This window comes from Gymnoscopelus microlampas (assembly GCF_963454915.1).
Source record: "Gymnoscopelus microlampas genome assembly, chromosome: 9".
NCBI lineage: Eukaryota > Metazoa > Chordata > Actinopteri > Myctophiformes > Myctophidae > Gymnoscopelus > Gymnoscopelus microlampas.
In genome coordinates, this window is record NC_139946.1 from 19,140,611 (window position 1) to 19,201,558 (window position 60,948).

At 40.9% G+C, this 60,948-nt stretch overlaps 5 protein-coding genes across 5 annotated transcripts; 2 read left to right on the forward strand and 3 right to left on the reverse strand.

Moving 5' to 3' along the window:
- Positions 1 to 1,460: 1,460 nt before the first annotated feature.
- LOC311051432 (prostaglandin E2 receptor EP4 subtype-like) lies at positions 1,461 to 5,338 on the forward strand (the record flags this gene model as incomplete). Its single annotated transcript, XM_084065997.1, has 3 exons — positions 1,461 to 1,780; positions 2,361 to 2,775; positions 4,991 to 5,338. 3 exons carry the CDS (start codon positions 1,461 to 1,463, stop codon positions 5,336 to 5,338), a joined length of 1,083 nt encoding a protein of 360 aa, XP_083922123.1.
- A 7,721-nt stretch (positions 5,339 to 13,059) lies between these two features.
- slc35e1 (solute carrier family 35 member E1) lies at positions 13,060 to 31,503 on the reverse strand. Its single transcript, XM_084066658.1, has 6 exons — positions 31,062 to 31,503; positions 27,549 to 27,619; positions 23,809 to 23,946; positions 21,321 to 21,446; positions 19,417 to 19,662; positions 13,060 to 19,091 (listed from the first exon to the last, which is right to left on the reverse strand). The coding sequence occupies exons 1-6, from the start codon at positions 31,393 to 31,395 to the stop codon at positions 18,873 to 18,875; spliced, it is 1,134 nt and encodes a 377-aa protein (XP_083922784.1). The 5' UTR covers positions 31,396 to 31,503; the 3' UTR covers positions 13,060 to 18,872.
- A 1,287-nt stretch (positions 31,504 to 32,790) lies between these two features.
- Positions 32,791 to 39,815, reverse strand: LOC311052079 (mediator of RNA polymerase II transcription subunit 26). The gene is made up of 3 exons (XM_084066884.1): positions 39,494 to 39,815; positions 36,548 to 36,622; positions 32,791 to 36,171 (listed from the first exon to the last, which is right to left on the reverse strand). The coding sequence occupies exons 1-3, from the start codon at positions 39,554 to 39,556 to the stop codon at positions 34,453 to 34,455; spliced, it is 1,857 nt and encodes a 618-aa protein (XP_083923010.1). The 5' UTR covers positions 39,557 to 39,815; the 3' UTR covers positions 32,791 to 34,452.
- Positions 39,816 to 41,967: 2,152 nt separating this feature from the next.
- Positions 41,968 to 46,558, reverse strand: smim7 (small integral membrane protein 7). The gene is made up of 5 exons (XM_084066691.1): positions 46,476 to 46,558; positions 45,856 to 45,897; positions 45,563 to 45,621; positions 43,936 to 44,026; positions 41,968 to 43,460 (listed from the first exon to the last, which is right to left on the reverse strand). Exons 1-5 carry the CDS (start codon positions 46,499 to 46,501, stop codon positions 43,445 to 43,447), a joined length of 234 nt encoding a protein of 77 aa, XP_083922817.1. The 5' UTR covers positions 46,502 to 46,558; the 3' UTR covers positions 41,968 to 43,444.
- A 1,407-nt stretch (positions 46,559 to 47,965) lies between these two features.
- Positions 47,966 to 60,195, forward strand: tmem38a (transmembrane protein 38A). Its single transcript, XM_084066293.1, has 6 exons — positions 47,966 to 48,292; positions 52,901 to 53,057; positions 55,587 to 55,771; positions 56,638 to 56,725; positions 58,080 to 58,197; positions 58,629 to 60,195. Exons 1-6 carry the CDS (start codon positions 48,169 to 48,171, stop codon positions 58,818 to 58,820), a joined length of 864 nt encoding a protein of 287 aa, XP_083922419.1. The 5' UTR covers positions 47,966 to 48,168; the 3' UTR covers positions 58,821 to 60,195.
- Positions 60,196 to 60,948: the final 753 nt, after the last annotated feature.

Here is a 60,948-nt window from a genome sequence, read left to right on the forward strand (position 1 = left end):
TATATGATGACTTTAGTTACTAGTTATTTAGTAGATTTTGATTATAATTTCAAAACATACATTAACCACTTCAGCCCTATATATGCGATGTGACGCATTGAGCGTGTAGATCTGCTATTTAAAGGTTCTTTTTTTTACATTCTTAAAAACATTCTTAAAACATTCTTAATAACTTTTACTATTGGTACTTTAAGTATATTTTAATGGCAATACTTTTGTACTTTTACTCAAGAAATTTTTAAAACAGAACTTCTGGCTCCTCCTTGAGCTTATGTTCAATGCAGAGCTGTAGGCCTACATACTTAAAAAACAAAAACAACAAAAAACACAAAAAGGTTATCATGACAAGCTATTGGACTTGAACTCCATATTCAACATTTGCTATAATATCCCCCCCCCCCCCCCCCCCCCTCCAACATCATGAACTACTAAACAGTGTGCTTAAGTGTTGATACTGAATTCTGAATAACACAGGCTGGAGGGGTGCATGCAGTACAGAATACATTATTTTAGTGAATCATTTTAAATCCTAAATGGGGTTCATATGAATTCCTTATTCTGGGATGAAATCAGCAGGCTTTTCCCGGCAGGCGCGTCTCTCCGGAAATGTAATGCAGAAAAACTCAACTTAATGTTGTTGACCTCCCTGACAGCCAGAACACTCTGCCGTGACGCCAGAGACGTTAAGAGGAAACCCGTCTCCTCTATCTCACACACCATCCATCCTCCTCCAGCAGCCAGGGTTGCCAAGCCCACTTATTATAAGCAAATTTGGGCTTCTTTTTCTGTAAGGTTAGCCTACTTGTAAATATTGGTAGTTGCGGCCTTGCGGGTTGCGTTATATATATTTTTAGATTGTTTCTAAAGTGTAGTTGCTTATTTTGGGCTTGTAATGTTGTTTAAACCAGTGGTTCTCAAACATTTTCATGTCAAGGACCCCCAAATTAATATCATTAACCCCCCTATCTGAAAATATTTTATATGGCAGGTACGGTGAGGGACCCCATACAACTACAAGATTTGTGTTGTTAAAATGTTTCGAAAATATTCCACATTTCTCACATCTATTTTCAAAGGGCTCATGTAGCCTGGTCGCTTCTTTTGGGCTTGTTTTGGTTGCTCGTTTCTCTCGCAAGACCTGGCAACACTGCCTCCAGCCCCCTGTCTGACTGAGAGAGGGTGTCTGTATATCAGAGCAGCTCAGAGCTGTGCGTAATGCTGGACGCGTCTGGGAGCTTGGAGACGCCATAAGACCGTTTAGACTACATAAAATGTCTTTATTATTATGTCTCCTATAGCGGATCCAAAGAGGGATGCATTCTGAAATCAGCATCTAACCAAAGGGACCAAAACCAGGGATTTACAAACAATCTAACCGGGGGACATATAGATCTACGATGGAAAATGACACTAATTTTACGCACGGGTCTAGCATCAACGAAACGCAGGTCCAGAGGTCGATGGCCGTGCCGATACTCATGTTCGCCGGCGGGGCCGTGGGGAACATCATCGCCATCGTGGTTCTGTCTCAGTCTGTATCCAGACAGGGACGCAAATCCTCGGCGTTCTACAGCATGGTGTGCGGCCTGGCCGTCACGGACCTGCTGGGCACGTGTCTGGCCAGTCCGCTCACCATCGTTAAAGACGCGCTGCAGAACCCTCACCTGTGCGCCTTCCAGTCCTTCTTGCTGCTGTTCTTCGGCGTGGCGGGTCTGAGCATCATGTGCGCCATGTCCGCTGAGCGCTACATGGCCATCTGCTGCCCCTACACCTACCAGAGGTAGCCTACTTCAGAATCAGAATCAGAAAGACTTATACTGTCACACCTTAAAAAAATACTTTGCTGTAAAAGAAGGGTGACATTCATTTGCCAGGGCTCCTCAGACTTGCAGTTCATTCAAAAACACGTAAACCCTGCAGCATCGGTATTGTGAGGAAAGCTTTGGCTGAAAATAGCAGATCGACAAGCTCACAATGTGATGCATTGTAGCATTGTGAGCTTGTCGATCGGCTATTTTCAGCGAAAGCTTTCCCCACAATAACAGAAAACAGAAATACACTAGTATTGAGCCCTGAGGGACTCCGGTTACCCACATGGGGTTTAAGTGGTTAATACAAAAAAACGAATGCAACTACATATATATATAAAAAACATCAGCACATAATAAAAAGCTAAATAAATGAAATAAAAGGTAGGCTACTTTAATTTTTAAAATAAAAGGCCTCTCTTTATATTATTCACTAAAACATCACCTTGGTGTTGCCTCAGAACGCTATTTATTCTAAAGTCTTATCGCTTGGTAAAAGAAAGTTATCTATGTACTTTGTGTTCATTTTTTTCTTTCTGTCTTGCCCACAAGGTGGGGCGTGGACCGCCGCTTCGCCCAGAAGGTCCTGTTCCTCATTTATATCTCCAACATCGCTTTCTGCGTCCTGCCCATGATGGGCATAGTGAGCAGCAAGCTGCAGCCGTCGCGGACGTGGTGCTTCATCCACGACTGGAAGCGCACGCCCGGCACTTCGTCGATGGCCTCGGTGGCCTATTCCTTCCTGTACGGGGGGGTCAGCCTCGTGCTGATCGTGGCCACCATAGTGTTGAACTTTTTCGTGTGCGGGACGTTGCTGATCATGCGGCAGAGGACCGTGCAGAGGCCGGTGACCAGGGCCAGCGTGAGGCAGAGATGGAGAGCGCTGTCCTCCGCCGCCGAGACGCAGATGATCGCGGTGCTGGTCATGACGTCAGCGGTGGTGCTGACCTGCTCCGCGCCGTTAGTGGTAGGTTGAAAAAACAGAACAGCCTATATCGGAAACCTTTTTGACATGAAGTGCCATGTTTTTATTTTCTTGATAGTCAGTGTGCCAATGTGCCATAGCCTATCAACGTTAAGTTTAATTGTGACACCACGTCACAATAAAACTATTTCAAACAGATTTTGATTTGTCCATATACATTTATTATTTTTTCTTCTTTTTAAATATTTTCTTTCATCATTAGCCTCATAAAAATAACCCATATATCTCCCAGACTCCCTCCCAGTCAGAGTTCGGAGTTTGAATGAATGTATAATTATGTGCATACAGATGTGAGGGGACTTGAATTTATTTTTACAAATGTTTTATTTTAAAAGAAAAATCCTCTCACACACTTGTGTGTGCCAGTGATCACCCTATCCTGTGCCAATGTTGTTGCCCTACATAACTAATGGCCTAAGTCATTTTTTAAAATGTTTCAGGAAAAATAAAAAACTGATCCAAAACAAAACTATATGATATTTCTTAATCATTTCACCCAAAATGTTTATAACAAATTATGACTACTTAAATAGAAATAACACTGTCTGTCAGTTATGTAACATAAGAGATTTAAATAGGTTTACATAGGATTAAATCTGACTTAGGCCAAAACAAAGCAAAACAAATACAAAATATAATACAAAATGGCCTAAATCAGTAAATAATTTGGCTTAAGTCACAAAACCATGTGATTTAAGCCAAAAAAAGGCCTATTTTTTGGCCTAAGTCACAAAAAGGGGAGGGAACAGCATGATCCTTTTCAATTAGGATATGGGCGATTTTACTAGAGGTGGCCAATGTCATGAGGAGCTGACTTAGGCAAAAATATAATTTTCCTCAAAAAATGACTTAGGCCATTAGTTTAGCAAGGTGACGATATCCAAGATAGGGACGCCTTGTTTAAAGTGGTTGGTTAACTCTGCCCCCCGACTAACTAATAGTAGTCATAGACCTTTATTGATCCCGCAGAGGAAATTCACTTGCAATAGCGGTTGGGCGAGATAAGAAAAAAATATGGTAGAAAACTAAAAAAGCAATGTCTGTGATGTATGGAGAGAGACATTGCTGTTGAGTTTTTTCAAATGTAATTTTCTGTCAAGGACCTCCACATTGATGTATAGGCTGTCTATTAGATTTTCAAGATTCACATTTTTCTAAAACAGCCTACCGGTATCTACAAGCTACAAGATGTGAGCTTGTAGATCGAGTTGTTAAATTGCTCGTTTTGCTGGGGACCACCTGGGATCAATGACCCCTGGGGTGTCTCTGGACCCCACTTTGAGAACCACCAAGCGATACAGACAATAAGCTCCATTGTATAGAGAGGACAGCAACAGGGATGGATAACAGATGAGTGCCCAGGCGCCTCTGACCTCCAGGGGTCACGTCTCTGCCCCAGCCAATGCGAGTGTGAGGCCTCTGCTTCTCTGGGTAAACTCATGATATTTTGTCCAGTACTCAGGGGCCCCTGACCGGGCCGGCCGAGGGCCAGACTCCTGGACTTCAGAGGCCCCTGTGCTCAGGGAACAATATGTTGGGAGTTTTGGGCTAGCTATGGTGGTGAAAGGCTGATACAGCAGGGTCATTTTGAGATATGGTACGGTTATATAAACGTTTAACTTGCAATCTCAGGTCTTGATGTCATGTCAGAATAGTTGTACCCAGATAGGGATCTATAGCATTTATTCACAAAATATTGAAAGAAGTATTTAATGGCCAAAGATGATAATGTTTTGGGTGGTATGAGTGAAAGTCTCCAAAATGCAAAATAGTTTGAGACAAGTATTTGTTGGATTTCTGGGTTGGTTTGAAATGCAGCACAATAACTATGTTTCCAGGATGTAATTTTGCCTATCCACATTTGGGTCAATGGCTGTTGGTTCTACTAGAGTAATACAGTCATTTTAGATAAAATAAATGGTGTAGTTATTTTCAGAAAGGTGAATTTCCTTTACCTAGCAACTTTAAGATCTTGCTGAGTGTTTTTCCACATAGTATTAACATGTATGGTGGTCTATGAAGTGCTTTGCCCTGATGGTCATATCACCGAAAGCCTGGCATTTGTTTATTAAAGAAACTTGCAATGATCCAAATGTGCAGATTGCAGAATCTCCTGCTCTTATAGTGAATGGTGTTTAAAATGTATGTAGTGATCTACTAAGTATACACTTTTTAATTGTTGCTATGTTGTTTCCAGGTGCGTGTCTTTGCCAACCAGCTTACACAAGTCAACGATTTTGGCGCAGATCTAGCTGCAATCAGGATCGCTTCGGTCAACCCCATCCTTGACCCTTGGATCTACATCCTGCTCAGAAGGACACTGTTTCGCAGAATACTCAGCGTGTGCAAAACCATCTGCCAGACACGCAAGAGAAAAGTGGTGTCCACGCCCCAGAGGCATCTACTCGGTCCTGAGTTCACCAAGGACACCAAGGACACTCATGTTTTCACACAGCTTTTGTGCAACGCAAACATTATCACTCAGCTTCCGGCAGCAGTCACATTTACGAGCGATGGTGACACAGAAAGTGCTCAACCGTCATAAACAACCACTACTACAGACCTTTGTAAACACAGAAGGACACTACTGAAATCATAGACATGAAGTCAATAACCTTGACTGGACTTGAACCGGACTTTATAGAACTTTACATTTCAGATGATAATGAACAGCACTAGTTGTACTGCATTTATAACCACTTATTCTACACCTTGATATGCTATGGGGAGCAGTAGCCTTCTCTAAAAAAATAAATAAGCTACCTTTATTTAAGTCTACTGTGGACATACAGTAGTAAGAGATCACACCAGGTTAGTGATGGATGCAGTATTTTTTTTAATGCACCAGTGCTGTTCTGCACCTGGACTGGTCCAAGTCAAACGTGGTTCAGTGTCTTGCTCAAGGACACTTCGTCACTAAGCCAGGTGGGGACGCGGATCAAACTAGCGGCCGCTCTACCTCCTCAACCACTGCTGCCCTGAGTAGGGCCAGTAAAGGCATACTAGCATTCCGAGAGTACTTTGGAGAACCCACTGGTTTTCCATTTCAATCCTGACATGGTACAGTCCTGTTTGTATGGGAGAAAATAGTGCAATATGTTCCTTAACAGCAAGCATCTATCGTACATACATGTACTGAACAAAAGGTTGTGCAAAACATACTTAACTGCCCCGGAACAGGTTTGGTATGGAACACTTGTGCAGTGGAAAGAGATACCTTGGCTTCCAACCAAAACCGAGATGGGTGGTGAATGAGCACCATCTACAGGCTGGTTCTGGCCTCACAGCAGCTCCACGCAATGTTCTTTGGAGGAAGTTGGCAATCAACTGCTGGAACATCATCAACAACAATCTTAGAGAGATGGTGATGCTCTTCCAACCCAAAACCAATACATTCATTTTAAATGAATGCATCTATTTTCTACTGGCAGGACCTATCTCTACCTTCTCTGATTCCAGGTCAGGTTGTCTAGAAATTAAAAGGCACTGAACTTAAATTAACCTACAGGTCATGGTAGACCAAAGGTTGGTCAACCAGTATGTCAGCCGTTTAAAGGCTTGATGAGCATAACATGTATGTTTTCCCTCACTACTCATGTTCACGGACAGGACTCACATTCCTAATAGATGTGTAATTTCGTCAAGGCATTTCTTTGTCCGTCATAAGCTAAAAGCAGCTCACTGAAATGGTATGGAGTGGAACACAATTGTTACATTTGAAATACTTCCTGTTCAAGTTGCCTTAAAACGCATTTAGACCTGAGGCCGATTCTACAAATGTCTTCTATGTTGCTATACCAGTGGTGCTCAAACCTTTTCATGTCAAGTACCCCCAAAATGATACGCATTTAGCTACAGAAGCAAAGATTCAAGTTAAAAATGTTCGCTTTGAAAATATACCTTGGCTATTCAAAAATAGCAGATCTACAAGTTCATAGTGCGGCACGAAGTGACGTGCTATGAGCTGGTATATCTGCTATTTTTGAATAGCCAAAGTATAAAATAACACTTTTTAGCTAAAATATAAAATGACACGGAAGCTTTCCCCGGTTAAAAAAGGACCATACCAGGTTCATGTAATTTTCCATTGACAACCTCAGCCAGTTTCAATAAACCTCAAACATTATTCCCAAAATGTCTTTAATTTTGACATAGTGCGTGTTTACGTTTTGTCCATATTCAATAAACATTACAGAACGTTAGCTGAAACTCACTGTATCGTTGAAAGCCCTCCTCAAGCTAATATTTGAGCTCAAAATGCAGCACTTGTAAGGAACTATTCTTCCAGGTGTATTAACGCATGTAGAACAGTCATTTTAGATCAAATAAAGTGCCGTGATTTTCAAAAAGGTACACCTATACCTAGGAACTTCAATCTTTCGCTGTAGAATGTTTTTCCAAACCTTTCCAACATGAATGGCAATGTATGTTTAAAAATATAGGCTACTAAAGCATCCACTGCATACAATAATGGACATGACATTTATTGAAGACAGGGGCCATCTCTGCTAATGGTTAGTCAAAATTAGACTGGTGTGGTCCTTTAAATCAAATTAGAGAATGTCAAATTGGAATAATGTTTAATTATATTTCAAACATGCGAGTGCCATGGGAGTCCAAAAAACATAGTATTCCTAGTGGCATTGGGAAAAGTTTGCAAGACTCAGAAGAAACAAACCAGAAATTTTAAATTCCCCTGTTTCTTAAGACTACACTGTCAGAAGCTAAACCACTATCTTGATATCTGCCAATAAATTATGTATTTTTCATACAGGTGTTTTCAGTTTGTACTTTTAAAAGGTAAAGATGACTCTTGTTGATTACATCTCTCGTCTGGTTGAACTTGGGTGGAGCTATACGGCATACTGACAAAATGTATGTCACAAAAACCTGTGGGCCAAAAAAAGAATGATAACAAGGTAAACTGGCCTGCCCTCAGCCATGTAAAGAGAGAGTGGCATCAACTGGAGACCAAAATGCTTGACTGTGTGATTTGTGTAGTCCTCAGTTAGTTCCAGTTCCATGTTAAATTGATCCAGAAGTGATAATATAAAATCGTATCTTTTAAAAGTGGATCACACATGGTCTGTTCTGTAACTCTGCTGCACTCCGTGTTTACTTGCTAGCTTTCCGGGAACTATTGAGAGGCTCCATGTTCCTCCATTGCTGTAAAGAAAACTTGTTCCATTGGGGTGAATGGAGTTGGTGGCACTGTCTCTTTACAATACATCACTGCAAACTAATCTAGTGTGAGGGAGCCGTCAAACCAACCTAGAGCAACCCACAGCCCTTAGTAGTGGTGTAAAGTAACCAAGCACATTTACTCAAGTACTGTACTGAAGTATAACTACATCTCAGAGTCATGTTAATTTGTGGGTTTAGATCAGGGGTCAGCAACCTTTTTGACATGAAGTGCAATGTTTTTATTTTCAAATCAACATTAAGTTTCATTATGACACCACATCAAAATCTAATATTTCCAACAGATTTTGATGATCCATATACATAAGCTTTATTCATTTTTTCTCCTTTTGAAATATTTTCTTTCACTTCAAATGTAATGATCATGACTCATTAGATCTCCAAGATTTCCTCCCGAGTCAGAGTTTAGAGTTTGTTTGAATGAATGCATGTAGAATTATGTGCAGGAAGTAATTTGCATATAGATGTGAAGGGACAGAATTTAACTGACTACATCTTCTAAAATGTTTTATTTTAAAAGAAAGTTCCTCTCTCTGACACTTATGCCAGTGTGCCCGTGATCACCCTCCCCTGTGTCAATGTTGGCAACCGTGCCGAAGGTTGCCTACCCCTGTAGTAGGGCAGTTTCGAGGCTCCGTGAGCACCCCAAAAACACATCTCTTAAACCTGTTTTTTTAGGACCCTAAAGGTGTCTAGTTATGATTTCTGCTTGTTGCCCGTGTCAACTAATGTCCCATGGGGTTTATTTTTAACCCTTTCTGACACCTACCCCCAACCCAAACCATAACATGGAGATAACAGAGAATACCATAACTCTTGAAGTAAACAACATACAGCAACAAATTAACACATTTTTCTATATCATTTTGACCCAAGGAATTCATTAAAGTGGTTTTTATTAAGATTCGAACACATATTGACTCTATTTCAGGGCAGAAACGGCCAAAAACTAGCAGAAAATGTTGAAATCATAATGATCACGTCTATATTTCTCTTTGTACTAAACGTTTACCGTGTATTATTTTTTACCATATGTTTTTTAGGACCTTTATGGTGTCTAGTTAAGATTCATTCTTGTTGCCTAGGTCAAATAATGTCCCATGGGGTTTATTTTAACCCTTTCTGACACCTATTCGGCTATTCCCAATCTGAACCATAGAATGGAGGTAACAGAAAATACCATAACTCTTGAAGTAAACAACATACAGAGACAAATGAACACATTTTTCTATATCATTTGGACCCAAGGAATGCATTAAAGTGGTTTCTATTAAGATTCAAGCACATCTTGACTCTATTTCAGGGCAGAAGTAGCCAAAAACAAGCAGAAAATGTTAAAATCACAATTATCACATCTATATTTCTCTTTGTACTAAACTTTTAAGGTGTATTCTTTTTTACCATGTGTTTTTTAGGACCTTTATGGTGTCTAGTTCATATTTATTCTTGTTGCCCTGGTCAAATAATGGCCCATGGGGTTCATTTTAACCCTTTCTGACACCTATTCCCAATCAAACCATAAAATGGAGATAACAGAAAATACCATAACTCTTGAAGTAAACATACAGAGACAAATGAACACATTTCTATATATAATTTTGACCCAAGGAATTCATTAAAGTGGTTATTATTAAGATTCAAGCAGGTCTTGACTCTATTTCAGGACAGAAACTGCAAAAAACTAACAGAAAATGTTCAAATCACATCTATATTAATCCTTGTATTAAATACTTAAGGTGTATTCTACTTTACCACATGTTTTTAGGACCCTTATGGTGTCTAGTTAAGATTTCTTCTAGTTGCCCAGGTCAACTAATGTCCCATGGGGTTCATTTGGTGACCATTTTAAATCGTCCACACGAGTGGCGTTTTCATATCTGAACCAGACAACGTACAAAGACAAATAAACCCACTTTTTCATAGAATGTTTACAACAGGAATCTAATGGAAAGGTCACTGACATGGTACAACCATTCTTTATTGGTGAAAAACACACAAATATCAAATTCTGGCTTATATCAAAACACAATTTCACTGATCAGTATCATCCATCTCATCATCAAACTCCACCTCATCCTCTTCCCTCTCCTCCTCCTCATCATCATCATCATCATCATCATCACTGATGACACCAGCAGCCAACAGGTCAATGAGAGATAGGGGCAGAATTGGCCCACAAGACCAGACAGGGTCCAAAATCCCTCCTTCTGTTTTCTGCCACCCCTGACCATCATCATAGGATTTAGGCCTCCAAAAGATTGGCTCAGCTGCTCGCTTGTAACAGGTCACTCTATAGTTCACCCACTGGATGTGGGGGATGAGTGTGTCCTGGCATGGGGGCAAGCGAGCTGGTCCGCGCCTCAGCCTCTACTGCGCCTTGATGGAATCAAGACCACTCTTGATTCCATCAAGGCGCATCAGAGGCTGAGGCGTGGACTTTCGGAGAAATTCATAGTGCAAGGTCAAGCCATCAGGAAACCCCAGGACTTTCTTTCTGGGCAATGCGGAAAATAAGCGACAGCTCTGCCAGTTGATGCTCAAGGTCTGGGGGAGTAAGGAGGCAGCATCCCGGCTGGCAAAATGTGAAACAGCTGCTCTCATCGTGGAAGGAACAGCTCATAAACGTGTGGCATTAGATTGAGAAGAGAGTTGATTGATCAATACCTATATAACTTTGGTGAGTTCTTGTGTTAGCAGATTTGCCAAGAATGATTGTTGATGTTGATGACGACATCAACCTGCTCATCTACCTTGACACTGGCACAGGCACGCACCGTCAGCTGGTACATGTCACGGAGCTAGCAACCTCTCTTGGGCAGCCATACTGTAGCACCCTGCTTGGGTACCATGTATTCAGTGATCAGGGCTGTACTAGTTCCTTCAAGGGCAAGGTGGCACCACTCAAAAAGCTCCAGAAGAACCCCAAATATCAAAAGGCTTTCAGGTTGGTGTATGATCATCCTAACAATATTTAATGATGATGATAAGAGGGAAGAGGTTGAGATGGATGATACCGATCAGTGACATTATGTTTTGATTCTTTAAGAAAGTTATATTATGCCTAAATATAAGCCAGAATTTGATATTTGTTTGTTTTTCACCAATAAAGAATGGTTGTACCATGTCAGTGACCTTTCCATTAGATTCCTGGTGTAAACATTCTATGAAAAAGTGGGTTTATTTGTCTTTGTACGTTGTCTGCTTCAGATATGAAAACGCCACTCCTGTGGACATCGATTTAAAATGGTCACCAAATGAACCCCATGGGACATTAGTTGACCTGGGCAACAAGCAGAAATCTTAACTAGACACCATAAGGGTCCAAAAAAACATGCGGTAAAGTAGAATACACCTTAAGTATTTAATACAAGGATTAATATAGATGTGATTTGAACATTTTCTGTTAGTTTTTTGCAGTTTCTGTCCTGAAATAGTCAAGACCTGCTTGAATTTTAATAATAGCCACTTTAATGAATTCCTTGGGTCAAAATTATATATAGAAATGTGTTCATTTGTCTATGTATGTTTACTTCAAGAGTTATGGTATTTTCTATTGTCTCCATTGTATGGTTCGGGTTGGGAATAGGTGTAACAAAGGGTTAAAATAAACCCCATGGGACCTTATTTGACCAGGGCAACAAGATTAAAACTTAACTAGACACATTTAGGGTCCGAAAAGACATATGGTAAAAAAAAATACACCTTAAAATGTAGTACAAAGAGAAATATAGATGTGATTTGAATGTTTTCTGCTTGTTTTTGGCTGTTTATGTCATGAAATAGAGTCAAGATGTGCTTGAATCTTTATAATAACCACTTAAATTAATTCCTTGGGTCAAAATGATATAGAAAAATTCGTTAATTTGTCGCTGTATGTTGTTTACTTCAAGAGTTATGGTATTTTCTGTTATCTCAATTTTATGGTTTGATTGGGAATAGGTGTCAGAAAGGGTTAAAATGAATCCCATGGGCCATTATTTGACCAGGGCAACAAGAATTAATCTTAACTAGACACCATAAAGGTCCTAAAAAACATATGGTAAAAAAGAATACACCTTAAAAGTTTAGTACAAAGAGAAATATAGATGTGATAATTGTGATTTGAACGTTTTCTGCTTGTTTTTTGCTGTTTTTGTCCTGAAATAGAGTCAATATGTGCTTGAATCTTTATAATAACCACTTTAATGAATTCCTTGGGTCAAAATGATATAGAAAAATGTGTTCATTTGTCGCTGTATGTTGTTTACTTCAAGAGTTATGGTATTCTCTGTTATCTTCATGTTATGGTTTGGGTTGGGGGTAGGTGTCAGAAAGGGTTAAAAATAAACCCCATGGGACATTAGCTGACACGGGCAACAAGCAGAAATCATAACTAGACACCTTTAGGGTCCTAAAAAAACAGGTTTAAGAGATGTGTTTTTGGGGTGCTCACGGAGCCTCGAAACTGCCCTACTACTGGTTTAGATTATCAGTACAACATACTTTAATCAAGAAAACCCTATTTCATACTGTGTCTATTTGAAAATCTACAAGGTCACAATGCATCACATCGCAATGATTGTAGCATCTGCTATTTTTAAAAGCTTTTGACAAGTGAAATGGTACATTCTGTATAATGAGTACTTTTAGTTTTGGTACTTATAGTTTGATGCAAATACTTTTGTACTTTTACTCAAGTAAAACTTTGAACACAGGACTTTTACTTAACATTATGGTACAGCCACTTTTACTCAAGTAAAAAAACAGAATACTTTGTACACCACTGGCCCTGAGAAGAGGTGTAAGCACTGAGCAGCCAACCGAAAACACCTGTATGAGTGTTCAGCGCCCCAATCGTCCTTATTCTGGGGGCAAACATTCTGCAAAAATAGCCGACCTCCCACTGTGACCTTGTAGACCGGCTATTTTCGGCAAAGAGATCTGGTGTAGAGGGAAATGCTAGCGAACTCAGTATAGAGCCCTGGGGGACCCCAGTTAACAAAGTTATATTGGGTTTAAGTGGCTAATGATAAACCTGACTGACCATCTAGTTGCAGCATCAAGACAACCACGTCATTACAATGGTCATAATTCCACAATGCATTTTATTTTTGTATGACATTTAAAAATAGCATTTACTAAACATAAAGCAGACAAGACTGTGCTTAGCTGCACCTCTATATACAACGTTTCTGTACCTTGACTGACGCCATAAATAAAAATCTATAAACATTGGTTCAGTAAAAAGTCATCATCCTTTTAACCACACACACGCACGCACACGTAAAGTAACTGAATTTGTACAACTTTTTACAAAGTAGTCCGTTTCCCCTCCCTCAACACTCATCATTTACTACATTCCAGTTAAAGAGCTGCACAGCAAAACAAGCCAGTGTCTCAAATCTTCAACAGACTCGAGAGTTTCTGACTTCAAAGAGTGTCAACCATTCCCTCGGCATACAGAGAAAAAAAAGAAGAAAAAAGCCTGATGGGGCTGTGTACACAGAAAGGTTTTTTTTTGAGCTGCCAGCATCTCATATGTCCAAAACGGTTATTTTTCAGGATTCAAATTCAAAAGCAGCAAATCCAAGCTCAAATTTCTAGCTTGTGGATCTGCTACACACTTTTGTGTGACATTGTAGTTTTCGTGCCAAGGACCCCCAAATGAATATGTTTTTGGCCGGACCGCCCCCCCCCCATCTGAAAATGTGTTGTGCCAGGGACCCCCCAGAAGGACCCCCTGGACCCCACTTTGAGAACCAATGCTGTAGTGCTCTGGACTTATATCCAAAGCGCTCCGTCGCTCAACAAAAAGTTATTTTGTGAACACTGCCCCTCTCATACTTCATCGTACAACATTGTCGTGTGCCGAATATAGCCGATCTACAAGCTAACATCGCGTCGCATCACGAAGCGTTGCGAGCTTGTAGATTGATGTTTGGCACGCGTAAATTGAGCACAATACCATGCTCAACATTTAATTAAAAACACCACAGGATTTCAGTCACTGTACTACTGCAATCAAAAGCCAGGCTTCCACCCTGTGGTTGTATATGGCGTAATAGAGGCCTTTCACAGAATGCTTAGAATGCCCATATTACCTTCCATGTTGGAAATAACAGTTGCAATGTGTTGATATGTGACATCAATAAAAATGCCTTGGCGAGTGATTACTGAATCTTGTAAATAAGTCACAGTGGAACTGTAATTTCACATTTTTCCAATGTTTTCTCTGCTCTACCATTAGCCTCATTATTAACCAGCTGAAGCCTAGTGTCCCTATTCTGGGGCAAAGACATTTGGTGTAGAGGGAAATACTAGAGGATCTAGTATAGAGCCCTGGGGGATCACGGTCAACCAAGTATATAGGGTTTAAATGAACTGGTTTACAGGCAGCCATGCTGGAAGAATAACTATACAGACATTATGTGCAAGGCCTCTATTAGTACGGCAGTCTCTGTTGCCAAAAAGAGCCTTAAAATCAGTTCTTTATGGCAAGCCACACTGTCGTGAGATGGAGTATAAATTAAAACAGAAACGGACACACCGATCAAACTAGCTTCTCGTCGCTCAACATCAGGCAAGACATGAAATCTATAGATTGACATGAATAAAAACGGAATCTAAAAGACATGAAAGGTGGCAATAAAAGGGCAGTGTACCAACAATCACACTTCTGTATACGTGACTTATTGCACTTACTGGAGCCCCTGTATAGGTCTTAACGTGCCTTCCCGATTAAGGCCTGGCCTCACTGTGAAAAACATAACAAAAAAACCCTGCATTGCAGAACCAATCCAAAGTTTTTAGGGTGGTCCTTCACATTGGGACGGTGATATGACTGGTTTTCAGAGAAGTGGGCATAGGATCGTTAGTGGCAGTTGTTCGCCGCTGTTCTAGCAACTACCTTACATTTAGAAGTCCTCAGATGTATCGGTAGGTGGAGACCTCCGATTGTCTCCGACCGAGGCTACATTCCTGCTGGAGACCTGTGATACTTGTCCTCCCCAGCCTATCTACATAGAAATACGACTGCTTTTAAAAAAAATAAAGGGGTTAGAAAGACTGCTCTGTAACTATCAGTACACAGGTTAAATTAAAAAAAGAACTGATGGCACCATGTGCCTTTGAGCAAGGAATTGAACCTCCAACTGTCCCCTGGATTTAAGTTAATCTAGAAAAGAGGGCCAGTTTAATGACTAAATGTAAACCAATATAAATAATTCCTGGGCTGGCTAAAGATCAAATGTAACCAACAAATATGTTCAGGGCCAGAATGGCTACTATATTACCATCGGGAAGGAAACTGAATTTGTACAGCGGTTACGTCTAGTACCAAAACACATTACTCAAATTCTCATACCTGTACTTGCAAAAGTGCTTCTTTAGTGTACACAACATGTGGTTGTGGTCTCTAGTTTGACTGGTAATAAAATGTGTCTCCTGGTCTGTTGAAGCACAGATCTGTGGATTAGCCTTTGCACACACAGCTTTACTTCCTTAACCACTGTGGTTTTCATTTCCTTATAACCATGGCAGTTAGTATATGATAACTGGCTATGTTGGAACACACCTACTGGCTACCGTTTGTTGTCAGGCAGAAACCTTGTATTTCCATATTTCATCTTTTCATGTTTGTTTGTTTTTCTCTCCCCCCTACTTCAGACTTTATCATTTTTGCCTATAAAGCCAGGCCCAAAATAAGGAGGCCAGGTTGAAAGTGGTTAAATGTGTCTGTGTTTTTTATGAATATTAACCAATGAAAAGTATAAACAAGAGCTTGTGACTAAATAATAACTATTGGATCGATCATAACAGTGTCGTTCCCCCGTTCCTCCCCCCCATTTCCTGAAAAGTTATGGTTTTGGACATACAAGGTTTCAACCACGACAGCGACGATATACTGGACAAATTTCAGTTAGTGGACATTTAGAAAGACTAATACGTTGAAGGTAACCAGTACCTATTTTTCTATGTCGGACATATCTTCTGAGTCGAAAAAATACAGAACGGTCCATTTGCAACCACCAACGCTGATCACAAGGGAAAGAAATGTGTATAAAAAAGTATAAATGATTCCGAATAGACAACAATGGCATATCATTCTGTTCAGAAGGTGAAATTGTGCGTAATTTCATTGCAGTGAGACATGTAGATACATATTATGCAGTAAGTTGGTACAAGCTACACTGCAATTAGGACATTGGATTTCCTAAACTAAATAATTATCCCATCAGTAAACAATTAAAAGTTAATTAAAATGTCAGCTCGTGGCAATGCATAGCCGATTTACTGAATGTGGTACTACTCAAATTATTAAAAAACCCATCTGCTTTCATGCATGTCTTGAAAGCAAACAAGTAGATAGCAACATTACAGAACTGTGACGTGTGTGTGTGTGTGTGTGTGTGTGTGTGTGTGTGTGTGTGTGTGTGTGTGTGTGTGTGTGTGTGTGTGTGTGTGTGTGTGCGCGCATTGATTTGAAATGTGCAAATGTATAACAGGTTCAGGGCTTCTCCAACGAATATGAATACAGCATTACGCATTAGTTTAAATCAGTGGTTCTCAAACCTTTTCATGTCAGGGACCCCCAAATTGATACATAATAGCCTGCGGACCCCCATATGAAAAGATAAGCTAAAGACCCCCAAAAGAGAACAATTTTAAGGTGTGGCTCTATAGCAGTGGTTCTCAACCTTTTTAATTTCAAGGACCCACAGTTTGATATGCATCAGACCACGGACCCCCCCATTTGATGCAATTCTTTTTTAAATCTCTGGGACTTATCTATCATTTGTCAGAGGACCCCTTGAAAACAACTGAAGGGCCCCCGACCCCACTTTGAGAACCAATGGTCTAAATCGCCTCACAAGTCAAATTATTCCGCACTCCCCACAATCTGTAGCTTCTCAATAGTCTATAGAACAGATAGCAGAAATATCAACGGATATTACCTTTAAACTATTAATTACTTTGGTGAATGCTCCAACTGATGACAATGGTCTATTATACCAATCTGTTGGCCATCATCACAAACATTTTAATAGTTCAACTAATTTCCTTTAATATAAAGGCTCCACAATTTAGGGACATTCTGATTATCTGCAACATGTGGATGGCTGAGATTAAGGGGATGAACTTGTTACTTAAACATATGAAGCCTAGTGCTCCAATTCTGGGGGGGGCAAAGATATTTAGTGTAGAGCGAAAACAAGAGGGGTCCTAGTATAGAGCCGTGGACGACTCCAGTCAACCAAGTATAACGTTTAAGTGGTTAGTTGTTTTTTGTTCAACTAGCCACATGTCCTTGGACAGGTCATAGACTGCATTAATGAGCGCATCTCGTCTCACTGTCAAGGTATCTAATGGTATCTCTATGAAGGTGCCGTTTCCCACGGCCTGGATAGGTTTCCAAAAAGTGTCTTCATTACCTTGCAGTTTGAAGACACTCAGTGAGAAGATGTCAGGCGACAGCAGCAACAATCAATCAATCATTATGAGGGGGAGTTTGCCCCATTCAAGTTATTCAATGCATGAGTCAGACTTCTCAGAGATGGGGGTTAGTGATAAAGGAGTAGACATTTTGAAGCTTAGCCCTCGGTAGACTTGTCACATTATCGGGGGACATTGTTCTACATCGACAGTTCACAAGGCTTAAATTCCTCCTCCAGACTTGTTTTAAGGTATGTTGTTTAACAAGATTTTCCCACATAAAAAGTAACAAAAGAAAACATAACACTTAAATGGGCTGGAAGCACATATTCTCAATGACAATGGTTTCAATCTAAGCCATTATCCAAAAGGATTTTTTTTTTATCCAAAGTGCCTGCTGATGACAAATCACTGAACTAAAATTCAAAATGTCCCTTAAATCATCGTTTATTAGAAATGGAACCGCTCTTGTGGTTAAAGGACCCTTTTCCCCACGCCAACAATACGCTCACAGTAATTCATTAACAGTCATTTTACTTCCCTCTGAAAGTAAACAACAAACTAAAATAAAAGAAATCTCAAATAATATTAAGGTATGGCTTGCTGTGGGGAAAAAAAAGGTAATTGATTTGCTTTCAGGTGGCCAGTGAGGACCATGTTGCATTTACACAACACTACTGTTGTCTAACACCTGGGCTGGGCAATATTTCAATGTTATATCAATATCGTGATTGTGATATGATATCATGTGGGATTTTGGATTTCGTAATAGTGTTGTCTTTTCCTGGTTTTAATCACTTAAGCCTTATTTTCTACTATTAAAATGTCAAAGATGTTTGAAAATAGCAGATCTACAAGCAATGCAAGGTATTTGGTCAGAAATCCTGATATTTTATTTTGTTCATTATCGCCCAGCCCAACTAACACCATAGACTACTGAAACCAGCGGTTACAGTGACTGTTTCTCCTCCACACGACCAGCCCTAACAGTATATCCATGGAAATAAATTAACAATGATATGCAGCTGTTGGAAAGCAACTTTAAGGAGGGGGAAGCGAGGGGGCGTGTGCGAGGGCACAGTGAAGTCAGGACACACTGGCTCCCTTTCATGATTGACACGTCTCACAGTAAGAAAATGTTAAATCTGCACACTAAAAAGACTCCCGTTTGCCAGTATTTATTAGAGCAACGTTCCCGCCAGGCTCTAAACATTCTTTTTTGGTGTGCAGATTTTATTTATTTCACTTACATGATGAACTACCGGCACCCTGCCTGGTAGGTATGGGACGTGCGTGTCTTCTGCACTTTTTGACACATCTCATTGCCCCGCAGCCCTTACCGACAAGCACTTGCCTTCAGTCTCTTCAGGCATGGTGAGGGAGAGGGGGGGTGGGGGGGCCTTAGAGGACCCCTCCCCCCCAGGATATACGTACAGTAAAGTCCATCAGAGAAGGCTGGGTGGGGGTTACACCACGTACTGGTGGTTCCCTGCTCCGTAGTTCATCGTGTAGGCCTGTCGGCTGTACTGGAAGTGGTCGGTGAGCACGGAGCTGCGGCTGTGCTGGAGGTCCAAGCCTCCGTTGGCCTGGATCTTGTCCAGGCTCAGGGCCGGGTTGTCGAAGGACGTCAGGTCCTGCTTGCTGGACGGGAGCAGCTTCTTCTCCTTGTTGGCGTCGTACTTGGCCTGTTGGCAAAGGACCCAGGTAAAGTTATACACACATCATTAATGTATAAACACACACAGGCTGGCTGCAGAGCAGGCAGCCCCGGCAGTTAAAGACACTATTGGAATAAATGAGGTGTTAGTTACACAACAGTGGAACATAGAATGTTCCACTCCATAAATTCCACAAATCTCTGTCTGTCTGTGTGTGCATCTGTGCCCAAATATGACGATGAAGATGATCATAAATATGCCAAAATGTGGATAACTCACATTATCAAATAGAAAATAGTAGATCTACGCTTGAACTATTGGGCCTATTGGGACCCATCAAACAGAGTCTTACCTTATTGTAGAGGAAGACGCCCACAATGGCGGTCATCATACCCATGATGTTGTAGGACGTGACAGGGTTCCTGAGCAACAGCAGGGAGCAGCTGATAACCATGATCCTCTTGGTGGCGTTGGCCACGGCATAGCTCAGAGGACTGACCAGGTTCAGCACGCTGAAGGCGATGACGTTCTGCGCAAAGTTACAGAAACCGCTGACCAGCAGCAGCAGGAAGGTGCCACCAAAATTGGAAACGTCCGACTGGGTGAGAAGAGACGGGACATGACAGCAGGGTCAAAGCATCAGCTAGGGCACTGAACTAGGGATGTTCCTAGCAGTTTTTTTCACTGGCGTGTACACGTCATTTTTGAAACAGTTTATTCGAATACACGAAAATGTATTAATTAATTAAATTATTACAATTAACACCCAGAAAATGGCCCAAACTGAGCACATTTTGATCTATAAGGTCAATTATCATTTGAAAAATATTATATATATTAAGAGTATATGAAAGCCATTTAAAATGTTTATACATTGGAATCTTACACACCTCCCAAATAATTAATGACATCATTCCAGTGTGCTGCGCAAAAGTAGGTCATATCAATTAGGCTGTCACTACAGCAAGTCAGAGCCGGTCTGAACGATGCTGACCAGCTCCCCATAAAGTTTAAACCATAACATGACATATAGAATGGATCTTCAGCCAAACAATTGTGATTGAAAATGTAGGCCTATGCTTTCTTCATGTCCTCAGTGAGGACTCCTCACCTCAAAGTACATGCTGTATTATTTTTTCAAATGACCGGATCACAGGCAGCGGGCTACTAGGTAACATGAACGATTCACATCCACCTGTTTACATTGGATGTGATTTCTCCATCGCGATGCTTTCCCATCAAACTAAGTAATCCAAACTCTGTTTTCAAACCGACAGTGTCTGTCTGTAGCTTCAGTAGGCTGTGTTACATTCACTCACTGCACCCAGCACCACAAACAGCTGTGTGACCACCAAGTTTAACCCCTTAATGAAGAGGCTAGAGTGTTTACTGTGAGATGAGAACTTTTCGGACAGACGCATCGCTAACCTCTCTCACTCACTCTCTCTTCTCTCTCTCTACGGCTTTGAGAGACGGAGAGCGACACAGAGACACAGTGAATGTAGGCTATAATATTTCAAGTTGTACAATAGGATTTTTGGGGGAATAACTGGCACAAGGAATTAATTATCAGACTTTGACCAGTGGGCGCTCGTTGTCTGACGTGGGTGCACGAGCCCTGGGTGATCAGCGCCTGCTTATTTTGCTTGTTAAAATCATCATTTTATTAAGAGATGACAGCAATATGGAAAAAAACATAAATATCTCAATAAAAAATATATTTAATAGAATAACCGAATATAATTTTGAAAACGGTTAGCAGGGGCAGACCCGTTTAACCAAATAACCGTGCACACCCCTACACTGAACCACTGTATTGATTACCGTCGTTCACACATGATCATGGATTTGACTTATTTACTTGAAGACTGTCTTCCTGGTCCAAGACTTCTCTCCTCTACACAGTCTCCCTGTCAGCTTTCCTACTATACGTCTGTCCTACACCGTCTCCCTCTCAGCTTTCCTACTGTCTGGCTCTCCAACACTGTCTCCCTCTCAGCTTTCCTACTGTCTGGCTCTCCAACAATGTCTCCCTCTCAGCTTTCCTACGGTCTCTCCACACGGTCTCTCTGTCAGCTTTCCTACTATGCGTCTGTCCTGCACTGTCTCCCTCTCAGCTTTCCTACGGTCTCTCCACACGGTCTCTCTGTCAGCTTTCCTACTATGCGTCTGTCCTGCACTGTCTCCCTCTCAGCTTTCCTACGGTCTCTCCACACTGTCTCCCTCTCAGCTTTCCTACTGTCCGAACAAACTCACCATGTCTCCTTGCACTAGGAAAGCAGACAGGTCCACCAGCACCCAGGTTGGAACCATAAAGATGACGGCATTAAATCCCAGAACGTTGAGGAGCCTCAGATGATGAATCCTTGTGTCTTTCAACACCTGAAACACAGCAGGGGACAGCTGTTTGTTATAGTGACCATTTAACTGTAAAAAGGATCAATAATGGTCAATTTGTTATGTTATTTTTTACCAACACTATGCACATATACATATACACAGTATGTGTGTGTATCTAAATGTGAATATGAATTGTTATTTCTAATAAGAAATGCACCTGCATTTCGTTTGTGCAAATGGAGCACAGACTGTAGTTAAAGATAAGAAGAAAAACATGGTTACAAAGTTCTTTATGTAATCAGAAAATGAAATCCGTAAAAGCTTAGCAGTAAGAGCTATACAATTGATATAAATACACCTTACAAACAATAAATTCCATAAACCATAAGCTCAGCAAGGACAGACATCCCATTATGAGGAGATAAGAGAAGCAGCCAGGGAAGCATGCTCAACAGACCATTGTAATACATTCTTTCAACACAGATCAGTAAATACGAATACTCAATCTTTGCAAATGATTTTGTGTTCACAGGTAACGTTGATGTTCACATTAATAATTCCTGTTTGGCAAGTAACCTTGTTCACAGTTTTATATCATCTGTGGAAAAGAACTACTGCCAAAGGTATCGAACCATAAATACAACTAGTACAGTGCTAAATGCTGTCCAGCCTACTAGAACTTCATGTAGTCCTGTACTTCCCGGTAAGACATTTTAGGCATTAGTTCTCGTCATGGTTCTAATTCAACCAAACATCTTCCGATAGGAGGTTCCGAGTTAATGCTCCCATCTCTTCCAAATATTATTGATTGATTGATTGAAATTTGTATTAGGCAAAAGAATGTAAAACAACACAGTTACATTTATAATGCTTTTCCGGCCAAAAAAGTCCTTGCGGGCTTGTTTCCGGTGCTTTCACACATGAAACCCAGAATATTGCCATATATATTATTCTGCTAAATGTAATGGCTTTCTGCTTTTGCTTACCATTCCCACAACACAGTCTACTCTGAGTCTATATATAGGCTACCATTGAACTCCTCTGTTGTCATGATGTCATTTTCCCCAAAATTACATTTAAGATTACGTTGGCGTTACTGGTGTTTAGCGCTTTCATTTTGGAGTCTCCAACAAATCTCAAAAGAAATGCTCCAGGCCATTGGATGGTCATATCTTATCTCCTGCTTTGCATGTACAAGTATACAGCTCTGAATAAACCCAAATGTTCACACATACAGTTGATAAGGAAATTTGGTGGAAATGTTACATCTTCTAATGTCAAATTGCCAGAGCTATAAATATTACAAAAGTATAGTTTTACATTGATTCATGAAGAAATACAGAGAAATAATTGGATACAACAACCAGCAGACACAATGTTCTACTTTTACATTCATGGCTAGAATCAAACCAATCACATGATCATTAAACAGTGTACCACCCACTCCTTATGTATTCATGCAATTTATTTATTCATTTTAATTGGGGTTAGATTAAGGTTTTAATGAATAATGTAATGTTTTGCATTAAACTGAAATGAACTTTGTAGTCTCACATGGCTGTAAAAGTGGTTGATTGCTGTAATTATCTGCTGGCCAGGGACTATGAGACGTGGTTCTGTAGCTAATTCTGGGATGGTCGTTGAGCTGTCCATTGCCCTTGCTAAATAAATAAACTAATAAATGTGTTGGTGCAGTGCTCTACCCAACCAGTAAATGAGATGCCATCCTTCACTGTAATTGCTCCAGCAACCCCTACCCCGACCTACACTCAAAGCGCCAGGCTACAGAGTAGGGCCTGGTGCGGTCTACATCGGTCTGGCCATCTCCTTATTTTGGGCATGCCCTTATTGGTGAAATTTGTAAAAATAGCCTAGTACAAGCTGTGAGCTTGTAGATCGGCTATTTTAGAATATATTTTAATAGAGCTTAAAGCGGCACTATGTCACTTTTTTTTGTGAATAAAATGTAATTTTGTCCAATCTGTATGGTAGAGTATGTTAATAAAATATAACTTATACAATTGGGGTGGTTGTATTTTGTCTCCCTGCTCTTCTATTGAGACATTTAGATCGTGTCAAAGGTCATGTCTCACCTAGACACATGATCTGACACATATCTTGACCCGATGGTCAAGATTAAATCTATCCCCGGAGCAAGCAGACAGCCTCCATTAACTCAACGGTAAGATTTTCAGCACTTGCGCAGGAAACCGGGTTCAAATCCGATTAGAAGAGGAAAGATACATAGTGCAGCTTTAAGTTTTTAAATAAAATACAGTCTAGTTAAATGTTCTCAAACTTTAATCAAATTTATGCTTTTCAAGACTCAAATCAGACTCAAACTTCTGGCATGGATCGGGCTCTAATTCAGAGCATGTGATCTTGTGATTCATTCATACTGTACCTTTTTAGAGAAGATGTTCTGAAGCGAGAAGCAGAGGGTGGCGGCCAGAGCACTGATCAGTCCAGACAGATCAAAGGACAGCTCTGTAACGGTGGCCAGCAGCACGCCTCCAATGATGGGGATGAGAGACACATACACCTACAGATAACAGCAACACAAGGGGAAAGTAGGCCAGTGTCAGCAGCAGGCGCAAGCAGCCACAAGACAAATAGCATTTCCATGTTAAGTAGGCTGAATCTAGAGCACACAACAGGGTAATAAGCGAGGTTTGGGGGGGAAAAGCATCGCCTTGGTGGGTCGCACAGATAACAGGGAAAGATACAAGAACCTCATAAATATGCACCGCAGTCATCTTGTTAAATAAATCCTCCTTAGACAGACTTTTACAGAAGTAAATATAAATAAATGCCCGCTCAATATTATGCACAACCCCTTCCATGAATTGTATGTTTTTGGATTGTACCACCACACAATTCTGACTGATGCTAATTGCTTATACTTTGGTTGCAAAAGTATTCATCCTTATGCTGCATGAATGTATATTCTGTATATCTTCCATTGCTAAATTATTCATCCATTATATTATACTATAGTCTGTATATAGTATTTTGGCTGCAACATATAGATATATAATGATGCTGTTTTTGCACACTAACTATGTTTTTACATTGTATTATTTAATGAATTGGTTAATACTACTGGTAGTATATTCATTGTTTTATAACTTCTTTAATACCTTACTTGTACTATATCTTGTACTTTATTTGACATTACTTGCAGCACAATTTGGCAGAGTTTTCTGCACCATTTCACTGTCATGAGTGATGTGACAAATAAATGTCTTTGAAGTCTTGTAGAGAGACCTGCTCAGAGACCTGCTTCTCTGAGAAATTTCATTAAGAAAGACGCACAGCACGACTCAGAAGCACTGCAACACAAAGTAAAGGAGTCTAGATATATTAATCTACTGTAGAACTTACAGCAGACCTAATGTACACCGTCAGAATGTAAAGACTTTTAAAAACAGCTAAAGTGTAGAAAGGAAATTCATTATCCTAAGCAGACTAACTTTTTTGGTTAATTATTATTTAGCTAAGGTTACTCTTAACAGGATGCAACTTAAGGAAACTGAATGGCCACACAGGCAATAAATTCTGTATACACTGTGTTATGTACACATACACACACTTCTCTAGCTCATACAGCTGCTGGTAAATACCAACATTAACCAGACACTAAATGGCCACTATATGTAGCAAACAGCTACATATAGAACAGAACAGGAGTGGATAATTGGGTAGACAAACATAACACTCACTAACATTCCACTAGTGGCTGTTAGCAGTTTCTCAGAATGAGCACAGTGTCACCAGAGGTCCCTGTGTGATCTCAGTGCCATTGTGTATTTGAGATATCCTGACTTGCTCTGAAGATTGGTAATAAAGTGTTGCTGCGCTCAGAGCTGTCCAACATCATAAAAGATGTAAACATAACTGAAGAGAGTACAGTGTCAGTGAGTGCATAGTCTCGCGTAGCCAGACCCCACAGAAAATGAAAAACAGCGACCTCTGCTTTTCTGATATTCTGTGGAGTCTGGCAGGAGTATAATGTTAGACTAGAGCGCAGGGAAACACCGGTTTCATGTCTGCCTATAGCGCATCACTTCCGGTTGGTGCGACCATGTTTTCATTCCCACTAACAATATTTCTACACGGAACACTAACACCACTTCTCCCAGAGAACATGGATGGTTTTGGTTATAAGCCCACTTGTTTCTATGATGAAAGAGTAATTTAAAATGTGAATATCTTTCCGTGGTTTTGTCCGCTCCGAGGACGCTATTGTTAAATTAGTTTCGGCTAGTTTCGAGGGGGGGAGGGTGGATCATGGTGGATGGACACGTGAATCCCGCCCACTACATTTGATTGGGTAAAGCGCGGCCCACTTCCTGATCTGAAGGCACGCCCACTTGTATCCAATGCGCACTGGTTAGGACGCGAACAGTCTTCTCCCGGGTGGTTGAAGCCAGAAGGGGGCGAGGGGCGGGGCTGGCGGCAGGGGCAGGCAGGAGTAATGCTAGTGCTGAGATGCTCTCAGCAGCAGGAGGAGCAATGTTCTCACTAAATAAGTGTAGAGGAATATCGTGCGGAGTTTCAATGTTAATATGTAAATATTTAGATGTAGGTTTATGGTTTCCCATGGACTATAGCAGTTGCAATTTCTCTTCTTTCATAACATAATCCCCACACCAAGAGTAAAAAAAGAAAAAACGTTTCAGTCATTCGGTCCGACTTCACTGTAGCCCATAGTAGCCTTTTCATACGCGATATGTGAAAGTTTATAATATTTAGAGAAATTGAAAAATGTAAAATACAAAAGTAGTCGTAGTAGTGAATATTTATTTTTGTTTCTCATAAGCGTGCATCCGTTGTATTTTTGTTTCTCATCATCCGTTGTCCGTCAACAACACAGCCGTCTGTGCCTCGACGTTTGCGCTCTGTCTCAGCTCGCTTGGTGCCTTCTGGCTTCAACCACCCGGGAGAAGACCGTTCGCGGTTAGGACGAACCGCTCCGACAGATTCCACCGCAGGTCGGAATCTGTTCTTGAGAGATTAGTGAGTGCATGCTTCCATGCGTCTTTTGTTAAAGACATTATTGTTGTATACCCTATGATTTTTCATCTATTTGAATGTGTGTACTGTAAAGCATTTCATGTGAATGGCTGTACTTTTTTTACAGCACGCATCCTTTGGACTCATTAAAGCACTGTCAACATGAATTATCATGGCTTCTGATTTCTTTCTTTAATTCCTCATTTTCCTGACAGCTCACAGTGCAACAGATTGAAGTACTGAAGTGAGCTCAAGTGTTAAAGTGTACTTCAACACAGCACTCTGTGTTGTCTCCTAACACATCAGCATGCCAACAGAACAGACACAGTAGCACGTCTCTGACATTTGTCCATCCCCTGCATTACTAACAGGCCAGACCCTGCACTGTTAACTAAACATGACAGACTGCCCATCCGCTGCATTACTACCAAGCCAGACCCTGCACTGTTAACTAAACATGACAGACTGATGCTAGACGGAGGCTGGGACGGCTAAAGGTAGCAATTCAACCAAAGTAGAACAAATAAAATAAAATAAACAAACCAGCCAATTCATTGCCATTGAGCTGTAGCAGATCTATCTGAAACATATCTATCATGAGAATCCAACTGGCTGGCTAGCACAATGTTAAAAGCAAAGTAGTGCATTTTGGGATGCAATAGCTAGCTACGCACGTCATCACAGGACATTAAGTAGATTAGACTACTAGAAGAAGCATGTAATATAATATATATATAATAATGCCTGGCTTTCAATGCACATGGAGATTTGTTAGTTGTGGATGCCAGGTGTCTAAAGTTGGCCGGTAAGGCTGCATAACATTTGTTTCATATTTGGAGTTTAATGCAGTTTCCAGCCTTGATCACGCATGCGCAAGCTTACGCATGGTCATGGCTGGGAACACACACACACACACACACACACACACACACACACACACACACACACACACACGCACACACACACGCACACACGATCTATATACGACAAAAGCCTCTACAGACGAAAGAAATACGAGATGATGTTCCAGCTCAAGTTATGCCACATCACCACTCCGGCACACATTCTAAAACACATCCAGGTACAGTGCAGGCCTTGTGCCAGATTTCCGAGATTGGGCCCACTCACCTTAGTTGTCTGCTTCTCTTTCATGATAATTCTTGATAGCAGCACGACCCATATCGGCATTGTGGCTTTGACTGCGGGGGTTAACAGGGAGAAGAGATCACGTCACATTTAAAATACACACAGTTTGTTTACTTGAGGTTGTTCCGTGCCAAAGAATGTTAGAAAGCGGACATGGATGACAGGAATTTTTAATCACTTTCAAAACCTAGGAGCAGTCTTTTTAACATGTACAATAAAGCCTGTCATGGTTTAAATGACTCAACTCAACACACCCTTGTCAAACAGCAAAACGTGTCACACTTGAGTTTTCTCATGACCCTAAAGGCATTGTCTGCGTCATTAACTACCGCACCATTGATAAGCAAGATTCCACTGTGTCTTGACGTGTGTGTGTGTGTATGAGTTGAAGAGTATTCTACAGTGTGTGTTTTATTAACCCATAATGACCGAGGCCGATTCTACAAATGCCTTCTAAATCAGTGGTTCTCAAACTTTCTCGTGCCAAGGAGGACCCCCAAATTGATATGTATTTGTCCGCAGACCCAAGTGTCCCGCTATGAGCTTGTATAGCCGCTATTTTTGAAAAAACACTGTTCTAAATCAAAGAGTTTTCAGAAGAACTTATGTTGCTATATGAATATAGCTAAAATCTAAAATGACACAGATGCTTTGCCGGTTTTAATGGGTTAAGACACAAAACATTATTTAGGAGTGAAGGTGTAACAGCCACATAACAGTTGCTCATATCTATCAACCTGAAGGGCTGACCACACACAGAGCACTCCAACTATAAATGTAAATATATCATTCACCACGACCATCATTATAGTTGTGGAGTAGTAGACTTTGCCATCTACAAAAATAATAAGTTCATAGTTGTAGTTTTGTGGTCGGTGTGGGGGTGGGCCCTCTAAAAGTATGGTAAAAAAAAAGGCAGAAGAGAAGTGGTGAAGTGCTGTGCTTTTGAGTGACACAACCCCCTTGCAGGACCACACACCAACATCCTGAGTGGTACTTTAACCCTGAGAGAGTATATTAAGTTGGAAGAATCTTCTCTCAGTGTTAAACTAACACTCAGGATTTTGCTGTGTGCTGCTGGACAAGTTTAGAGATGTGTAACACCCCCCTCTGCTAACGGTCCCTTTAGCCATAAGGGGCTATTAGTCCAGCTTAAAAGAAGTCACAAGCTGCGTTAGGAGTAATTGAAGTCCATGTAAAGGGAATTTATCACATCAAGCGTGCTTTTAATTATGACTTTTGGGGAGAAACTAACCCAATCAAATCTTTACTGACAAGAAGAGTCGCTCCTCTGTTGCCACTGATCAGGCAAACTGAGCTAGCCTAGCTGGCGTTAGCAGGGCCGTTACCTCAGAATTGGTGACCTATCCAATTCAGTGTCTCGAGGCATCGATGTCGGATGAATAGCAATTCACTTTAAGATATTAGTTGTATTATCACAACAATGGAAATATGTTATATTTTGAAGGTGCATTTTATATATTTTATTTCGTATGTCAAAATCGAATCAATTAAATTGGAATGTGCTGACATTATCCCTCCCTAGCTGTAGAATACAACTCTTGTAGACGTATTTATGATTCTGACGTTTTCAATCTACGAGAGTTGTAGGGTTCACCCTAGCCTGACACTCAGCCTGAATTTTCATTTCGTTTCACTCCATTATTCAGTCTGAAAGCCCTCTCATTGCAGCCGATTTCTGAGATGGGGGCGTGGCCAAAGTGGGACTCTTTGGCAATTGGTTCATACTGGATTATCCCGATCCCGATTCGTCGTACCGATTTTCAACCGAGAAACACCCGCCTTTCGACAGCGTCACCAGACCCTGAATGCGAGGCAAACGATTCAGGGGGTGGAGCCAGGCTAGGGTTCACCCCCCATGGACACAGGGACTTTCAGCACTATACCCCGTAGACACTCCAAACATGTACAAATTGAAAATAAAGGTGCTTACCCCCACACCCCAAATGTTAACTCTTGCTACGGGGTAGTAGTTTAATGTAATAATCCATATCTCGTCTGTGGCCGAACGCCATTTTTTCACCCTTGTTTACTTCCTGTTTACATTGAGTGTAATTGTCACTACCGCCCATTGGGAACTTCCGACAGAATCGGCCACAGACGGCATTAAAACACTTCTTTATTGGAGTGTCTACGGGGTATAGCCATAGAGGTATTATATAACTAGAGGGCAGATTACCCCGCCCCCAGCTATTCATTTCAACGCAAAATTGCTCAGTGGCGTTTTGAAGCAGCCGGAAGTAAGAAATATTGGTCCCATATTGGTTCCATGGGTCCATTCCATTGGCTGCATGGGTTGTGACGCGTCGTGAGCATGCGCACAAACGGGAGATGCACGAGCGGAAGCATTTTAAGTGCATTCTCAGGTTTGACCACCAGGCTTGGCCGCTTCACTGTTCTACCGTGGTTCTGGGGGCTTGGGTATAGTGCTGAAAGTCCCTGTGTCCATGGGGGGTGAACAACTCTCGTAGATTGAAAACGTCAGAATCATAAATACGTCTACGAGAGTTGTATTCTACAGCTAATCCCTATTCCCTCCACACATCATGTCATTCACCTTCAGCGGCATTAACTTTTTGCCATACAATAATTCTACTTGCTTGCACCATAGTAGCTATTTCGCCATCTAATATATTGTGCATTGTTTGTGCAGCTGTAATTGTGTATTATTTTAGTACCATTTCCTACTGCTATTCCTACAGTATTGACATTTTCTTATATTGCTTGCAAAGTCAAGGAATCAATTATTTATTTAAATAAATTATTTAAATACCTAAAACATGGGATTTCAAGCTAAGCAAGCATCCTCGAATCTACAGACACTGCTGCACACAGTCCAGGACAGTCACAGAATTATCCAAGTCGCCAATGTCCGTGTAACCGGCGTGTAGCTAACATCAGCTGGCGCATTAAAGGGGGGTGGACACATCAGCAAAGAGAGCTTCTCCTCAGTGTTGCCATGTTGGCTTATTATAAGCGACTTTGAGCTTCTTTTTCTGTAAAGTTGCTTGTAAATATTGGTGGTTGCCATTATTTTGGGCTTTGCCTCCTAAATATTGTTTACAACAGTTATTTTAAAACATTCTCTTGTCAAGGACCCCCCAAATTAATGTATTTGGACCCCCCCCCCCCCGCCCCCCCAGTATTTTGTGACCCCTATACCGGATTAGTGTTAAAATATTTCAAAACAGTATTCAAAATATTTCACTTTTCCTAGATTTAAAAAAAAAAATAGCAGATCTACAAGCTCACAAAGCGTCGCGATCGTCTATTTTCAAATATCCGACGCTTATGTGGTCTATAAGTCGCTTCTTTTGGGCTTGTTTTCATAGACCTAGTTGCTTACTTCTCTCACAAAACCTGGCAACACTGTGCTAGCTTCTTCTTCACACAAAAACACACACCTAAAAAAAATGTCCCTCAAATAAATAAAGCAAAAACACCACCCATCACCACGTACTGTGCTGTACTCACCGGTGTGCGCATACGACACGGGCACCCTCCATATGCTGAAGTGCGCCGTGACGGACGCGAAGTACTTGCCGAACGCCAGCGGCAGGATGTACCAGCGGTAGTAGGTGCGTGAAGGCACGTCCGTCTTCGGGACGCCCCACGCCCGCAGCAGCGGCGGCAGGAACACCACGATGCTGAGGATGTGGAACAGCGACACGGTCACCGGGTACGGAAAGCCGTTCAGGATGATCTTGTTGACGATGTTGCCGCCGGAGCTCACCGTGTACCAGCACGTGCACAGGATGAGGATGCGGACCCCTTCTCTGACCGGGGGACGCTCCTCCGCCGCAGCCATCTTCACGTTCGTTCGTTCCTTCTAACCAAGCCGAGGAGGACGACGAGTCACCGCACCAGCCTGTCGGCACGCAGGGCTGTGTTGTTGCGTGCGCCGTGTGGTGGTGGCAGTGAGTAGTAGTGGCTGTCGAGAGATTCCCCCCATAGCCCGGACGGAGTGAGCACTTCCATTGGTTGGCTGGTTGGCAGGGACAACGCAACCGTGGTTTAATTCATTGTCAAAAATGACTTATTTTCTATCAATTATTACACACCCCATTGGCATGGCTCATCAAATTATTGGCTTAGGAATGCTACATAAACAAAAAAATATCCATGAATTCAAGGCTTCATGGCTGGGGTGTGTACTTGATAGAAAATATGTCATTTTTAAGAACCTTTTTAAGGACCCCGTTTGATATGCACTACTAGGCCATGGACCCCAATTATGTATTCCCCCCCCCTATATATATATATATATATATACTTCCATGTACTGTTGTTCTCATGTCTTACTAAATAAAGTACATCAATCAATCAATCATCTCCATATTTTAACTTTTTGTGAATGCCCTGCTTGATCATATTACAGCGTCACACAAGTAGCAGATCTGCAAGCTCAAAATGCATATTTACAAGATCCATTTTGATTACTAAAGAAATTGTAGGTCAAATTTCTATTGATTTCATTAATCATTGCACCCCTAGTGGAGTCTACAGCTACTTTCAAATATCTACTAAATTAAACTGTTTTGAAGGTCATCAGATCAAAGATTAGTTATTACAACTATGGACAATGCCTGATGTGTACTGATTATATTGTTCCTATGTCAAATGTTATTCAGTGGTTCTCAAAGTGGGGTTCAGGGACCCCCAGTGGACAAGTTTATACTTCGGACAATCAAAAATTGATCTATAAGCTCACAACGTAGCGTAATGCGTTGTGAGCTTGTAGATCTGCTATTTTTGAAAAATGATAGGGGTCCCGGACTCCCTGGCATAAAATCATTTCAGATGGGGGGCGCGGCCAAAGTTTGAGAACCAATGTGCAGCTAGACAACAAACCAATTACAGAGCGGTAGTCCCTCCAGGTGATGGGATGTAGAAGTACCATTGTGGGACTGAGATCACTGAACGTCACTTCCTCTATTCAGGCTTCACCACAGCCCTCAGTGAGACAACGGATACATTCTTACAGAATATGAATAATACTAAATACTGTAGCTGTAGGGCAGGGCTTAATGGACGTACTTCAATTAAGAAAATAAGAGTCCAATATTCAGAAGATAACATTTAAAGAATAAAAACATGCATGTGCTAGAGACAAAAAGAAAAATATCAGCAATGATTGACTACCAAAGGAATTCGAAACATGTACATACTTATAAGTGATATCAGAAAATGTAAAAGACAGTCACAGTTTCAGCATTTTTTTTATTAACACATATGAACATGTCCACTTAAAAGGACTAAGTAGCAAATATGTTCTCTTCTGCATTCGACGGAACGCAAAAGGCTAATTTCTGTACATTCACTAAGGCTCTGTTTTTAGGGAAAACACAGGTTTCCATAAGGCAAACAATATCTAAAGGAATGGTAATAAGTACAATTTCCAGCATGTTAATTTAGTTTTCAGTTTTCCTCACAGTACAAAAGATGCCTTGTTGTCACATCATCTGCTCTGCCATTTGTCAGTTATTATTTTACAACCTAAATATGTGGGGGAAAAGCAGAAAAACAAAAAGCTAGAAGTTCACATTATCAAAATGTGTCATTTTGGAGATCATTTCCCTGTATGAGATAGGTTGCTGTTGGAATGTTGCTGTTGCACCATCTAACCAAATCTCCGTAAATAACAGGTTTAATAAATCAGACAGAAATGACTGAGTGTAGTATGAACATATATGGAAAACTGCAAAATGAAGAGAATATGCAATGTTAAGATAAATAAAGTCATACATGATGGCCTAAACCCCTCTGTTCTCAGTATGTGTCCTGCGAATGAGGAAAGAATGTCATGTCAGTATGTATACTTGTACAGTAGTTACGTATAGTATATACGTATAGTTGAGCCAGGTTCATATTTTCTTTCTTTTTCAGCTTTCTTTGAAAGCTGAAATTGTTATTGAACTAAGTGCTGTTTAGGCATTGCCAGAACTGTGGAGTGGACCCTAAAACGAAAAGAAAAATAATAAAAACTCAGTAAAACTGTTAAGTGATATTCTGAGGTATGCATGTTTCCTATTGGGCAATGTCAACGTGCATTCGGACATGACATTTTCTCCTGTACAAAGAGAGATAGAGAGAGGAGAGCACAGATCAGGGCTTGTATTGTCTCAGCCTGCCAAAGGTTCGAGACATCAACTCAACTGGCAGCTTATGCATAGCCTTAATATACCTTTATTTCCACAACTACAGCGATGTATTAGTTAAGATAACTTCCCATCAAACACTGATCAGCAACTGCTATTATGACAGGCAGCGTGTCGTTTTAGGTTACTTTCACAGACTGTGTCAAGAAGCTGCACAGGCTTTCCTGAACAGCCTTGACACATCTCAAACTCTCCCTCTCAGACATGGCTCTTTTCGACTACAGGAACAACCGTGTTGTGGAACTTATTTCACAGGTTCTGGAATTATTTCCATACGCTATGGCTGGGTTTCAGATAAGGTTCTCAGAACCTACTTTGGGTCCTGCTCAGGAGGTAGTACTAACCCTGAGTAGTGGGAACCCAGAACGTGTACTTTCAAAAATGTTCTAAATAGCCAAAATAGCAGATGTACATACATGCTCACACTACGTCGCAACGCGTTGTGAGCTTGTAGATTGGCTACTTTCGCTTTTTTGTGAGTTTAGAAAAAATTGCAATTTTTTCTTTTGTATTCGTTTTTTTGTTTGTTTATGACGTACCTCCTCCTGGGGTGGTTCTGGTTCTAATGTAAACGCAAACAAACAAAAACAACAGAACTTCACGGTTCTGGAAAGTTTCAGGTTCTGGAAGGTTCTGGGTTAACCCTTCGTAGTCGAAAAGAGCCAAGAGATACAGTATGCGAGGTGGAGGCGCCTCAGAAAGGGTTTTCAGTCGATACACACATATGGAAGTATGTTCAGCTTGCTCTCGTCTCCGTGCGGCTCTAGGGATATGCACTCTGTCCAGTCATACCAATTGTCCTTGGTGTCGCGGCAACCGTTGACCCCGGGCCAGTGTTGTGTGTGTAACCGTTGCAGCTCGTCCTCTGTGACCTCTCGGCTGACCCCCGGTAAGTCAGTAACAGGGAGGTTGGATGCCAGCACGTGCGTTTTCCTCGTCTCTTTGATTTGGTGCTCCTCTTGTTTCAAATACTCGTTCAGGAAGAAGTGGGCCCCGGGGGTCTGGGCCCCCGACGAGGTGAGCACGTTGCTCTGCTGGCTCAGGTACGACTGAATGATCTCGTTCCTTGACAGCTCCTTCCAGTTGGTCTGCTGGAACGGACTGGGAGGAACAGGCACGTTCTGTTTCAGCGCTTCTGTCCTGTGTGGTTCAGAGACCTCCGCCTCCTGGTGGCAAGACTCTTTATGGATGGAAGTTTTGATCTGACCTGTGGAGGGGTCATAGGTCAGTCTCCTGTCTTTTAACCTGACTGGTTTAGTGCTGTTCTCCGTGCTCTGTCCGTCTAAATTCACCACGTAGTCCTTAGGCCTGTATTTTTTTCTTTTCTTTTTTCCTGTTTTTCCTATGGTGTCGTCGGCCTTGACGCCCACCCCCTCGCTGTAAGGGGAGGCAGGAAGAGAACTGTCAGGAGGCCTGGATGTCCAGCTGCTCTGAGAGTCCATATCTGAGGGGTACCAGGAAGTGTCCATGGTGTGCAAACCCTGAACAGAAGCAGTTAAAGGCTGTGGAGAAGGCAAAGGAGAACATCCCAGTCCAGAGCTGTCCAGAGACGCGGCGCTCTCGACGGGGCTCGACAGAGTTGACGCTTTGGGCGCGGGCGGTTTGATGATGACTACTTCCTGCTTTGGAGTTCGAGGGCTGTGCGAGGAGCAGCGAGGGCTCCCAGTCCTGGGGCTCTTGGGCAGGTGCGGGGCCCCTGACGCAGCCTGTTCCAGTCTGGCATGCTGCTGCAACACTGATGTTTTGAGTAAGGAGGAAGTGCTCGGGGGTCTGCTGAAACCCGGGGAACTCGGGTGCGGTCTGACGGCGTTGACAGGGATCTTGTTGACCCTGTCGTTGTCCAGATGCTCAGATACCTCCCGCTCTGAAGCGTCAGGGACGGCGGAGATTCCGTTTGACAGCGGTCGTACCGAGTTCTGGTTTTTATCGTAGGCTGCCGTCTTGGCGATCTTCGCTGGCAAGCGTGGGTCTTCCTTCTGCTCCCCTCTCCGTTTCCGGCTGCTCGGCGGCTTCTCTGCTTTGGGGGAGTGACGGTTGTTGAAGTCATTTCTGCTCTTCAACTCCGGAAGCGCCTTTGCTGACGGTAGCGCCTTTGCCGATGGTAGCGATTTTGCCGATGGTAGCGATTTTGCCGACGGTAGCGCCTTTGCCGACGGCAGCGCCTTTGCCGATGGCAGCGCCTTTGCCAACGGCAGCGCCTTTGCCGACGGTGGAGTGGCAGGGGCGGAGATGTCAGTCCGACAGGGGTGAGAAGCGCCATTGGAAGAACCTGACGTTTCCGTGTGGCCCTTGGACAGAACTTCGTGACCCGGGCCCGGCTCAATCAACTTCTGCCAGGTCCGCAGGAGCTTCTTGGCCCTTTTAGCCAGGTCTTCATTCTTGGTTTTCTTCCGGACGTCATTGATCAGCTTTCCCAGACGAGTTTCCTTTAAAGACAAAAGATAAAATCTTTGGTGTCTTAGCAGCAACAGCACTAAGCGTGAAACACATGATAGGCACAGGTAAGAATAGAGAGATAAGATCAAATGTACTGTCATGTAAAATGTATAAATATTTACAGTCTATCAACAGTGAATTGAATGAATGAGGCGGCTCTTGTTTAAAAGAGCTGCCAAAGCAACACAATTTCAAGAGCTGAGGTACAACGTTTTTTTTGTATAAAGACATCAAACATAATACAGTTGTGCCTAACTTGGATTTTTCTACTTTCACGCACCAGAAGTAAATGTATTTTCCATTCATCTTGTTAATTAATTGATGTTCTTGTTTGATTAAAAAACAATAATTCTTAAAATAACCTACCTCAAGTGTCTCTTTGGTGATGGGATATTTCTCCAGGTAAGAGATCACTTCCAGGACCATCACCATGTTGCGGATCTGCTCAAACAACACATTACATTGGTAAATGGTGCATTTATCCAAAGTACTTAACAACATGCATTACATTCACCCATCATCCTCACATGAAACCCCATACAACTGGTCAAGGCAGACGTCTGCCCCTTAGAGAAAGGCTCTGCTCAAGGGGAAAAGAGTTTTTCCTTGCTCATGTGGGAAATAATGTAGGGTCTCTACATTATTTATTTGTTCAGACTGTCAGCCCAAATAATCTGATTTTTGGCTAATCCAGATTGGAATCAGAGTGGTTCCATCAAGTCTGAACAGACATAAGAAGTCTCAGATTATCTCAGATTCTTATCAGATTTCTAAAGCAGCGTCTCAGTCTGGACACTCAAGACACTGTCATATGATGAAGTATAAATCAGACTTCAGTGTCGCTCATCATAAATAGCTGGATCTGCAACAAAGATTTTTGAACTAGTAGATTGGCTATTTTCAGCGAGTGACTGACATCGTCATGATGAGAGAGTATAAATTAAGCACTACTCAAGCCTCCTATCTATGTCGTTACCACAGAAACCAATGATAGGTTTGACAATGTTGAGTACACCAATCTGATTTCATCACTTGCCAACAGTATGGGCAAATCGGATTTGTCTGCAGTCTGAACAAAGCCAACAATTATGGTCTTGACCTGATCTATATGTAAAGTGTCATGAGATAACTTGTATAAGAATATTGACTTGACTATACAGCAGAGACCCGACAGAAGTACTGCAATAATACTGAGGATGAGGACCTGATTTGTCATCTTTATGGTTTTCATATGAATTTCAATATACACAGATTCAACTGTACATACAATGGGGAGACGGGACCTATAAGGGGGGCTAAACCATTATTTGAATGAACTTTCATATGTGCACCTGCACATGGAAAATGTACAACCACTGCTGGTTTCAGACAAACTGAAATGTCATGCAAATGCACAAGTTTACCCATACGTAAGTACACGTGACTCTAGAGCAGCGATTACAACGTTAAAATAGACATGCTCTCTGAAAATGCCCGCGTGTCTGAAAATGCGGACGGCCCACCCATCTGACCACTTATTTTCATTACTAAGTCATAAGTCGTTTTTAACACACCATGTTAAAGGAGTAGTTCACCCCAAAAAATACTTATTTTCTATCAGTTACACAACCCATGAAGCCTTGAATTCATGGAGATTTGTTGTTTTTTGTCACATTCCTAAGTCAATAATTTGATGACCAGCAGAGTCTCCTTCTCTGACCTGACTCAAAGAGTCTCCTACTGAGTATCCTATTGACCAATGACCCGGTCATAAAATTATTGGCTCAGGAATGCGACAAAACCTTAAAAAATCTCCATAAATTCAAGGCTCCGCTGCTCTGGAGAACAAAAACAATAAATCAACCAAACATCTGAAAATCTCTCACACAGTTGTATAAAGGGCTTGTGAAGGGCTCTGTGTTGAAGATAGAATTGGCTGGGTGAAGTCTGTGCAAACTTCCAGTTTGCAAAGAAGTTTGTCCTACTAGTGGCCCAAGGGCCAACTCATAAAGGTCAATGTACATGCTCAGACTTTGTGCAAAGCTCAACAATTATGTTTTGCTCATTTGATAGAATTCTTTAGAATTCTCTACATCTCATCACGTAAGGCAACCAGGGTTGGGTAGTAGTAACTGGCTTCATGTAATAACTACTTTATAATCAGCTCCGATTACAATCTGGGGGAAAAAGGTGTAATTAGATTATTATAGTTACAAGGAAGCTTGATAACATCTATATACAATAGGACTGTCTGCTGTCAAGGTGGTGGTAGGGTGGGGGGCGGTTTCACCGGGGGAGGTGTTGATGGGTTGTTGATTATTGGGTAAACAATGCTATTTACTTATGAAAAGAACAACTAGCATACAGGGTTTCTCGGCCCTGTAAGGACCACAGTAAACCACATTACACACAATGAATGGGTCCTATTGTTTATCCTTGCAAATCCTATGGCACAAATGTGTTTTACTTTAAAAAATTGAGATGTTAGTGGAACTCAATTTTCTGTGGCTGCATGCCATTATTTTTGATTCTGCAATAATCCAAAAGTATTCAGATCAGTTTACATATTTTATAATTCAAGTGATTACATTTATAATGACAATTGCCTTGTAATTTGTATTCAGTAACAAACTGACTACATTTCAGTAATCTGACCCAACCCTGAACTTCCAAAAATGTAAGGGTAATAAGCCATTTACTTTTCAAAGCTTGTCAATGCCTACAGTGCACATAATAGCTAACAAGACCTGACACAACACAAGTAAATGTTCTATAAACAACTTAAGTTCACAATAATAACCAATGACTAAACGTGTAACAAACATGTTAAAAATACAAATAAATATTTATCTCTTGGCATCTTGTCTGACATTGTTCCCAAGCAAGCCTCCATTCATTTCCACCACCAGTACAAGTGACTGTCACTAGCTCATTAGCTCACTAGCTCATTAAGCTGAACTATAATCCTCAGTACAGCGGTGTCGCTGGCCGTCAAGAACAGATCTACAAAGCCAAAGGGTTGTTGTCAGCTCGCAGGAGTTAAAGGGCTTTCATTAAAACACGTCATTTTGGTTGAACACACATCGATTTTCGCCGTCAGGCTGTGATCTCGTCCAAGCCCAACACACTGACACTGCTGTTATTCATCTGACCAACTCTTTCTTATTGACACTTCATGTTATGCTTCTACACTCCGCTTTGTGTGTGGTGTCAGCCTCTGGGGGAGGATTCCAGCCTTCTCTGTGTGTTTTTCTTATCGCTCTCTAAAAGGTTCGTTAGCAACGGTTCTCGCTGGGTGTTCTCCCCCCGGTTCGGGTCAGCGGTGTTACTCACGTTGCTCTGGCCGTCGATGGCCGCCAGCAGCCGGTCTCTCATCTGCTGCGGGGTCGCTGTCATCCTCCAGCCTCTCGGGGAGAGAGAGAAAGCAGCGCTTCACTACGGGCGGCCTATCAGCGACAAACAACCCGCCCCGAGGAGAGCCAGCACCATGGTGGTACTGTGTGATGGGCCCGGCGCGTCGCTCTCACGTTCGGTTCCCCGGAGAGCGCCTGGTGAGACTTTAAAGTGTGCGAACAGAGGTAATAAGGCTCTTTGGGAGAGTTGTCGGGCTCGTCAGACAGGCTTCATGGCCTCCATCATCACGTCTCTCTGCTCTCTGCTGAGCGCTCCTCTGAGCCGCGCTGCATGATGGGACATTTCTCCCCCTTCTTCTGGCTTCTTCTTTGGTTTAAATGGCTGCGTTGCAAACCGACACCGACACCTGCTGTACCTGAGTTATATGATGACAGTGGTTCTTCTCAAACATTTTTCTGAGGTCAACTAAGAACCCTAAAAGACCCCCACTCTGACAAGACGACTGGACATCTTCGTGTAAAAGATGTTTTCTTTAAATGCACAAGCGTACACAGGACCTTTCTTGGGTTTATCCTTTTAGCATCTTTGTATAAATAAAACTACCCCTGTGCTTTTTTGCGAACTGTTAATAAAATATTCAATCAATCAATCAATCAATCAATCAATATTTTGTCTGGTAGATGTAAATTCAAAACTATTAAAAGGATCCCTGGCTAATAAGCATTTTATGCCTTAATACATTATAGTTGCCCTCTATAACTAAAATTTAAAATTAGAAACACTTTCATTTACTCAATAGGAACTCCCATGGCCCATCGCAAGTTGATGATGTCATTTGTCCATGTGTGTTCCAGCCCTATGGAATGTATGGAATGCATGTGCTAATAAAAAATATATCAAATATAGTTTTGATGCTCATTAACCTTAGGAAGTATTAAAGGTAGGGTAAGTGATATTTTTGGGTTGAAACAAAATAAAGTATTTTGTTAAAAGGTTAAAGCACTATATTCAGTAATCATTGCTATAGAGTGTTTGTTCAGTAACAGGAGTCTCCCTGTCTCTCCAGCTCTTTAATAAACAGAAAATACATTTTCCGGTAGGTGTCAAAATCTCAGCCAATCAGGAGAAAGTACCCATTTTAAGCTTCATTTTTATAGATCCAATTGTGTCTGTTCATTTCTTAGTGTCATCACTTCCAATTTCACTTGTTTAATCTATATCCTGATTGAGTTCTCTATCCTGATTGGATAAAATTGGAAATGAAACTGAAACTGAAACGAAAATGCATTTTCTGTTTTATAGAGCTGGAGAGACATGGAGACTCCTTTTACTGAACAAACATTTTTTAGCAATGAGTACTATCAGAATATAGAGCTATTTAACACTTATTTTAACCAAAGAAAATCACTTACCCTATACTACCTTTAAGTTGTTTTTAGTTAGCACCTGAATTCCATACATTCCATAGGGTTGGACAACACATGGACATATGACGTCATCAACTTGCAACAGGGGCATTTAATAATTTATCATTGTATTATTAGGTGTCATGTATGAAATTGGGTATAAATATTTTTTTAAACCACCTGCTGAGTGACCGGCTGTCAGCATTGAGCAATGTTTTTATAGCCCAGGCAAACTTGCTAATTTTGGACCTCAAAATCAAAATAATTGTAGCAGAATGTTTTTCTTCACATACCTATTCTATTCACCAGAACAACACATCAAAAGTCCTAAGAAATCCTAGTTGGCAATAATGTCCACCACATCGTCAAAAAGCCATATAAAATGATGGTGAATCAAATTTTCATTCATCTGAGATTACAATTGACTTCCAAATACATTTTGAGGAAAGGAATTGATCAATTGATCAATGTTGACTGCTGTCAGTCAGCAGGTGGTTTCATGAATGTATGTGTATAGACAATATTTTAGGCCCAAAAAAAAAATAAGGTATATACCGAATTTCATACCCCCTAATGATTAGATTGTAGAGCTGAGGTTCCCACGAATACAGGTCGAGTGGGCACCTAAACATTGTGCACACCTCAATGTTAAATTGGCAAATTTCCTAAATGTAAAATATATATATATTTATACATGATTGTGTGTGTGTGTGGGGGGGGGGGGGTCTATGTCCTGTCTATGTTCCCAACTGACAAATGATTATTCCAAAATAGCTCTGGAAGAGATGTTCTACACAGTAAATCCTGTTCATTTAACTCTTAGAGAATACAAATGAGAGTACATTTCTACGTTCTGAGTTACAAATGAGTATTTTTAGTATTTCAATACCAGTCTGAGCAACAGTGCGTTCTCTAATAATCTTTGGGTCTAAATAATCAAAACACAAAAACGAATCCCACCCACTTCTTTACACCTGTGATGAGACAACACAGTTGTGCTACTTTTCTATATGTATGTATACAGAATGATAAATTGCATCTACAGTATGGTTTTCAGAGTAAACCTTTATTACAAAATAAGGACAAATATGCATCAGTTTTAAAACATCTCTACCATATTTCGATTTACCATATAAGTATTTGAAGTTTGAAACTAAACCAAACAACTCATATCAACAAAATAGCCTCAAGTGATTTGGTAAACACCTGAATTGATACATCATGTATATCGTCTGTCGGTTGGAAACCTCATATGTCTAAAACTGTCGCTTTTCAGGATTCAAATTCAACGACAAAAGAAGCAGATCGACAAGCTCAAAACTTGTCGCCTTTGCACCGCTTTTTCGAGCTTGTGGATCTGCTCCTTTTGATGCTTTTGTGAGACGCTGTAGTATGATGAAGTAGGGCGTTCATTTACGAAAAAACACAACATTTGAATTTGGAGATTCCTGCCCTATACTTCCTCCTTGTCCTGAAAACTACAAATGACGGAGCTTGTACAAAAAAATAATGTCACCCACTTCTTTACACCTGTATTCCTGTGATGTAACAAAAAAAGCTGATTCTGATTCAAAGCCTGGCAGTAATGATGGAGATCTGATAGGTTCACAATCATTGTACATTAAGTTGCATTTTGGCACTTTCATGTGTCCCGTATGGATAGAATTGTTGCAGATAGATGCAATGAAACAAAAAGGGAAAAAAGAAAAACAACTAATTATCAACAAGTGAAGCCGAACTATTTTATAAGTAAAGCAATGCCCTGGAGCTACGCTACAGTATGTTAAGCATTCAGGCCCAGGGGAGAATAGGTGCGTACAAGAAAAACCACTGATGCCAGGGAAAACCGTATATTTACAATCTAAAGAAAGAAGCCCAAATGTAACAAAACTCTATAGTTCTGTCTAACAATTAAGACAAAATAAATATATTGGTTTTGTAAACCATCTACACCAGGAGTCTTCAACGTTCTTCAGGCCAAGGACCCCTTAGCTGAGAGAGAGATGAAGCTGGGACCCTCATTATATTGTATACAATTATTTTCTATAACTTTTTGTTTGAGTAATCCTTCAATGCAACTTGATGAGAGGCTTTCAAAGCTAGTTCTTCAATGTCTGTTGAAAAATACATTCCTATACCACAAACATGTGGCAGCCCCCCTGTAGTAAGTCTGAGGACCTGCTAGGGGTCCCGGACCCCCTATTGAAGACCCATGGTCTACACCAATGGTTCTCAAAGTGTGGTCCAGAGACCCTCAGGGTTCCCTGGGAGTTCCAAATGGACCTTTACAAGTCTGTAACTGTGAGAGTTATGGGGATCCTTGGAATTAAAACGTTTGAGAACCACTGGTCAACACTATTTGTTGACAGAAATAACAGTTGAGGTTAATCAAGAACATGTGATACAATGACAGTTAAAAGAGCCAAAAAGAACACCGCAGAATATTAAAGAGAAGCTTAGAGTGTCCATCTTTGATTTGTGTGCATGTTGCATCCTTGGAAGACCCCAGGCTCCAGACAGGAAGTCATGACCCAAACAATCTGCAAACATTAAAAACAAACATGTAGTGTCACTTAATATCTATACTTTTTCCCTCATATCATTATTGTCTTAATAATCTGGACATAGGTTTCTACATATCATCACACATCTGTCAGGTGGAAACCTTGTATGTCCTTCTGAGGGCCCATATGGCTATTTTAGCTACTTCTATGAGAAACTGTAGGGAATTAAATGATCAAAATAACATAAAAAGTTGAAGAATGGAGAGACAAGGTTTCTGCCCGACAGCTATGATACACAGCACTTGTGTAAATGTAATTGCTCACGATAAAGTAAATAAATGTACAATAACTTAATAATGCACATCTGCAAACCAACTTCTATGTTTAGCTTATTACAGATTTATCTCATGTTACGTTCTAACGGCATCTACCTTGCTGCAGTAAAACATCTTATCTAGTTTACAAACATACCCGTTTATATGGACAAAAGCATAAAAATGCACAAACTCACAGGATCATGCAGAACATCATAAAGATGTTCCACAACGCAATGAAGATCCGGAAGTATCGTAAGCTGAGCAGGAACTCCCTGATATTGTCACCTGAAAGACAAAACATTAAATTAAGCACTTGAACCCCAGCATCTACTGTATATTCTGAGGGGAACATTTGCCAAAAGTAGCTGATCTACAGGCTCACAATGCATCGCAACACGTTGTGTGAGCTTGTAAATAAGCAATTTTTCAAGGATTTAAGTGGTTAAACTAAGCCAGTGATTCTTAACCCTTTTCATTTCAAGGAGCCCCAGTTTATATGCATTAGACCACTGTTTCCCAAACAGTGGGTCGGGACCCATCTTTGGGTGGCGAACCAATCGTTATGGGTTGTGAGTAAATATCTCCTTTTTTTCCTGTTCCCTACATTTAGAAAAAGTGTATATAATTTCAAAAGATTTTTAAAAGTTTAAACAAAACAAAAATCACAGCTTTTCATCAGTTAAACAATTCCAACATTTTCAACCACTGCACTCGACCACTGCAAAACCCCCCATTTAACTCTGCGCTTAGCTTAACGTGCAACAGTGTTTTCTCACTCAACAGTTAACAAACAGTATAAGTGTATGCAGGGTATCTGTAGGCCTACATTCATTGCTTTTGATCATTTATGCATCAAAAGCAATGAACAAACTATACTTTTAAAAAATTGTCCAAATTGTCAAATAATACCTAAGAAGAAAGAGGCAAACATTTTTTAATGAGCTGATCTACAAGCTCACAACACCAACACAAGGCGTTGTGAGCTTGCAGATCTGCTATTTTCACAATATGTATCTGTGGAACCGAGTCAAACTAAATGTAATGCCTCAACTCCAGCCATTCCAAGTGCTTGTCAGGGTGGAGGTTCAAATATGATTATTTTGGGGGTCACAGCCTGGTTGAGAACCAATGACCTAAGCAATACAGTCTACAAACTAAATTGTAAAACTAGAGTTGTTCCGATACCAATACCAGTATCGTAAAAGCTGCCGATACTGCCTAAAATGCTGGTATCGGTATCGGCGAGTATGCCAGTCTATGCCATTCCGATACCACGTCATTTATCACATGAGATTTCATTTATAGTATATAATATTTTGAATTCATGTTGCACTACTGTTTTATGTTCTTACTGTACAATTTACATTCTTATTTTACTAACTTGGAGCTGCACCTTAACTATGATTAATGGATTTTTTTATTCAGTGGTTCAGTGGTTTTCAAACTTTTTAATTTCAAGAACCCCCATAACTCTGAGTAATTTGTTCCGGGTCCATTTGGTTCCATTTGTACACTCTCAAGAGTTACAGACCTGTAAGGGACCCTTTGGCACTCCCTCAAGGAACCCTAAGGGTCCCTGGACCCCACTTTGAGAACCAATGTCCTAGATTATTTTTGTTTATTACTCATTGGTATTGGATCGATACTCGGTATCGACCGATATGCAAGTTGTGAGTAGCGGAATCGGGAAGGAGAAAATGGTATCGGTACATCTCTATATGAAACACAGTTGTCACATTCTTGTGAAGCACAGTTGTCACATTCTTGTGAGTGACACACACACACACACACACACACACACACACACACACACACACACACCAGTTGTCGGTCCTCCATGATCGTCTCCAAATCCTCCTTGGTGTGACTCCTTTCTCTTCCTGCAAATTAAAACATTTGTTTGTACTTGTTATTTCTAATTCTGGAATTTGCTTACTGATTATTTGTATACGTTCAGTATTTTTCAGGCGATGACATGGAATGGTAACCAGACGACTCGCCCCAAAACACACTCGCCCCCAGCGGTTCTTGTATTCTTGTATTTATTTTACTGAGGTGACGGGCGACTGTGTTTTGAGGCGAGCGTTCTTGTATTCCACAAGCAGCCTACTTACAGTTTGAAATTCAACACAGCTCCTGCATTCACAAGCAAAGTCCTGCAAGTAACAATATAGACAGAAATTATGTGAAAATTAGGCATGCAACAATTGATCAAACTAATCAATTTAACTGATGAAAATAAAAGAACCAATAATCATTTAATAATCAATTAATATTTTTGGACATGGTATTTTTTAGGCTAAAGTTTACTTTACATTTTTTTGTGTGGATAAAATGACAAAATTAATGAAAATAGCATGGGTAGCTGCATATCTGCTATTTTCACTATGTGTGCATGTTTGTTGAGCAACGAAATACAAACGAACACAAGTGGTTAATTGTTTGTATATAAAATATGTAAACATAAATATATTACAAAATACCCGTTTCTCGTTTATTCGACTAAACAAAAAAGTAATGAATAGAATAATCACTGAGAAAATAATTGATAGTTACATGTTTGTGTTGTTTACAGCTAAGCTAACGTGGTGAGCTGGCAGCAGTAAAGCTTGTTGTCATGGTACAAACACACATTGTACAGTCATAGAAACACAACAGCATACATAACGTTACATTAAGAGACGTGTCTAAAGTGCACGGTCTCTTTTCTCAAATGGATTACAATTATTTTTACCCGAATATCAGCAGATCCCCCAACATTTTGTCCACATCACATTAGAGACGCCACACATCCGTATCCGCATACGTCATCAGCGCATTTGACCAATAGGCGTTTTGAGGAGCAGTGTTTTGTTTTCGGAATTTGACAACCTATACAATTATGTGACGCAAGAGGGCGCTGTCTCACAATTTTGGAAAAACGTATAGTGCGCACGACTCTAGGAAAGTGAAAGTAGAATACATACAGTGCCACTGCCTATCCTATTTGTTTATTTATCTATTATCAATAATGATTAAGTCTATTCCCCCCTTAAATCCACTAAATAATATCTATATAGCTTCAGAAAAAAATAACAGAATATATCAGAAATATAACAGTCCAATAGAAGGCTACTGTAGGGTACATAATATGATTGTTTTATAAAATTGCAGGCTACTAATGCTATTAATTGATTTGAGCACATTGGTCTTGGCATTTTAGACCTTCAATGAAAGCACTCTGCGCCTTTAATGGACGGATGTGAGTTCTTTCATGGCCTGGAAGATAGACAACGGCCTATTGGATGACTATTCATTATTTCATTACAGTGATTTTTATTGGATGTAATTCCTAATGTATGTCTGTCACCGCATGCAGCAACGACCTGAAAGCATCTTATTCTCACAGCATCCAGAACGTGAATGTGTAAATACAGTAGGAGTAGGCTATCACGCGTATAGCCAGAGAAGAGAACTGTGTTGGTTGTTTTCTAAACCAGAAATGTAGGCTGCTACTATTCGAGATAATAAAAACACATGATCTCTGCAACGCATCATTTAGCCCTGATATCATGACATGTCATGGATGAACTTCAACATAGTGTTTGCATGTTTTCCCTTTTTAGCCTGTACATTTACATAAACGTTCAACGTTTAAATATGAAGTGCATAACCCATGTCCAAGGATGTTACAAATATGATCGGGTCATCAGAAGTACCCGTATATTCCGTATTGTTCAATAAAAGGCATTTTAATCCGATCGGTGGCCCTTTTCACCGTGTGCTGTCAACTACGTGACCCTATCGGTTGGGAGGTGTATTGCACTCTGATACATTATAACTTTATGAAAAAATGGCCACTGATCGGATTCAAATGCTTTCTGTTGAACAATGAGGAGGATACGGATACTTCTGAGGACCCGTACAAACGTGTAACATCCGTGGCAATAGGGTAAGCACTTTATATTTGAAATTCGAACGTTTTGTAGATGTACGAGCCAAAAAAAGAAAAAGTGCAAACACCAGGTTGAAGTTCATCCATGACAGTCGTGACATTACGCATCATGACATTAAGTCCGTCGTATGACGACGGCGGCGCATGCCGACAACAAGAGTTGCGCGCTTGCAGATCGGCTCTTGTTGTTGGCAAGCCAAGCGACAGCGCGCAAAGTGTGTGGCGCCATGATGCAGATGTGGTAGGCTACATAGCCTATAAATAGGAATGTAAGGCTGTGCAGATGTATATGTCTGTGTGGTGTATTAATAGGAGGAAGGCTTGAGTGTCAGCCTGTCAGGGTTGTGGAGGACCGGTGGTGAAGAAGACGACGGGTGCACCGCGGCGACACGCACGCCGGAGAGAAACAGGGGACAGTGTCAGTCAGGGACAATATCATTGTAATTATCAACAACACTACATGCGACACGTGTAACCGATCCGAGTGAACACCATGGAAGTCCTGGCAGCTCTCAACCTGGGCGATCTGGCTGGCACTTTCTCGAAAATGGGAATGTTTCCAGTTTTTGATGTCGCTTATTATATCGTCTCCATTCTCTACCTCAAGTATGAACCCGGTAAGTGCGCAGTTCTTCCTCGTGTTTTGGTCTTCTGACATTCTTCATGAAAATGTTATAGCATTTAATTGCCTGCTATGATAATAAGCAGGCTTGTATTTGCATTAGTTTCGATACACTGATTGTGTAAGGCTATGTATTGTTTAGTCATGTTTATCTCTCACACAAAATCGTACCACTGCACTGTTTACAAACTGTTAATAAAGTATTCAATCAATCAATCAATCAATCAATCAATCAATCAATCACTATTTCAATGTGTTAGTTATTGCTCAATTAATTTGCCATTAACACACACACGCGAGGGAAAACCTATGCAGCAGGCTACTACTGTTGTAGACCATCATGATATTCCCAAAAAAGGCAATCAAATCTTTTCTCCTGTTTTAGCAGTCATTAGGCTCTTAGTAGCAACATGAACTACTTTCCACAGATGAGAGACGTGTTTGCCAACCAGTCACTGCAGGGGATTATCTCAACCAGCTTTATTATATAATGCTTTTAAACTTAAGGCCTTTATTCATGATTTGCCTCTGAAAACTAACCAAGGGAGCTGGAGGAGCAGCATGAAATCTGATAGACAGACAGTGCATACCAACAGCTTCAGGCTGGGGAATAAATAGAAGAGCCTTAAATAGAAGTTAGTGGGCCTCAAACACACACACACACACACACACACACACACACACACACACACACACACACACACACACACACACACACACACACACACACACATCCACACACACGCGCACACGCGCACACACGCACACAGGCACACAGGCACGCACACACGCACACACACACACACACACACACACACACACACACACACACACACACACACACACACACACACACACACACACACACACACACGCACACACACGCACACACGCACACACAAACATACACCAACAACATACTAAGCCATTTGAAAACAACTTTTCCAAAAAGTAAGTTTGTGTAGTGGAACGCAGTGAGCTGGGATTAAACCCGAAGCTCCCACTCGCCAGTCCGACGTGTTACCAGTCATGCCAATAGGGCTGAGCCCGATTGGCAGGTCTGTTGCACACCGGTTGTGGCTAATTTGACTGTGGGGGCTACATTGTGCTCACAATGTGCTGCGCTGCAGCACATTGTAGATCTGCTATTTTTGAATATAGCCGAAAAATTAAATAGAATTGAACTGTTTCTCTTTTTGACCCCAGCGGTCCCCTCAAGGGCCTCTGGGGTCCCTGCACCCCACTTTATGGCTGTAGCATCATGTTGTGTTCTGCTGACAGTGAATCCTTTTATGTTCCTCAATATTTTTCCTTTCTCGCAATAGTCAAATTGGACTCAAATTGATAATTTCGACTCCCTCACAGAGTTAAATTACTGTTTTCTGTACACATAAACACACCCGGTTAACTGTGACCGTTGCAACACTTTGTATCTAATGTATTCATTGTAATAACACACTTACAGTCACCACACAGTCCTTAGTGATAGTTTTACTGAGAGAGTGTACAAATGGAACCACATCCAATTGGTTCCATTTCTACATTTTCATATAAATGGAATTTAACAGGATTTTGCTGTGTGCACATTAGTTGCTCCATATGTTTTGATGTAAACACTGATAATCCACACTGCACCAACTGAAGAGACCATTTGTTTTGCAAATGAGAAACCTGTTGCTTTGCAAGAGCAGCTCCTGGTCTCCACAAAGAGCTCACCCACATGTCACTGTGGTTTCCTGTTCACTTCACTCCAGTGTAACACACCACACATCAATAAGCCTTAAGGGGCTTGATGTTGAGCAGAGTGAGAGAAGAGAGAGAGAGAGAGAGAGAGAGAGAGAGAGAGAGAGAGAGAGAGAGAGAGAGAGAGAGAGAGAGAGAGAGAGAGAGAGAGAGAGAGAGAGATTGAATGTAAAAAGCACTTAATTGAAAACCATTTTTCTTTGATCATTTTACACAGGACGTAACAATTTAAACCCTCTAGAGAGTTAGTAAACTGGACCAGAGTTGGCTTGGACCCTTTTTTCCCTTCTGTTTTCACCAAATCTCAAATAGATCAAAATAGCCGATCCGTTGCTGTGAGCTCGTAGATCTGCTATTTTTGTCTATATAGTGTTCCCCCAAAATATGGATGCTGGGGTGGATAATGTGCAGGAGTAGACGATCAAAACAGAACCATCATTCTACCTGCATCAATTTCTGAGATTAAACCAATCAAAACATAAGATAAGTAGAGGCAATCAAGACATAAAGATTATCCAAAACAAACAATAAAATTAACACTGACCAACACAAGGCACAGGAAAAAAGAACAACACAAAACAAAGGATAGCACTAAGAAAGAACAAACTATGGGACTAGCAACACAGAAAGAGAGAGACAGACAGACAGACAGAAAGACAGAGAGAGAGAGAGAGAGAGAGAGAGAGAGAGAGAGGGAGAGCACAGGGGTCAAAGTTTAAGTCGGGCCCAACAGTTGCAAGGCAGGAGAAGCAGGGAAGCTGCATGTATTTATAGGGTGACATTCCTTAGGATCAGATTGCTCGACTCGAACCGTGCGCTAATCGCACCACAACCCCAATACCCCCACCTGTTGTTGGGGGATCTGTAGTACCCAGGCTCTTGACTACACTTATGTTCACAGTCTGTGTAGTAATATGTTACTTGTTGTAAAATTTGGCAAGAGGGTGTGAATTATTATTATTATTTTTACGCTGTGGTCATGTCTGGGTTCAGTCAATATTGGGTGATGATATGGTTGCATATCATTATCAGGGTGTGCACCAAAATGCTCAACCAACCGTGTGTGGGTAGAGATAAGCATGCACACGCACGCACGCACGCACGCACGCACGCACGCACGCACGCACACACGCACACACACACACACACACACACACACACACACACTCACACACACACACACACACACACACACACACACACACACACACACACACACACCAACTGCTTCACCAACTGCACCAACAGCTTCACCAACTGCTGTAACTGTCACAAGACAAGACAGCATGTTTATCACAGCAAACTCTTTATATTCTCTTCCTTCATTCATCTCCTGTAGTGTCTTTTGTAGTATTTGTAAAGACCCCTGTCACACTGCCCTGGCGTGAAGTCTTATCCTGCCTGAGTATCTTTCTGTCCTGTGTCTCCACTGCAATGTCCCTCTGATGACAGTGGACCGCTATCATAAAATAGTTCAGCCCTGTTTATGTTCTCATACCTAAAGAGAGTGACAAGACAAAAATGTAAAGTAAACACATATAAAGGGGGATGAAATCCTGATTTTGTAGTTTGTTTTCCAGTTCAGGTTAAAAACTACAGCAGTGTAAAACATGGCAGACTGCATGAGAATGACCAAGCAACACAGCTGCACCTAATCTAATTAATAATGGGTGTGTTAGATTGGGTGTGCACACCGAATGATGAACTATGAATTAAGCTTTCTTCATTCACAGTGTAGGCTTCCCTTAGGCTTAGGGCTAACGGGCTATGCCTTATCAATAGATGTCTTATCAATAGATGCGATGCGAGGGTGCAGACTAGCGGACACCTGGATTGCTGCCCTCCACTCCCTCCCACCATCAGGGTCAGGGTCAATAGAGCAAACGTTATTTACACAATTCAACAGAATAAAACAAAGCAGGTGTAAAATGGATAAAACTCACACGTAAGGAATAAACTTGGCAGAATGTATAAAATAGGGATTTCATTTAGTTAATTGGAAAGGAATTTGCTACGTTGTGGTTTTAGTCTTTCATTGGGTAATGTTTATGATGTATGTAGCTATTGATGATTTTCTTAGCAATTAGTCTATTGACTTTTTTGATTAAAGGAGCAGTAAGTGATTCAGATTGTAAATGTTTACTATAGAGTGTTAATTCCCAGTCCCTCCAGCTCTTTATTAAACAGAAAATGCATTTTCATGCCTGGATACCAATTTTATCCAATCAAGAGAGAGAACTCATACAGGATACAGGATAAACAAGTTAAATTGGGAAGTGATGACACAAAGCAGTGAGCAGACAAAACTGGAACTGGAACACTATCAAACTGAAGCTGATAAATGGGTTTATTTTTGTTTACTGAAACAGCTGGAGAGACAGGGAGACCCCTGTTACTGAACACACACTCTATAATCGTATATTATGTATACTACCTTTAATATCTAATATGTGATCTACAACAGTGGTTCTCAGCCTGTGGGTCGGGACCCCGACATGATCTTGGGGGGTCCCCAGATGATAGTGAAGTGACAATTTAAGGACTTTTAAGACCTTTTTAATACCTCAAAAAGAAAGAAAAGAAAAAGACCATTACTGCATCAAAAGTAATCAACAAATTATACTATAAAACTGGTCAAACATTGGCCAAATTGTCAAATAGTATAAGATAGAGGCAAACTTTTTGAAAATGGCAGATCTACAGGCTCAAAACGCCTCGCTTTGTGAGGCGTTGTGAGCTTGTAGAACAGCTTGTAGAACATGTGAGCTTGTAGAACATGTGAGCTTGTAGAACATCTACAAATCAACCAAATTTTGATTATTTGATTGAAACGTTTTCTTTTTTTAAATAATCAATTAAGGTGCTGTGGAAGTGTCCCGTCGGAGTCCGGTGGCGTCCTGGCTGTGTGCCATGCTCTACTGCTTCGGGAGTTACATCCTGGCAGACATCATGCTCGGTGTCAGCCCCCTCGACTATTTCCAACACAACAGCCACATCCTCCTGGCCTCAGCTGTCTGGTGAGAAAGTTCACAGAATGCCTTTGCCCTTCACTGAGGAAGAGATAAAGTTTCAAGTTTGTACATTATAAAACTTAATGGAACATTTGGCTAAGAGGTTGTTTCACCTTCACAGCTTTTTGTTTCAATGTTGTTGCTCCGGATGTCTGTGTCCTTCACCAGAATGGGATATTAGCGCGAGTCATTTACTTTTGTGTTGCCTGTGTCTAAGCTAATGTACGATCGATACGATTTATGTCTATTGTCTCTTTCTCCCGATGGAGAGTTAAGCTACTCCGTCCAAACAGCCAAAGTTTGTTTGGTATAGGCAATAACTTCTAAATGATGTCACCAGAACTTTTTATGGGTCTCTCTTCGAACTAATTTCAGCTGTTCTTGCATCGATCGAGATCTTCTGATGAGCCGAAGTAGTTCGGCTTGTGTGATTGGTCAGAAGTTGTTCAGATGTTCAAGGCGGGCGTGATTTATTCAGTATTTTTTATTTTATTATTATTTATTTTTATTTATTCAGTAACTCACAATTTTTACTTAAGTAAAAGTATCAATACTGCAATGAAGAAATACTCTGTTAGGTAAAAGTCCGGTAATCAAAATGTAAATGTAAATAGGGAAATGTATATGAAGTGGTTAATGGTATGTTTTGTAATAATCACAATCTTCAAAGTAACTAGTAACTAAAGTTTTCGAATAATTGTAGTGGAGTAAAAAGTATAAAGTGTGCCTGTGAGATGTACTGGAGTAGAAGAAAAAGTACGGAAAATTGGAAATACTCCAGTAAAGTAAAAATACCTCAAAATTGTACTCAAGTACAGTACTTGAGTAAATGTTCTTAGTTACTTTCCACCACTGCTCACAAGCCAACCTCCTGGAGGTACAAACACCTCTCTGAGTGACCATGCATATAAACACAATCTGTCACAAGAAATGTCCAAACCTCAGAACCTCTGTGACCAATTTCCCACAACGTGTTGGAAGGGAGATCCAGCATCTGAACTGGTTCCAGCGCCGCTGCGCTGGCTGTACACAGTGACAGCTAACGTTTCATTCATTACAATGAGTCCCAGATTGTAGCTTTAAACATGACTCCTCAGAATAAGCCAGGACGCCTCAAACGAGGCTACAATATATACGTACATGCAAAGATAAACAGACCGCTGGCCATCCTGGTCTCCAGCTGCTCCATATATCTCCTCTGCCAACCACTTTGGCAAGGAACCAACCCCCATTTAGACTTTCAGAGATTCTCCTCTATTCTAAAAACTACTGTATTACGCTGGTATAATACATTCCCATAACACTGTGACCAGAGGACAAAACAATTCATTTCCTGCCTTGATCCACACAGAGAAAGATAGAATGTGGCAGCTTCAACTCAGTAGGTCTGAACAAACCGAAGTTAAAGCTGCAGTCCATAACATGTTTTGTTAAAGGAGGAGTTCACCCAAAAAATGACTTATTTTCTATCAATTGCACACCCCATGAAGCTTTGAATTCATGGATTTATTTTTGTTTTTGTGGCATTCCTAAGCCAATAATTTGATGAGTTTGATGGGTGTGTATCCGGTAGTCTCCTACCAGATACATTAGCCGGTAGGAGACGGGAATCAAATTATTAGCTTAGGAATGCCACAAAAACAAAAATAAATCCATGGATTCAAGGCTTCATGGGGTGTGCAATTGATAGAAAATAAGTATTTTTTTTAATAAATGTGTTATTTTAATCTGTATGGTAGAGTATGTTAATACAATTTAACTAACACATCTGTGGTGGTTGGAGGTGGTCTCCCTGATCTTCTATTGAATTCTATTAAGCTCAAAGGGTACCATCTCACTTCCGCAAATGGGCGTAACATTATAGCTCTGCAGTAGAAATTGCTCGAGCGGGAGCCCGGGTTTGAATCCTGGGTAGGACATGAATGTTACGGATTAGTGCTTTAAGCACATTAACCACATTGTTCCTATTCTGGGACGAACATTTGGCCAAAATAGCAGATGTACAAGCTCACAACACGCCTCGCTGAGACTCACTGAGAGCTTGTAGATTGGCTATTTTTGGCAAAGAGATTTAGTGTCGCGCAAAAAAAGGAGGCGGCCTAGTATAGAGCCCTGGGGGTCAACTAGGGTTAAAGTGGTTAATAATAGACATATTTCAGGCCATATTGGAGGTAAAAGTACTAAATTATTTTACTTAAGTAAAAGTATCAATACTGTAATATAGAAAAAGTCCGGAATTCAAAATGGTATGTTTTATAATAATAATCTAAATCACTAACTTAAGTTCTCAAATAATTGTAGTGGAGTAAAAGTATAATATTTGCCTCTGAGATGTAGTGGAGTAGAAGTAAAAGTATTGACATTTGGAAATACTCCAGTAAAGTAAAAAATATCTCAAAATCGTACTTAAGTACAGTACTTGAGTAAATGTTCTTAGTTACTTTACACCATTGGTGGCTACAACAACATGTCACTGTGAAGAAGTGGGATGTTTAAAACAGTGTTTCTGTCTGTCCCACACACACACACCATCAGGTACCTGGTCTTCTTCTGCCCTCTGAACCTTTTCTACAAATGTGTGGCGTTCCTGCCCGTCAAGCTGGTGCTGGTTGCCCTGAAGGAGGTGGTACGCTGCCGTAAGATCGCCGCAGGTGTCCACCACGCCCACCACGCCTACCACCATGGCATCTTCATCATGGTCATCGTCGGCTATGTCAAAGGTCAGTGTCTCCCGTTCTCCTATGTACCCTGTTTTAGCTTACAACCTGGGACTTATTCTAAAGAATCTCATGTTATGTTTTAATAATCTGTATGGTAGAGCAGTGGTTCTCAACCTTTTCAGGCCGTGACCGCCCAAAATAATCATATTTGAACTGCCCTGCCCTACCCTGACAAGCACTTGGAATTCTAGGAGTTGAGGCATTACATTTAGTTTGACTCGGTTCCACAGTTAAGTTCCAATTTTTGACCAGTTTTTATAGAATAGTTTGTTGATTACGTTTGATGTTTTTTTTAAATTATTATTATTATTATTAAAAAGATTTATACAGTCCTTAAATTGTTACTTAACTGTCATCTGGGGACCCCCCTCCAAGACTCACAGGTTGAGAACCACTGAGAATGTGCCACTATCCTTATTGTAGTTTGGGCATCGTTGCAATTACCTCTCAGTCAGGAGAGGGAGACAACGGACATAAAATTCATGGCTTGTAGCTTCAAAGACAGGGAAAGAAGGGGGGTATTTATTTGTCTTTATTTGGACAGCAGAGAGGAAAGCACTGGTACAGTAGGTCAGCTACTGTAAGAGTACGTAAATGCAAGTCCGGAGGCGGAGGTTTTTCAAGGCCCTTCTGGGAGATCTGTGAATGCTGCGACAATGCCCTATGGTCTGTGAGATTTGTGAATGCTGCGACAATGCCCTATGGGTTGTGAGATTTGTGAAGAATGGTGCTTCACACCCGCTGAATCCTTGCGGGTCCATTTTGAAAAGTGGGCCCAAAAAGTCAAGAGCCAAATGAAAGCGGTGATGCGAGACGCAGGGGTTTTTGTCCTAATTATTTCCACTTTCTATTTTCATCTCGTCTAGGATCTGGAGTGGCTCTCATATCCAACTTCGAGCAGCTGCTGCGTGGCGTGTGGAGACCCGAGACCAATGAAATCCTCAACATGTCATTGTGAGTAAAAGTGTGTGTGTGTGTGTGTGTGTGTGTGTGTGTGTGTGTGTGTGTGTGTGTGTGTGTGTGTGTGTGTGTGTGTGTGTGTGTGTGTGTGTGTGTGTGTGTGTGTGTGTGTGTGTGTGTGTCAATCTCCCAAAGGCCCGATGACTGTTGATGTGTAAATAAATCTGTCACTGTCTCCTCAAGCATGGAGGGTTGTTAAAGCCGTGTGAAACCAAAGACTAGACTGTAGTTACCAGGACACCATGCTAGATGAATACTTGTACAATTAACACATTATAAGGAAGTGGGTTGACACACCGTGTCGGAGCTTTTTATGTTGGATAACAGCACGAGGAATGAGATTAAAGGTAAACAGTCTACTGATGATTAGGGTTGACATTGTGCCGTTGTAAAAAATGGAAGTGCGTTGACAAAGTGGTGAAACACATACTCAGATTTCTTACTTAAGTAAAAGTATCAATACCACTATAAGTTCACAACGCATCACAATGCATCACGTTGTGAGCTTGTAGATCTGCCATTTTTGAATAGCTGAAGTATAAAAATACATTTGCAAAGTTACCTCTGAGATGTAGTGGAATAGAAGTATAAAGCACTGAAAAATGGAAATACTCAAGTGAAATAAAGGTACCTCGAAATTGTACCTAAGTACAGTACTTGAGTAAATGTACTTAGTTACTTTCCAACATTGATAAACGGGTTACTGATGGTTGACATTGTGCTGTTATAAAAAAACGGAATTGCATTGACACACTGTTCTAGCTATTAGATTACAGCAGAAGGAGTGAAATGAAAGGTAAATAGTGTACTGAAGATTAGCTTTGACATGAAAGGCCATCCAATTGATCTGATTGACCTGTTTGATGGAAATGATGGTGATCTTAATAGAACAGTTGAAAAAGGATGTTAGGCGTGTGGTACTAAAAAAAAGAAGAATATTCTCAAAGTGAGAATTGTTTCAACCAATTTGTTACATCAACAACTTTAATCCCAGTAACCCAATAATCATTCATCAATATTACTAATTTGTTGCTGTTCACTCTCATGCGCCAACCTCACAAAGTCAAAATCCTTTCATAAGAAAACAAGCTTAGCTACAACATTCAGGTACTGTACATAGAGCTCTGGTTAATAATATATTCCACTGGCGTGAGCCAATAGCCAATAGCCAAGGGTGCATAGTGCATACCACATGGATGCAATGCAATCAGCGAGTCCCCTGGTTCGAATCCTAGCCGAACGAACCATTAGCTGAATACCATTCCCTTACTCTCTCTGCATTTCCTGTCTCTCTTTCCACTGTCACTGTCAACAAAGGCTAAACATGAATTTTGTCCCGTCTCTGCAGCCCTACCAAAGCCAGCCTGTATGGAGCCATACTGTTCACCCTGCAGGAAGCTCACTACCTGCCTGTGTCCAAGAGCTTACTCATTGTCATCTTCACACTGTTCATGATCACATCCAAGGTAAGCTCCTTCACCAAGCTTATCTAATAATAATCAGTGAACCCACACACACTCACACATGCACGCACAACGCACATGTGTATACACTGTAATCAACCAAGCAACTCGGTGGGAGTGGTTAGTTGTTAACATCAAGGTGAAATTTATAATGTGTTTATAATCATTTTAGAGAACATACTCTGTCATATTCATATCATACTTTTAGATAATATCTGTTGTCATAAAAAACAAAAACAAACCTAATGTGTGATTTCATCAGTAGGTACTAACCAATTTCAACCAGTAAAATGATGTCTGTGTTAACTGGAAATCCCATAGCTTCCACAGCAGATTCATTATGGAGACACTAGAGGGCTCTGCTATTCTGTTGTTGAATGGAACACATCACAGATCAATCAATGTCTCTTAACCGGCACACTTTCTTCTCCCAGGTGGTGTTGACCGCCCGCCACTCCCACGCCTCTCCCTTCGCCCTGATCGAGTCGTGGGTGTGCCACCTGCTCTTCGGCTCTGCTCTGGGCGGAGGTGAGGAGGACCACCACGCCGCCCCGTCCTCGCCTGTCAAAACCAAGGAGGAACTGGCCGAAGGCACTCGCAAGAGGAAGGCCAAGAAAGCAGAGTAGAACGCCACCCTCCCCCCCTGAGATGAGACCACCAGCGAGAGGAGAGAGACCTCCCCTCATGAAGGGGCTTTCCTGATCCTCACCGAGGGAACAGGGGAAGTTTGATGTTTACCAAATGAGGCCCTTTCTATTCAGGACAAATGGTGCTTTCTGCATATTTTACAGTATGAGGACTCTGTAAATAAACAACACATTGAAGACATCGAGCCAGCCAGTACTAATGAAGCGTTTCATACCAAAATGTGATATTCACCATTGGAAAAAATGACTAAAATGACTGCTACCATGAACATATATAGATCCTACTATAGAATATTTGTAAGTGATATTTTTTTGGTCATAAGTTATGTGTTAAAAGGTTAAAGCTCTATATTCTGATAGTAGAGTGCTAGTGAGATGGATTGCCAATTTCAGCCAATCAGGAGAGATAAACCATTCATTTCCTTCAATTCCAGTTCCAGTTAAAATGAGCCTGCTCATTCATTTGTGTCATCACTTCCAATTTCACTTGTTTATCCTGTATCCTCTTGTGATTGGAAGAAATTGGTATTCTGACTTGAACATCTATTTTCTGACTAAAGAGCTGGAGAGAGTGAGAGACCCCTGTTACTGAACTAACGCTTTATAGCAAAGACCATACGAATATAGAGCTATTCAAAAGAATCACTTACGCCACCTGTTTTTTTTTATAGGATGCAAGGCTGATTTAATACTTACATATGTATTAACAATAATTCATAATTTAAATACATGCCGTCAGAAAGCATTTGTTTTCCCACACTGGATACATCTTGTTTTGGAATGAAACTGTTCATATTGACTTATTTATTTGTGTATTTATTGTTCATCAGTGCATCAGTATATGTGGTAAACCATGTTGTGGAAGAAACATGGATTGTTTAGGACGGTGGTTCTCAAAGTGGTGTCCGGGGACCCCCAGGGATCCCTGAGGGGGTTCCAGGGGGTCCCCGGCAAAACTATTTAATATTGGGTCAAAATCAGTTTAACCACTTTATATTTCAGCTATTTTTGACAGATTTGACAATATGTCACAAAATATTTTCAAATGGGGGTCCGAGGCCAAATGCATATCAATTTGGGGGTCCTTGACATGAAAATGTTTGAGAACCACTGGTTTAATTGGGACGCCTTCTGGCCTAAATACGGCCCTCCTCCACCGGATATCGATGGTTTCTGTCTGTCCACTCACGTTTCATTTCTGAACAGAACATATTTTGGAAGAAAAGCACAAAATCTGACACTAAATCAGAAAGAATGTCAATAAAGCAACAGATGTGAAGAAACATTGCTGCTTTTTACACTGGAGAAGAAAGACAATAACACCATGTCTTTGAATAAAGTCATGTTGAAAACATGTCCTGTTGCATTCACATTTCATTTCATCACCAACATTATGAAACTAACTGTTCTAGTCGGGCCCTCGGGTGGCACAGGGGCAGTGGTAACTAAATACATGTACTCAAATACTGTATTTTTTTAAAGGTATTTTTACTTTACTGGAGTATTTCCAATTCTCAATCCTACTTCTACTCCACTACATCTCACAGACAAATATTGTACTTTTTTATTTTATTTTATTGTACTACACTACAATTATTTGAAAACTTTAGTTACTAGTTAATTTTAAAATGTTGAATAATATTACAAAATATAATATACTCAACCCTTTACACTTTGGCTATTTTCAAATATCCGATCTACAAGCTCAGCTATTTTCAAAAGATTTGTATGTAGCTCTGCTATAAGATGCTATAAGATTTGTATACATGACAAACTTGTGAAATCTGCATAATGAGTACTTTTGGTACTTAAAGTATATTTTGATGCCAATACTTTTGTACTCTTACTTAAGTAATTGTTGAACACAGACTTTTACTTGTAACAGAATATTTCTACATTGTGGTATTGATACTTTTACTTGAGTAAAAAATGGCAGTAGGCCTACTTCTTCCACCACTGCACAGTGGTATAATAATATTACTTTCATGAGAAACAATGTGATATAACTTTTACAAATTGAGTAATATTACAATTAATATATCAAGCATTTTAGCATCATAAGGAGGTAAAAATGATTACATAAGTACAAGCAGTTACCATTATGTTG

What these genes read in the sequence shown, in the direction of transcription:
- slc35e1 (XM_084066658.1), bottom strand. Translation starts at nt 31,395, where the DNA reads ATGGCTGCGGCGGAGGAGCGTCCCCCGGTCAGAGAAGGGGTCCGCATC. An exon ending in AGAACATCTTCTCTAAAAAG is followed by an intron (nt 21,447 to 23,808) that starts GTACAGTATGAA and finishes GCTGTGTTTCAG; the next exon opens with GTGTTGAAAGACACAAGGAT. An exon ending in TCCTAGTGCAAGGAGACATG is followed by an intron (nt 19,663 to 21,320) that starts GTGAGTTTGTTC and finishes CTTCTCACCCAG; the next exon opens with TCGGACGTTTCCAATTTTGG.
- LOC311052079 (XM_084066884.1), bottom strand. Translation starts at nt 39,556, where the DNA reads ATGACAGCGACCCCGCAGCAGATGAGAGACCGGCTGCTGGCGGCCATC. An exon ending in CCATCGACGGCCAGAGCAAC is followed by an intron (nt 36,623 to 39,493) that starts GTGAGTAACACC and finishes TTGTTTGAGCAG; the next exon opens with ATCCGCAACATGGTGATGGT. An exon ending in TCACCAAAGAGACACTTGAG is followed by an intron (nt 36,172 to 36,547) that starts GTAGGTTATTTT and finishes TTGTCTTTAAAG; the next exon opens with GAAACTCGTCTGGGAAAGCT.
- smim7 (XM_084066691.1), bottom strand. Translation starts at nt 46,501, where the DNA reads ATGTTGGGGGATCTGCTGATATTCGG. An exon ending in GCTGTGTTGAATTTCAAACT is followed by an intron (nt 45,622 to 45,855) that starts GTAAGTAGGCTG and finishes TTTAATTTGCAG; the next exon opens with GAAGAGAAAGGAGTCACACC. An exon ending in TCATGGAGGACCGACAACTG is followed by an intron (nt 44,027 to 45,562) that starts GTGTGTGTGTGT and finishes TTTGTCTTTCAG; the next exon opens with GTGACAATATCAGGGAGTTC.
- tmem38a (XM_084066293.1), top strand. Translation starts at nt 48,169, where the DNA reads ATGGAAGTCCTGGCAGCTCTCAACCTGGGCGATCTGGCTGGCACTTTC. An exon ending in CTACCTCAAGTATGAACCCG is followed by an intron (nt 48,293 to 52,900) that starts GTAAGTGCGCAG and finishes TAATCAATTAAG; the next exon opens with GTGCTGTGGAAGTGTCCCGT. An exon ending in TGTTCATGATCACATCCAAG is followed by an intron (nt 58,198 to 58,628) that starts GTAAGCTCCTTC and finishes TTCTTCTCCCAG; the next exon opens with GTGGTGTTGACCGCCCGCCA.